The following is a 60948-nucleotide window of genomic DNA, read 5'->3' as shown; positions in this document are numbered from 1 at the left end:
TAACTTTACCATAATTAGACTCCAATCCTAACTGTATCCCTTAGTTTACTCTTGACTAAAACCCTAACCCTAACTCTATCCTTAACCCAACTCAAAACTCTAACCCTAACCTTAACCCTTACTTTAATCTTCACAAAAATCCTAACCCTAACTCTAACCTCAACCCCGATTCAAAACTCTAACCCAAACCTTAACCCTTACTTAAATCTTCACTAAAAACCTAACCCTTATTTTAACTCTAATTCTAACTCTACCTCAACCCTAACTCTAATTCTAACCCTAAACCTAACAATAATACTAACCTAAACCCTAATTCTTACCATTGTCCTTTCCCTAACCCTAACACTAACACACTCTAATTCTAAACCTAACCCTAACTCTAACCCTAAGAATAGTTGTAATCCTAAAATAGCCCTTGCCCTAGCCCTAACCCTAACCGTAACTCTAATTGTAACTCTAATCCTAATCTAACTCTACCTCTAATTATAACCCTAACCCTAACCCTAAGTCTATTTAAAATCCTAACCCTAACCCTAACCCTAACTCTACTCTTCAATATAACAATTTACCTAACAATATCCTTAAAATTAAACTCAATTAAACTAATAAGGATTTTTAAAAAAATGTTCAATAATTTTATACTACTACTATTTTATAGTAAGTTTATACAACTATATTTAAAAAGAAATAAAAAAATCACTACTAACCTTATAAAAAATAGAAAAAGTTAAAATTACTTTTTTGGTTGCGCCGCGACTGCCACTAGCTATATATACCTCTATATATATTACGCCGAGAGTAATCGTTCTCGAGGCACCTATTTTTATTTTCATTAATCCCAACTTCGATTAGAATAACTTTGGGATTAAATAAAAATAGGCGCCTTGAGAACGATTACTCTCGGCGTAATATATATAGAGGTATATATAGCTAGTTTAATAATATTTGAAATATAAAACATTAGATTTTAATATTTTTGTGTTTACAATATATTTGTTTTGTAGTCTTAATAAGCACATGTAAGAACTCAAATAAGAACCAAACCTCTTCGTTGTCTTGGTAGGGGAGAGGAGTCAATATGTGAGCCCATGAACTAAAGAAACTTGTAGTAGTGCAATAAAAATATTAGATCAATACATATTTTGAAAAAAGAATCTTTAAAAAAAAATCACCTCTCCTGTGATGCCAACTCAACACGCCATTAAACATGATAAAATACATTTCCATATGCTAGACTAATTAAATAAAAAATAAAAATAATAATTTGAAAACCCACATGACAATTTTAGTGGTCCCCTAAAGTCAGGGTGCCCACCTTGGTTCCCCTTCCCTAGAATTTTGCTTTATTCCGTCAGATGTTTCGCGGAAACTGAACTGCCTTGACTTTCTTGAGGAGGCTCCAACTTTTTCTGTACTGGCCGACAGACGTAGCAATCTGCCTTCTTTCGGAGATGGAGCAATTCATCTTTTTCAAAGTATTTTTCTTCCTCTTTACCTCCGAAGTTTCGTCCCCTGTTTTTCCTGTACAGTTCGGGGACTGAATGAGATAGCCATATTTCTGCCCTTTTTCCGCATTGTACAGACCAGGGCCTTTACAAGTTGCTTGAGGCATTTTCCCACGAGGATTGAATTAGTTCCAGGCATTTTCCTCCCCTGCTTTTTGGACTATACAGACTAGGGTTTGAACAAGTTCTTGGTATTTTCCTACCCTTTTTCCCCTCTCACACCGGGGACTCAAGAAGTTCTTGGAAAATACCTTCCCCGTTTTTCCCGTTTGCATGTTTCGAGGAAAGCACTCAACCTCCGTTCTTCGTTGCACAGGTCATAGTAATTTCAACGAAAAGATTAAGCTTACCTGCAGTATGATCTATTTGATTCACTCTACGCCTCTTCATCCCAAAAAGCTCATATTACATTTCGCGTACCGCGATCTACGCCTCTTCATCCCAAAAAGCTCATATTACATTTCGCGTACCGCGATCAAATCCGTATGCCCTTCTCTCTCTCTCTCTCTCTCCCTATCTCTATTTTATCAAGTGCTGTTAGTGTTCGAACTGCAAGGAATGGCGTCTTCATCATCATCTCACAAGCAAAATCGGGAATCAAATGCTTTCAGTGAAATGGAACCTGCTGGCATAAGAGCGAAGGTTTTTGAATCCTCGAGATTGTTTGATGTATTCATCAATCACAGAGGCCCCGATGTCAAAGAGACTTTGGCAACGGAGCTTTACAAATCTCTTAGGCAATTGGGAATAGAGGCGTTTCTTGATTCTCAAGAGAAGGAACTTGGAAAATCATTTACATCTACTATTGAGACTGCCATCCGCTCTGCTAAGGTACACATTGCCATCTTTTCCCCAAGATATGCAGAGTCCTCCTGGTGCCTGAATGAGCTGCTTCTCATGATAGAAAGTAAGGCCAAAATTATTCCCGTGTTTTATAAAGTAAAGCCATGGGAACTCCGCCACATTGAAAAGGGAAGATATGCTGGTGCGTTCATTGAGTATGAAAAAAAGGGCAGGTACCTCCAGAAACTCAACGAGTGGAAGGAAGCTCTTCAAACTCTTTCATTTATAGCTGGAGTAGAATTTCACAGGTAACCTTTCTGTGATTTTGGTACTTGTACTACTCTATATGATTCTGTTTTCCTTTCAATTTCTGCTTACTATTTTTACATTGAATTCCGCTTTCATTTTATAAAGTTTCAGCGACTACAAAACCATAATAGCGGCAGTAGAAAAAGGAGTACTACAAAGCAGACGATGTTTGCATGTTGCAAAGTATCCAGTAGGGCTTAACAATCTTGTGGAAGATTTTGAAAGACGGTGTCTTGATGAACTTGTACAAGATTTTGAGAACCAGTGCGGCCTGGCAGAAAAGAAAAATAGACCTAATGTTGTTGGCATTTTTGGTATGGGTGGAGTTGGGAAGACAACTCTGGCTAAAGAGTTGTTTAATAGAAAACTTTCAGAATACTCTAGAGCAAGCTTTCTGTTTGATGTGCGAGAAGCGTCTGCGAGAGGTGAACTACATCGTCTGCAAAGTAAGCTTGTTAAAGATCTTTTCCACAGAGAAGAAAGTTTTACAAGCATAGAGGAAGGGACAAGCTATCTCAATAGTCTTCTACCAACAATCCCTTTGAACTTCCTAATAGTTGTAGATGACATCGATCATGTGGAGCAGTTAGAGGCTCTATCGATCATGGATACCTTAAATAAATCAGGTAATAGTCTTATTATTGTAACAACTCGTGACGTTGGAGTGATGATCTCTACAGGGATTACTATTGGTTATCCTTTAAAAGGAATGGACAGAAACAATGGGAGGCAACTCTTTTGCTGGCATGCGTTTGACCACTCTATTCCAAGTGCAGGGTACGAGGCGTTGGTTGAGCAATTTGTAGACGTGTGTGGCGGGTTACCTCTTTCTCTTTTGGTTCTGGGCCGGCTTGTTCGTGGTAGAGATCTCAAGTTTTGGGAGTCGAATGTTTTAAAAGCTAGAAGGACGCTGCCTCGAGATGTAAAACAAAGACTGAGAATAAGTTTTGACGCATTGGAGGATGAAGAAAAACAAGTTTTCATGGATATGGCTTGTTTCTTTTTAGAGAAACACAAGCGTATAGCCAAACGAATGTTGGAGATATCAGGATGGGGCGCTCAAACTGCATTGGAAACACTAAAAGATAAATGCCTTATAGAAGAGATGGCTTCTTGGTACAGAATGCATGACCACCTGAGAGACTTGGGAAGAGAAATGGCACTTGAGCTCAGTCCTCCTCATCGTCTGTGGCGTCCTCAAGATCTGCCTCAAGATCTGCAATCCATGGTTATACTCGTTACCCTTTCGGATTTGCAGTTGTAGTTAGTACTATAATATTCCAAATTTAAGTTGTTAATACATAATCTGAGAACTGCACTGCTTTCTTCTGTGTATGTAGGAATTAATATGGTTGCAAAATATCGTCGCCAAAACCAATAACAGGTGTTTCCATTCCATTGCCGACAATTCCATGGGCTATCGAGTTAGATTCTTTTTGGGTGTTGAGTCGTCAGCTTCCTTACTATGGCTTGAATTTGAGGAGTACGGGTATAGGACAGGACGGCCAAGCTTGCCCTCATTCCCCGCATGGATTCCTATTCAACATTTGCAGCGATTGAAAATTTCTGGTGTATCATTCAAAACATTGTGGGAGAATCACACACAGGTATTTTAATCTTCTCAGTATTTAGTAAGGTTATATTGTGGAATGCATTATCTTATGGTTTTATCCGGATTTTCTCTTTCAGGATTGAGAGTTTTATTAAAAAATGTTTTCAATTTTAGGCACCCTTTCACTTGAAACATGTGATATTCCAAACTTATTTGAAAGAGTTTCCAGAGTTAATAGGGTAGGCTGGTTAAATGTTCATAGATGCCCATATATTTTCAATTCAAGTTTTTTTGAGATATATAGAGAATGTGTTTATAAATGCTCAAAGATTCTAAGTTTTTTTATTTTTGGAAAATATGTTTTTAGATGCTCAAAGATTGCCAATCTAACACAAGGTTTATCTTACTAGTTCCTTCTACACAACCATTTAGTCCCAAATTTTCCATTTCATTTGACTAGTCAAGTGACCAATCACAATACCTTATTAAATTTATTGTAAAGAAACTATATAGTATATTTTTAATATTTATTTTTAATAATTGAAAAATATGATTTATCTCATTTCTCCTTCGTTTGAGCAACTTCAAACTAAATACAAATCTTATTACATCATAACTATATATAACTATAAAAATCAAGCAAAATAAAACAAAAAAAATTTATAGGGAAGATTCTCCAGATTTTCTAGAAGCTTCTAATCTAGAACTTTCTTTGTGAATTTTCCAAATTTTCATGAAACTTTTTATCTCGAAGTTTCTTTATGATTTCTATCCAATTCCCCATTCCACTGTCTTGTCAAAGTATGATGTAGACTGCTTACAATATGAGGCCTGAAGCTACCACTATTTTTACTATGACTGGAGCTGCTATAGCTATTACAACTTTCCTTCTCAATTAAATTAAGAGAAATTTGTTTCCACTCCAAATTTGGATGGGAATCACTTTCTATATCAAATGGTAAGAGCTGGTTTCTTAATTATCAATCAATGTTGTTTTAAGATCTCGGAGAAAGTTGCATTATTAGGGATTTATTGTAGAAAAACCTCAAATGGCTATCCCTGTAAAATAAGAGAATATATTCTCTTCCAAGTTGAGTATAAATGTACTCTAGGTGATAGTGTTAGATTTGAGGATTTAAAGGTTGAGTGTGCCTTTGTAAGATTTTGGGTATGCCAAATGGTTGCTTCATCAATCTGTATTTGGAAGCTTGTAAAAGAAATAAGAAAACATGTACCTTTCTTTTGTTGTGTAACCCTTGAATTATAGGTTTGGAAATAAGAAAATATTAAATTTAGTTTTCAATTTGTAGAAGTAGTTGACCAAAAAATCTGGGTGTCAACTTGTAAATGTAGCTGATCATTTAGTTTAGGGTCGTCATTTCCCAACAAATCCATATTTGGCTAGAATGTTTGAGTTCAATTCTCTCACTCCTCAAAACAAATATAATAGGGAAATTTTTTACATTTCTCATCTTGTTAGTGGTTGCAAGGACTACTACTTTTTTTTTAGCTTCATTACCACTATGAAATAATTTATTTGTTCTTACAGTTTATATAATGTGACAAACCATTAGCAAACCTATGAGTTGCACAGATTTTGAATCCCCTATTGCTAGCATGTGACTCCAACAAAAAATTAATTAATTAATATGATTGTCAAATGCTATTCCTTTTTATATCAATTTCACAAACAACTATTTTTCGTACCCATATAATAGAGGTGTAGGTTTCAATGGATGCTAGAAAACTAAAATAGCAAGATTGTATGGACATGAGAGAGTATCCTCTAAATTTCAAAATCTGGAGTTTTTCTTTCTAGATTCGAGTATTGATAGAACTTGATTTGAAGACTAGCAGGGATTTTTTGGCCCATGTTATGTTTTAGGGGCTAGAAATTAGTTTCGATAGAAACTATATGCATTGTCATGCAAAAATTTTGGTTGGCATATAGAAGTCATTAATGTTTAAAGACCAGCTGGGAACATTGCAGTAGTGACCCAATGGTTCCATATTTTGGAATTTGATTATGGCCACAACCTATAGTTTAATATACATCTTGATTTGGAGATTAGAATGTGTATTACGTTTTAGATTTGGAGATTAGACTATTTTTAAAGTTTATTTTTTCATATTATCACAAGTTTAAGGTGAAGCACAAATTTGGGCAAAGTGACTTCGATTGCTGGAAAATCTAATTAGGGAGCAAGCTTAGAGGAAAATCTTAATGGAATTTTAGAGACTATTAGAATTTGTAACATAGAATGTCCCTAACCCCACAAATTCATGGTTTCAATTGCTATCAATGTAAGAGCGGCTTTGGGAATTTTTTTACTAAATAGGATATGAGATGGTCACTGGAATCATGAGACATTCTCTTTGTGTGCTACAATTGAGTTATGCTTATCTAGTACTAGGTATATTCTAGAATGGAACAAATTATATTATAGATAGAAGTTTGGATCCTTCAACATGACTTTGTTTATGCTTACACCAATTCTGAGTCCGTCTTTCACCTAGCATCCAAAAGAACACACACCAAATCATTTAGCATTATACACACACACACACACACACACACACACACACACCTAGAACCCAGAGTTGAAGAATCGAGAAATGAAACTTCAAGAAACAATATACCTAATAATCCTGGAGTGATGAAGAGCTATTTCTACAACACAGATAGTTACTATATACAGATCTCCGATCCCTTTAATTTGAAGGGCATCAATGTAGCCCTACATCATCTATGTAATTGATATTGTTTTCTAGCACCTCTCCTCTATTGCATCTTCCTCCAATTCAACATCCAATCAATGTGCTATTATGGTAGAATTGTGAATGTGGTTGGCTTCCATGACTATTTTGAAAATGCTCTTTCAGTGCAACACAACAAAACAAAACACTAGTTAATTTCCCTATATTTGTTCCGATAGGATAGGTTATATGAATTTAATATAATTTTATTTAAATTGCATCATACTACCATTGACACAAATGGCATGCACAATATACAAAGAATTATGTTGGCATCCTAGTTATGAATCACATAGTTCTTAATCAAGTCATATGTGTCAAATTCAAATAACTATTGTCCATTGAGAAAATTGTAACACGTGTCAAATTCCCCTACTATTTGTTCATCAGATGAATACTTATGCAAGGTGCAAACGAAAGGGAGGAAGCATCGCTATAGGAGATCAATTTCATGAAATGTTTGTGCCCCTATCAAACTTTTCACATTCACATTCATATGATTCAATTATCTATAACAACATACCGATCAGTGGGTAAAATTATTATTTTTGTATTATGATTGATAAATAATCTTGTACATTTCTAATATTTTCACTACACAATATTATACACTTTCATATGTAGATATTAGGAAGGCAGGAAAGTATTGGAATTGATCAATTCAAATTTTCAATTTTATTGATCAATCTTTTCATAAAATTTAAAAGATTAAAAGAAACTTCAAATGTTTATATCTTTTTCTAATTTTTCATTGTCTTATAAATCACATTTTTCATTCATTCTATTGGATCATACTATTTTTGGTAGGGAGAAAATTGAATTTTTTCCAACAAAAATACAAATATTTTCTAACAAGCTTATAATGCATTAATGAATTCATTAATTACAACTTTACCTTTTCCACATTTGCGACAAGAGACCCAATACATCATAGTTCTTGCCTAATGCATAATGGTTGTAGAGGTGTAGATGAGTGAGAATAAGATTATATAGTTCTAAATTAACATTGTGAATATATTAATTTTTGTCTAGAAATGCACTTGTGATTTCATAGGATGACTCATATTTTGTTGTTACATTCTAATCTGAGAAATGCAATTGTGATCTAAAAGGATGGCTCATATTTTTTTGTTAAGTTCTCATGTTATATTATTATATGTTTGGGCATTTAAGCCTAATAATAAGAGGCCAAAGTCCCCAACTATGTATTATTCTCATCTTGATTATCAAATGGAAGTCACACTATTTTTAATTATTAGATAGAGATAAATAATAGTATAGAACAACAACAACATAAATATGCAGAGGAAAAAATGATAGATAATATATAGAAGGAAGAGGAAGAGAGATAAAATAGTAAGAGTAGAGAGATACCAACATAAGTTGTGTGTGTGTGTGAGAGAGAATTAAATATAATTATTTTTCTTAGTAAAATAAATAGTCAAAATAAAATCATGGTTATAATGAAAAATTAAAATATATTATATTTTAATTAATGAAACTAAGAATTTAATTTTTATATTAAAACTCACATTTGTATAAAAAAAATGAAATGTATTGAAATATAAAAATATTTTATAAAAAAACTAATTATTTAATTTTACACAGTTAGAGAAGGTTTACTATTTAATATTTTGTATTTCCAAAATTTTCATAAAATTAAGTAATTTCTAATTATGAAATAATATCTATATAATTTAATATGTACATTTGTAAATAATAAATAAATGTAATACATATAAATTTGATGCTAATGAATAAATATGATGTAATAAATAAGAAATAGAATATAACTATTTAATGTTAATACACAGTTTTTTAAAATTATATAATGGATAGATCAAACAGATAGGTACAATATCAAAAGAGGGGAGACAAACCTCAACCTCCTAGTTCAACTGGTAATCCATGATCAGTCAACTAGCACAATATGTAACACTTTTAGCGAGATTACAAAAAAGGAAATTAGATAAGCTAATCCAGAATATCATCAGGATCATCAATCCATGCAGTCCATCCCAGCTCTCCTTCCATCCAAACAACTTTCTTCCGCTCAAGTATATGAGAAAAGAACTCAAGTCTATCAGAAAAAGGGCCTCTAGTATCCCACATCTCCTTAATCAGCTGCTTGAGGGCTTCTTCAAAAGCAACCTAGTCATCAATAATGTTGGCCCATTCCAGCCCATGCTTCATTTCATAGATGAACATTGTAGCATGCCCATCATGGAGAAATCTTTTCATCTTGTCTTTTTCAAGTTTCATAATGTAGCACACCTGCGAGACAATCTTAAAGAATATAAGTTTCAATTGAAACAAAGTAAGGGATCTACCAACATCTTGGAATTTGTCCTCATTTCTACTTTTCCAAATAAACCAAAGAGTATGAGAAGAGAGAATATTCCAAAAAAAGTTAGCATCCTTCTTGAGACCATATATGTTTCCAAGAATAGTATCCAACATAGAGACATGATTAGTTATAGATATTCCAAAAAATTTCTATATAATCCTAACAAAATGACAAGTAAAGAAGATATGTCTTAAATTTTCAGGAACCCTGCAAATAGAACAAGAGTCAGTATCACCAGTTTAATTTTTAACGGGAAGTATACCAAGAAGAAGCTGCCATTTAAAATGTAAGATTTTGGGAGGAATATGAGACTTCCAGAATCTGTCAAGGATTTTGTGCCATTCCAGAGAGTCCAAATAGAGTGATCTTTATTAAGCACCTTATATATATCTTTGGCTTTGATATTATGTAAGAGGGATCTGTCATCCCAACGATAATATAAGAATCTATGGGAATCCACATCACATCTATGAGGAAGATTGAGAGGGTGACATGCATTAGCTATCATATTATAGGTACATTTATGAGAGTTGGGAAGATTGAACTTAAACCTAATATCCTGCCAACTGGCAAGGTTGTCATTCTCCAAAATATCAATAAAGCTCTTGATACCATGGCTTTTCCAATGTTTTGCAGAACACCCTTGAGTCATGGCAAGAGGCTTGCCATTATGTTGCAGATTCCACTAGATAGAGCATTCACCGTGGATAGAATTATTACTATCGAAGTTAGAATTATAAATAAAGCCCCTCACCAACTCCCAAGCCTTTCAGATAGACTTAAAAACCATGGAGCCTTGAACAGAGATAGGGAATGTCCCAGCAACAAGATCAGCAAAGGGAAGGTTCTTCCAATATTTGGCTTGCTTAGGAAATCTAGATTGAATATTATTTCTAAGAAGAATTTTCCAAGGGTCATGACCATCAAGAGCCTAAAAAATCCACTTAGCAGCAAGAGAAATCCCTTGAATCCTAAGGTCTTTAAGGCCTAAACCACCCGACTTCTTATCAATGTGACACCAACTCCATCTAACAACATGTTTCTCCCTGTTACCTTTACCATCAAACCATAGGAATCTCCTGATGGCCTTCTAAATTTCAAACAATTGGTAATTACTAAACATCTAGACAGAAGAATAGTATATACTATAGGATGACAAGATTTTTTGGCACACCTGCACTCTACCAACAAGTGAAAGCACCCTATTATCCCACTTGAAGAGTTTCTTAATAACTCTATCCTTAACCCGATTCCACATGTCTTTGAGTGAAGGGGAGATGGAAAAAGGAACCCCCAAATATCTAACAATCTTATGAGGTCCGCCCCATGAGTAACCAAATTGGAGAAACCAATCTAGAGGTTCCTCTTTCCATTCAAGCATGATCGATTTGGACTTAGATATACGAGCACTTAAGATGGTTTCAAACAACTCGAGTTTTAGATTAAGATGTTGAATATTAAGACAAGATAATTCAAGGAAGAGCAATGTATCGTTAGCAAATTGGATATTAAGAAGCTGAAAGTTGTCGGGGAGGGAAATCCCATTAACTTTGGGAGAGATAGTATCATCTCTAAGGATATAGTACAAGGCATCAGAAGTAATAACAAAAAGAGCAGGAGAAGGAGGACATCCCTGTCGAATGGATCAGGACAGGGGTATAGGATTAGATAAAAAAAAATTGATTTCAATTCTAGCAGAGGAATCCTTAAGCAGTACTTGAATATATCTAACAAATTCATTAGGAAATCTAAAGGCCTAAAGGATAGAAAGGATGAAATCCCATTCGACCTAGTCATAAGCTTTCTCAAAATCTAAAAGAAACATAGTAGAATTTTGATTCGAGGACTTAGCCCACTCTATTGACTCCCAGCTCATGACAAGGTTTTCTAAAATATATCGTCCTTTGATGAAAGTAGTCTGGGTGGAACAAATGAAGTCGGGAAAAATATTAACAAGCCAAGAGGCCAAGGCTTTGGCTAGAATTTTATATGAAACATTGAGCAAAGTAATCGGCTGCCAATTCTTGATCAGAGATTTGTCTCCATCTTTAGAGATGAGCTTAATAATCCCCATATTGATAGAATTACCAAGAGTGGCACGATCATAAGCTTCTGAATATAAATCAAATAGATCCTTGGTAATCTAATCAATATTGGATTTGTAAAATTCAGCAAGGAGGCCATCCGGCCCAGGTGCTTTATCCTTTTTAAGAGTAGATATAGCATTAGAGATCTTCTGAACTGATATCCTAGCCCTAAGAATGGAGACATCACCCTCAACAATTTTTTTAGGAATGAGCTCCTTGCATTTATTCCTAAGATCTTTGGCATTACTACTATCTTCAAAATTGAAAAGAGCTTTGTAAAAATTCTCAAAGATAGCAGCAATGTCATTGATATCAGTAAGCTCCTGATTATCCATAAATTTTTTATCAATTTTCTCTTTACTCTATTTTTTCTTAAGGTAATTAAAGAAGAATGTGGAGCCTTTATCCCCATATTTCAACCATTGTTGATGGCTTCTGACAGAGGCTCCAATGGTATTAATATGTTGATGCATCCTTAGAGAATCTCTGGCAACAAAGACACATTCAATATGAGATATAAAAGAGGGATTAGCTTGGGCATCTAATTCAGCAGATTGAAGGCGATCATTCAATTCATTTTCCACTCTTTTATAATTTTTAGCCTTTCTTTGACCTAAGGTTTGAAATATTTCCCTCCAGGAGGAGACATTTCTATTCCATCTATCAACTTGAGAAGGGAAATAGTTTATAAAAACTTAATAATAATTTACACATCTTTTAGAATTGAATTATTTCTTTTTTGTGGTTATTTCCTTTAGTATATTTTTTTAATTGTAAAATATAATTCTTAATTTAATATTAAAAAATATATTTAAGCTTTAAATATATTTAAACTAAATGATAAATTGTTTAAATATAAAATATTAATAATAATAAATGATATAATTTACAAATTGTAACACTTATCAATAATACATATTACAAACACTATTATAAAATATAATTAAAAAATAATATTGTTTAATTTATTTTTACAAAAGTAAAATAATAGTAATAATTTAACTACATTTATTAAAAAATCAATGTTTAAATTTTTTTATAAATTCAAATACAAATATATAACATATTGAAATTATATTGCTATTGAGAATTAATATTGATTAGACATGTTTGTGAGGTGGAAGATAAAATGATTGAAAAAAAATATCTTATCAACTTGTCACAAAGATAAAGGTGTAATTAATGATACAAGATAAAGTTGTTAGAAAATATGTGTATTTTTGTTGAAGAAAATTAATTTTCTCCCTCACCAAAAATAGTAGGGACCAATAGAATGAATGAAAAACGTGATTTATAAAATAATGAAAAATTAGAAAAAGATATAAACATTTGAAGTTTCATATAATCTTTTATATTCTTTGATTTGATTGGTTAGTGTTAATGTGATATTAGAATGACATGAATGCATAAGCATTTTGCCATAGCAAGAACTAACAAGTGGATTAACTTTTCAAGTTTTACATTGATGTTTATTTTTGTCATTTGTAAGAAAATACAAATATATTCTAAGAAGTCTATCATGCATTAATGAATGCATTAATTACAACTTTACATTTGTGACTTTACATTTGTCACAAAGGATTAACTTTTTAAAAAAATAACCATTTTTATCTTCCACCTCACAAATGAATGTCTAATCAATATTAATTATCACTATCTATTTTTTAAAATATAGGGTTAAATGTTTTATATATTTTTAAAATATATTGATTATCTTTAAGTTGATGTTTTTTTTTTTTCATTTGTAAAATGTTACTTCTTTAAATTTACACTATATTTTACTAGTTACTATTTTACAATCTTACTCTAATTTCTTTAATACCATTTTACAAATTGTAGAACTAATACTACCCCTCAAACTAATTAGATATTTTGGTAGCTTGAATTAAGTAATCAATAATTTATTTATTTTAAATCAAATATTTCAACTTATAACTGAATTGGTAGAAATGATTAGTTCATTCATATAATATAATTTCTATTGTTATTTATATATTTCTTGAAATAATAAATTCTCTTCAACTCTCTCTATCATTCTACCTTTAATTGTCCATATAATAACATATCATTCTTTTTTAAGCTCTCTCTTCATATCCTTTCTTTTTACCTATAAATCTCCATTTTTTTTCTTTTCCAATTATTGGCAAGAACTTTGATGCATTGCATCTCTTGTTTAATGTCCCTATGACTTTGGTGTAAGTCTATATGGCTTTATAGAATGTACATTATATTTTTATTGACATTTAACATTCTATGATTAAGGACAATTTCATTAATCACTTTTCTTCATATCAAACTTTATTATAAATGATTGATTGAAATTTTAAATAATTACAAAAAGTTGATATGAAGATCATTGCATTATTTTAGGTGAATATTTTAGTTTTCACAAGATTTATCTTAGAAATTATAGATGTCAACAATAGTTTTTTATTAAAATTAGTAATATTTTTTCCATTTTTATTAACAAACTTCTTTCCATTTTCTAACTTACTTCTATTTTAACTATGCATACAAAATCACAATAAAAAAAAAACATCTAGTTCCAATTTTTATTAACCTCAACATTCAACATGACTATTATGATATTCCAACTAATCTCCTATTATCTCTTATCCTCTATTTAAAATATATTTTCAAGGGATATAATATATCTATTACATCTCCACACTTGTCCTTAATTAAATCTTAAACTTAATGTTCTACTTTGACATTTCATGAAGGTCAAATTGCAGGCTAATATGTGGTACTAACTAACATGAGAATCTCATTACCTTCACTGGATACATTAAATCGACCATCTTTGAAGCAGCTAAGCTCATAAATTATGTCTAATTAAAAGTGACATCTGGTATTCCATTTAAGTTCATAATTAATTGTACAATTTGACTCAATTCTTACTGTTGGAAATATTCAAGACTATGCTAAGTTACTGAGAGGAGAGGGGTGAATTAGTAATTTCTAAAACTTTAACAATTTAATCCAATAATTCAATTATCATATCAAATTTAGTTGCATACATGAGAAACTGAAAACATAGAAGCATCCATAACACTTTGAACCAAAGATTTGGTGACTCATAAACCTTTCAAATAGAAAGAAAAATTGGGGTGGGGATGATACTGTTGCCCTACTTTTCACCATATACAAATTTTGCAAAGTGGAAAGTGAACTAATGTCATGTTTTGTCAAAGTCTAGTCAATAGGTCTTTCCTCTTTAGATGTTGAGTTTCTCCATCGGGTTTTCATCTTTTCCCTTCTCCTGTGTCACATATAGCCCGGGTGGGTATTTCTTGATTATCATGAGTCTTAGGGGTAATTTAGAGCCATACTCAATGGAGATTCTTGAATTGTGCTACATCATTTGAATTTATTGTAGCTCATTTAGTCTGGAGATAGAGAGAATTGAATTGGTGGAAAATCAGGTTCTGACTTCTCCTTAGTAGGTTTTCGCACCCTGAAGGTGAATTTTCGCAAAGGTTGGCAAATGCTATTTGTAAGCTCTATTGAAGTAAAGTGAATCATGTTATGAAAAGATCATTCAGCTAATGTCATGATTTCACAGCGAGAATCATTTTAAAGTCTGAAAAATAACCAAAATAGTGATCAACAAAAAATCAGGAAAGAGCTTCTCCGTGGCGGATTCCGAAGTCAGAAATCAATTTTCTGAAGAGGTGTATGTAAAGGAATTAAGAGAGCCAATGGGTCCCATCTCTCACTTGTGAAGTCAGTTTTGTGTTTTCCAGAGGCTTAAAATAAAGTAAATAGGGTAGAAGAAGTAAAACAATGGGCATTGGCGGAAAACAAAGTTTCTTCTTCTCCATAGCGGGTTTTCGCACCTCGAAGATGAAACTCCGCAGCAATCCATAAATGCTATCTGTAGGCTAAAACAAGGAAAGGTAAGCCATATTATGGTCAAATCATTCAAACTTATCATGTTTTCATAGCGGAAATTACTTAGAACTCATTAAGATGATCAAGATAAGCATCTTCGAAAAACTCAGAAGTAGCTGCTCCTCTAGCGAACTTCGAACCAAGAGGTAAATTTTTTGGAAAGGCCTAAATAGAAAGGTAAAGTTACTAGTTGGCCCCATTTTTCACTTGCGAAGCCTCTTTTATATTTCTCAAAGGTTTCTAGTAAAGTGCTTAGGGTAGAAAGGTAAAAGTGGAAGCTTAAGAGGAAAATAAAAAATCTGCTTCTCCGTTGCGGGTTTTCTACCCTCGAAGGTCATTTTCCTCATTTCAAGAAAAATCATTCCTACAAGTATGGTAAGTATGTGAGTTGATTGCAGATTATTTTGGGCAAGTAAATATAAGAAAATTAGTGGATTGATTAGGTTTTTGCAAACAGAATTGAGTTAAGCAAATTTTGCCCAAGGAAGTACTCCGTTCTTATTTTTCCAAAAGATGGGTGAAAATAGAAAGTAAACCAGTAATTAATGAAAGTTACTATTGAGCCAACGGAAACAGTGAAAAGATAAAGATAAATCTGTTAGAACCTTTACTTTCATCAATCCAATGGATTAACCCTTAATTTCACTCGTGTGGCGTAATTTATGAAATTCAATGGGAAAATCTAGGGTTATTCTATAAAGAGGGAAGTAACAGATTTTCAAACTACCATTTACTATTATACTGTTGTATCGAATAACGCTTTTAAGTAATTTAAAAAGTTACAGAGTTTTCTTCTTGTGTCAATTGCAACTATTTGAGTTTTTACTATCATACATCAAATAAAATGGCAACAAGATTCGCAGGTTTCAATGGATTGGGTGGAATTAAGTTGGCGTGGTTGATTGTCACAGATACTTCACTCCATTTCTATGATATGAAAGATTTTTAAAGGAGATTAAGAGCAGAGCCAGTTCATCCCATAATGGAGAAACTTCGGGGAAGTGGATTAGTGGAATCAGTTGGGTTCCCTGTAGCAGTACAAGCCGTGGAGTTGATTTTGGAATGCATCAGTCATTACAACCTAGATACAAGGAAGATTCTATTGCCTGACCAAACAATGTTGATTTCAATTGATCGACAAGCAGTGGTGATTGCTTGTAGATTCTAGAATGGGAGGAGTTCTCTAATTTAACAATGAGTGGAGCTATGTTGGAGTTCTCCTTGAAGAAGATGGTTTGGAGGAAGGAGATCATGCAGTCTTGGTTTCAAAAGCCAAGGGGAGCCAAGAGTAAAGTCCCTAAAACTCCTTTTGGCACAGACCTCAAACTAGAAATTGTTGACATTTTAGTTCTATTGCATCGACTCAAAGGTGAGGTAGAAGCTTTTAATTTTGTAGAGGAGTACTTCTTTTTGATGTAAGTTATTTGCTCAGACACATAGTATATTGATTGGGCATATGAGGTCAATGAGCATCTTTCTAGGGTTCTCAGTGCGGCTAAGTTTTATAATTCATTTTATATGTCCTCTTTCTTGATATACATGTTGGCTTCTCTTCAATTGTGGCCAGGACTCCCTAGAATTGAGAATTTTCCTAATAATGTAAAAATTTATGAGTTTTATCCATGCTTGCAAATACAGAATAGTTATGCAGAATACATTCGAGTAAATGATGCATTCAACATGAGGATTTGTAGGGAGCTCCAAGGGTTTCCAGAGTGGAGATTTAGTCCAGAAGCGATGGTGACTATCAGCCAATTTGGCAGTTATTTCATTTAGTTCTCATCATTTTCTTACTTGCATCTTGCAGCATTCGATGGATTCCCACTGAAGCTGCCCAGGTACCTAGATGATATGATCGTGCTCATGGAGATCGTGAGGCAAGCAATACAAGTGAACGTGTTGAGTGCTAGCCTGAGGAAGAAAGGGTATGAATTCTGTATAAAAGTCAAAGCATACAATTGTGAGACTAGATTAGATGCAAATAATATACTCAAAGAATTTGACAGTAAATACAAATTGGAAGAATATGAGGTAGTAAGGACCATGTTTGATCCGAATGGATATGCTAGAGATGTGCTTCAAATTGGAAGCATAATCAAACATGTGACAACGATGGAGGATTATTGGGCAGACTATAAAAATGAACTGGAGAGTCGAGATCATGCCTTTGCCAGATTTACACTTGATCAAGTAAAGGCATATGGTATAAATTTAAATGTGGAAGGGTTGGAAGACAATGGTCAAAATATGTACAATAATACATATTTGACAAAATTGAGGAATACTCCCATTAGCTCTGAACCATATGTTGACATAGAAGAAGATTTTGATGTCATGATGGCAAGAATTATCAAAAGGATTAGGAAGTGGGTTGAGTGGACAGCTAAGAAAAGTCGGAGCAAGAGCAAAACTACTCAAGCTTCTCTAGTTGCAACTACTCCTGCTTCATCTCAAAGTACAACACCCAGTGCTACTACCACACCTGCTCAAGGTCCAGCTCAATCTGCAGGAGGAGGTGATCAACCCCTAGAGAAGAATGTTCCAATAGCCCCAACCTGTCAAGGTGGATCACTACCAATCATTAGAGCTCAAGCCGAAGCTGAAAAAGAAACAGAAGAATAGAAAGATGGATCTCTTGCCCCAGTCTCACCTCCACATGCCACTCTACCCCCATCTCCTCAAGCTTCTCCAGTCTCATCTCCTCATGTCACCCCTATCTTATCCCCTCATCATAGCCCTACACCATCTGTAAGTGCTCCTTTTCTAAAGCCCACTGGTTCTCCTATTCAAATAGTAGAGATTGGAGATGATAAAAATAGTAGTAGTAAATCCATTGAGTCTGATGTAGTTGCAAAGAAAACTCAAGAAGAAGAGAAAGCTCTAGGTTCATCTAGGCTTCTTTATTGAGATTCAAAGACCCCCTTTTCTGCAACTACAATGACAACGACTCCAGTGAAGAAGAAAATGTTCAGCATTGAATCACTTGTAACAGCCTCCAAAGTGATTAATACAAAGTCTTGGCTTGAGGATACTTTGGAGAAGAAGTGAAAAAGAAAAGATGAAAGTGTTCCTTCAAAAGATATTGTATCTCAAGTGGTTTGCTCAGGATCTGCCATAGTAAAAGCTAAAAAGCAGAAGACCTTGTCAATATTGGGACAAGATCTAGAAACAGGGCACTTAATTATGGAGGTAGCAAAACCAAACAAGGTAGGGAGAATTGAAGATATGACGCCAAAGGACTTCACTCTGCATTCAATTGATCTGGCAGAGGCAAGACATGATACAAAGGTGGGCCTATGGAAATTGAGTAATGAGGTGATAGAAGAGCAACTGGAGAACCTCAAGTCATCGAAGATCAGAATGAAAGCTGAAATAGAAGAGTTCAGAAGGTTCATCAGGCAATTAGTTGTTCCATTGGAAACTATTACTAGTGTGCCTGCCACTGAAAATCCTTTAGCAGAAGAGGTACAAGCCTTCATATCACAGCTCCAAAAAGATAGGCATTTTGGTCAGATTGGAAAGGAATGGATCGAGAAACTCAATGTAGATGGAGTTTCCCTAATCAATCAAATTGGGAATATTATCCTTTGACTAGAAATTAAAAAGGATGATATTTCATCTAACAGTAATACCTTGGCTAGAGAAAGAACGACGTGTATAGAATGTATTTCTCTCCTAATGATGGTTATTCAGATGAAAGAAAAGGATGCAATTGAAGCAAAGATTCTTAAGAAGGAAAATTAATCTCTGAATGAATGGCTCCAAAGTATGCAGATCAAGCTGGAAATGATTCAAGAGGCTGAGAAAGGACTCAAAGAAATAGGGGACAAAGTGAAGAAGACCTAGGACAAAGTATTTGAGCTTATGCGAGGATTGCACACTGAGTCACAAACCACTAGACAAGGGAAATCCTTTATCAATATAGAAGTGATGAAGAATAATTTCTCTACATATTTAAGTAACCTATCTGGGATAGCTTAAAGTGGTCAAAATAGGGTAACAGAACTACAAACACTTGGTGGATGCGTGCATGTGGCTGCTGAAGAAGTGGAAAGTCAACTAAATGAAGTAAAAGAACTAGCTCTGGAGCATTCAAGGTGGCTTTTGAGATTCACCAACATGTAAGTACCCAATCATGAAGAGTTGATTCCCATCATGGTGGCTGCTAAAACATATAGGATGAAAACTGAAAAGGGGAAGAAGTCCAAGTGATTCAGATTACCCCCTTTTCATTTTCTGTTGTAATTTTTGAAATCTTTGTTAATATTTTGATACGATAAATTGGCATCTTCCCATTTGTCATTAGGAGAAGATGAATCGATTAACATTCCCATTGTAACAGTCATCTCTCAAATCCTATATGTATGAAATTCAATTATTAATCAAAGGTTGGCAAAATTTTGGTGTGAAGTACTATTTTGTTGTAGAGACAATCAATTCATTTTTCTATTGGCAACTATTATTGGTGTGCCTACCACTAAAAATCATTCAACAAAAGAGGTACAAGCCTTCATATCATAGGTCCAAAAAGATAGGCATTTTGGTTAGATTGGAAAGGAATGGATTGAGAAACTCACTGTAGATGGAGTTTCCCTAATCGATCAAATTGGGAATATTATCCTCTGACTAGAAGTTGAAAAGGATGATATTACGTCTAACAGTAATACCTTGGCTAGAGAAAGAGCGAGGTGTCTAGAATGTATTTCTCTCTTGATGATGGTTATTCAGATGAAAGCAAAGGATGCAATTGAAGCAAAGATTCTTAAGAAGGGAAATGAACCTCTGAATGAATGGCTCTAGAGTATGTAGTTCAAGCTAGAAATGATTCAAGAGGCTGAGAAAGGACTCAAAGAAATATGGGACAAAGTGAAGAAGACCCAGGATAGAGTATTTGAGCTTATGCGAGGATTGCACACTGAGTCACAAAGAAATGGACACAGAAAATCCTTTATCAATATAGAAGTGACGAAGAATAATTTCTCTACATATTTAAGTAACCTGTTTGGGATAGCTTAAAGTGGTCAAAACAGGGTAACAAAACTGCAAACACTTGGTGGATGCGTGCATGCGGCTGCTAAAGAAGTGGCAAGTCAGCTGAATGAAGTAAAAGAACTAGCTCTAGAGCATTCAAGGTGGCTTTTGAGATTCACCAACATGCAAGTACCCAATCATGAAGAGTTGATTCCCATCATGGTGGCTGCTAAAACATATAGGATGAAAACTGAAAAGGGGAAGAAGTCCAAGTGATTCAGATTGCCCCCTTTTCATTTTCTATTGTAATTTTTGAAATCTCTATTAATATTTTGATATGATAAATTGGCATCTTCCCATTTGTCATCAGGAGAACATGAACCGATTAACATTCCCATTGTAACAGTCATCTCTCAAATCCTATATGTATGAAATTCAATGATTAATCAAAAGTCAGCAAAATTTTGGTGTGAAGTGCTATTTTGTTGCACAGACAATTGAATGGTATTTTGTTTCAATAATTTTCCATTCCAGTAGATTTTGGGATTAGTGAATATTTCCTTTCTATAGTCCAAAGAACTAAGGAAGAACAGAGTTTCATATCCCCTATTTTACAGAATACAAATGAATGTAATAAGTATTGTTATAATTCATTTGACAAAAGGATTCCTTTAGTTTTCCCGATCTATCAATCATAGTTTAGATTTGAATTTCAAATTATTCTAGTCACATGTGAATAGATTTATGGATTCATAAGAAGTGTGGATACGTGAATCTGTTTCAGTATTTAGAAGTCTTTCATGCCTGAATTAAGTTCTAGTTAGGCTTAATTTGGTTTGCCTCTTCTGCTCTCGAGTTAAGAGCATACCCCATATTAGCTTTAGGAATAAAATACAATTCCTTGAACATCATTCACACAAGGAGTTGTACCTACCAATTCAGAGAGAAGCCAGTAATCAAAGAATGGCTTTTCAACTATTGTAAATAGATATTGTTCATTAGTTGGGCATTATGAGTCATATCTTCATAAGAAACAAGAGAGGACAAATCTATTTACCAATAGATACCCACAAACTTTAGCATTGTAGCATAAAGTTGGTCTGTTAAGGGGTACATTGATCACTTCTGATGATCTACCTTGGTAGGAGCAAATATGACTGCTAGGTCCACTTTGTGAGAGGTTTTCACATACAATGAAGTATGCATTCGGTAAAGAGATTTTTGAAAAGACTGTTAGGTATACCTTGTGGATGAAATAGTAGATCTCTAATCTGCAATTAAATTTGTTGAACGAGTTCTTGCTGAGTACTGATCACCTTTCTGTGATAGATAAGACTCTACTACACCTTATGTTGATATGGCCTTTACAATTCTCTCTTCTTCTGCTATATTACTTGTACATTCACTCCTTCATATATTTTATTTCTCGGATGTGATACAATACAATACATATATATATACCAACCCAAATTACATAATTACAAAGTCAGACATTATACAAGTTAACACACATATTACAAAGTCGACTGACATAAAGACACTCAAGTTCTAAAGACTGACTCGGTGAAGTTCTAATACACAACATCTATTGTCATTTATTGGCATCATCATGCACTCGGTAAACATAGAAGCTCGGTCCATACTAATCACTTTCAAGGTAGTCTTGAAATCAGTTTGTACTAGTGACTCAGTAGATACTGTGCAACTCGGCATCACTTGTCTATCATGACTTAACTTGGTAAACACTATCACCATATACTCAATTAACACTAGCTTCCTCACATGAACTGTGAACTCAGTAAATACTAATAAACTTAGCATACACTAAAATGCATAGTTTATACTGCTAGACTGCATACTAACTATATTTGCATAGTAACCACTGATATGCTTGGCAAACAATGTAAACTGTACAATGAACTCGGTAGCCATACAAAATATGAATAAGTGTGTGTCACTAATAACAAACTTGAATGATATGTCAACAATCTCCCCCTTTGGCATTAGTGACAAAAACACTTATCTACCAAAATTGAATACCTTATATTCATCACCATATGATATTGGCTTGGTAGAGTATACTGTTTTTGAGATTTTTCAAAACTGATTTTGTAAGGTATACTACAATATACTATGCATCTTCTACAATATACAACATATCTGAAAATTTCTTCAGTTATATACATTCTCCCCCATAGCATGTTTCTCCACCATACTCTATGTCTCTCTCAAAACAATATACAGACAATATAAAGTATACTTTATGTCTCTCCCCCTTTTTGATAGTAATTTCAAAGATTTATTTTGAATTATTTACATAGAGACACCAAAATGAGATAAGAATTCAAAATGTATCTTGAGAATGACTGCTAAGGTTTTATCCGAGTTCTCTTATAGGATCTTGCTGTGTTGAGTGCAATTTGTACCTCTATAGATAGCTCTATCATGTGTTCCACAATAAAGAAGTTATTGTCATGGATTAAAGTCTTGGAATATACAATATGTTTTTGCATTGTATCCATGTTTAGATGGATCATATTATGTATATCAATCAATGTTGATCGGATCCTTGCTTCTTCTCATAACAATTCAGCTTGTATATTTGACAAAAATCTGATTTTCTTGAATGTAACAGAGTTTGAGCTAGGGTCAAGTTGCAATTGTTGAGCACTAGCCTTTAGATCTATATCAATTTTGGACAATTTGTCCTTTATTTCCTTTGTGAACTTAGAGACATCACATAGCTTCCCAAAAAGTGATGACACATTTGAACAAGATGTCTCAAGATTGACCAAAATTGTAGAAAACTCTTCTTGATGAATTGCAATTTGGTGAACAATGTGCTCCAACACTTTATTATCAAATTTCTTTTTAGCCTTCTCAATTAGCTTGTCTTGTCCATCTGTGTCCTCATTGAATTTTTGGTTGCTTTTGCTAATTGAAACAAAATAGGTTGAGAAGAATCAACCTCAATTCCTATTGCCTCTGCCAAAATGTTCTTGGCATCCTCGATAATCTTATACTCTTTGTCTCTCTCCTCTCTAAGTCTTTGCTATTTAGCCTTTTTCTGGAGGAGTTCACCAAATATCTACATTTGGTCTGGGGCAACCTTGTAGATATCCCAATTGGGGAATACTATCTCCTTATCTAGATCAATGTCTTCTTCTATCTCCTTTCCTTTCCCCAAAAAAATTGTACTTGGTTGAGCCTTAGGCTCAACTATCCTTGTACTTATTGCCTTTGTATTCGGAATGGAAACAATAGTTTACATACTTGGACTTGCAATAAAAATTGATAATGTATTGACCGATGGAATACTTATAGAAATACTTGAGGAATCCAAAATTGATGAAGTCAAAATTGTAGAATCCAAAATTGAAGTAGACAAAACTAGGGTGCTTACCATTGAAGTATTCAAAACTATAGTAGCCACTGTATCCATAACTGATGATACTATCCCAATTGATGAAGAAGGAGTCTACAACTTGGTAGATGAAGTAGAATTTGCTTCTATCATTGATGTGCTGAGTTGAGTAGGGGCAAAGAGTGATTGGACATTTGATGTATCGCTAGTAGTCACAATCAAACTTGTTGAAGCTATCCCCATGCTTGACGTAGTCAATGGTTTGCTCGGGGAGTGAGGAAGTGAGGCAATGACTGCCGCAACTATCTTGACTCGGTCAGTTTCCTCATCATCTTGCTTATCTTCCTTGGTAGCTTCTTGCTCCTTGTACTCCTTATAATCAACTATGATAGACTGAGTTGATTCTTCACCATCCTCTTCATCCTTGTCTTTAGCATCATCATCATCATCATCTTTTACTTCAACTGGATATTCACTTGGTTTATGAAGATGATAAACATTTTTCCAAGTATTGTTTTCATTCTTCACAACATATTCAATATCATTCATCAAAATTAAACAAGTATTAAACTTAAGAGTCATCTTATCTTCATTTTCCTTTAATGACTTATTCACCTCTACATCTGTCATGCTCGGTAGTAGCTGCCTCAAGGTTTTATCGTATATATCTTTGACAGTTTTCTTGGCATGTTCCCATCTTGGCTTGATTTTCTCCATTCATACACTGGGAATCTAAGAGGCTAGCTAGTCAGGTGAATATTTCCATTGACCCATTTTATCCATGACCAAATCTTCAATCAATTTTTGCTCAACCTCAGTCTTGGTCTCATATTTCAAAGCTTCAAAGTTGGTTATACCAGCTCCTGCTTTCAATTCCTTTAGTCTGTCTTGGAAGGTGGGTGGAGGTTGGCTGAATGTCACCTCCTTCTTTATCAGCCTTCTTCCTTGAGCTCCTTGTGAATACTGTAGTAGATGGTTTGGCTGGCTTGGTGACGATCACCTTGCCTTTCTTCTTCTAAGGTTCTTCTTCTTTCTTGAATTCTTCCTCATCCTCTGCTTCCTCCACATCCTCACCTTTTCCCTCGATTAACAAGAGAGGTGTATTTGATTTCAATTTTTCTATTCTCATCTTTCATTTGTTCACTACTTGTGGGAGCTTTATCTCAAGTTCAATCCTAGCCTTGGCTTCATCATATGTACGGAAGTAAGCTGCTTTAGGATCAATTGGCTCATTGACAAGGGCTTCAATGATATCTTTGGTCTCATTAATGTTCACCTCATATCCAAGAGGTTTCACCCGCACAATTCTAGGCCTTACTACCTGAATGTATACCTTGTCACTATCAACCATGAGACATACATCATCCTTGTAGTTCTCAACTAACTTCTTAGGAATTTTGAACCTATTGTTCATTTTTTCTTCAAATGCATCAAAGTAGTTATCCATGATGCTATTATAATTGTCACCCATCTTAGTAATATATTCATTTATTTGGTAGAGCACAGACACATCTTTTCTCCATACAACAATGCCTTTAGATGAGAAAAACTTTTGAACATAAAAGAATTGGCAGGTTAATAGTGAACCGAACTTGCATAGGCAACTCTTGGATGTTCTAATGCTTTCTATATTTTTGTTGAACTATTTCTTCAACAACTTGGCAAGGTCAAATGATAAATTTTTCCTTACTACCTTATATGCAGAGTCCAGGGCTTCGCATGACACACTATTCAACCTACTTGAACTATCTATTTTTTGTGCATTTATATAAATGCTGAACTTCAACTCTACATCAGTAACACTATTAATTTTCATTTCCCTGCTATCCCATTTAGCTAGAGTTTTCTTCTCCAACTCTGCCCGACCTAGGGTTTTCATTGTTTTGGCTTTGGCTAGCATAGGGAGGCCAGTGATTTGATGAATCATCTTCTTGGTTATCAAAATTGGTTGTTCAAGCCACAACTACCCATTATGCACCCAACTAAGGATAAACCTAATCCATTTGATTTGAAACTCTTCGGACATATGAGGGATATGTGTTAATCCTTTGGTTTCCAAATGTTTATGCTCAGGCTTCAATACTCCATTAACACATAGTTGACCTAGGGCATCATCCATCTCTAGTGTACCAATTTCTTGAATAGCACATTTGAAATGAGTGTGAATGTCGTTAATAAGAAATAGGTGGAATCTAGGATTGCGCACCACTGGGTCTAGAGTTTCAGTAACCGCGAGAGTGAGCTTGAAATATGGCACTTTCCATTTAGCATATATGAGGAATCCCTTTGTGGACACTTGCACTCTTGCATCTTGTCTCAAAGAACCTCCCATTGCATGGTTTACTAGCAAGAACAATATCTCTAAGGCTCAGCTAAGAGCTTGAAATGCTTGAAACATACTCTCTTGCACTCTGTGGATAGGGAGCTCTAAGCCGACATCCAAGCATTCTAAACTCATGGAATCACTTGGATAGAAGGGTTTAGAGTGTGACACTTTCTTAGTGTACAGGTATGAGAAAAGCCTTTAGGACTACAATTTAGTCTCATCACATGCAATACAAATTTTGAGAATAGAGGTGCCAATCCCCTTAAAAAATGACAACAAGAATAGCACCACCTTGGCCTTTGCTGACAATAAGGCCTTTACTATCGGCACCAGCTAAATAGTGAAATATTTGCATCTTTATGCCAATGCCACGAACATGTCCATAAATCTATACGACCGTCCCTTTGGTTGCACTTGCTGAACATGAACACATTCTACTCCATAGTGAAAGAAATTTTATCAATGAAATTGGTTTTTCTACGAAAATAAATTGATTATCTCATTTTAAGGTTTGGGGGTTTTATTGGTAAAAAAAGAATGATGTGTTTATTGAATTTTATTTATTTATTTTATAAATTGATTATAAATTAATTTTAATATTTATGTAACCTAGAATATTAGGCTAGTATTTTTTCCAAAAAAATATTAATATCACTTGGATCATTGTATGGCATTTCAACTTTATCCAAGTAAGTTTTTTAATTGAAAAGTTTATTATATTATTATAAAATAAATAATATCATTAATGTTATTACTTTTTATAATTTTAGACTTATGTTATATTTTTAAAAAATAAATATTAAATTTAAGTCAACATCTAGTTAAGATGTAGATGCTATTATTAAATTATTATTATTTATATTATTAGATTGTATTTCTATAATTTAATTGACCAACATTTTTTTGAATAAATTTGTCTTATATTTTCAAAACAATTACAATTTCACAAACAAAAGTATGTATCTATATATATATATATATATATATATATATTCTTAATATTTTTATTAAAATTTAAAAAAAAAAACACTATAAAGTAATTTAATTTTGTATTTTTTTAACAATAATCATAATTCATGCTTAATGAAAAATTAAACAATTTCTCTAATATTTTTTTTCCTTTAGGAAAATTTTCCTTCCATTTAAATATAATTTATATTTTACATTATATAAACTATAAATAAAAAATATAAATTATGCATAAATTTAATACGATATAAAAAATTCTCTGTTGGATACATTATATATATTTTTAAATTAACAAACATATCCTAACAAAGATGTTTATTTCAATTAGATAGACTTGATTGAATAAAGTCTTAAATGCCATACAATTTAATCAAGTGATATTAATTTTTTTTTTTAAAGTACTCGATTAATATTCTAGGTTACATAAATAATAAAATTAATTTATAATAAATTTATAAACTAAGCAAATAAATAATTCACATTCCAAAATTTAACCGTTAAATACACACGTCATATTTTTTTAATGTTAAACTCCCAAACCTAAAAATAAAAAATGAAAATATAATCAAATTATTTGCATTGAAAAACAAAAAAGTTTGATAAGATCGTTCCACTATAGAGGAGTTCCTCTCGAATAGTTTATGTCATGTTCGACAAGTGCAGGTGAAAGGACAATTGTATAGATCTATGGACATGTTTATGGCACTACTATAGGGGTGCAAATATTCAACTATTTGACTAGTGCCTTTGCTACCCCTAGAGTCTACACTAGTTCCACCGCCATCCAAACAACCTAGATTTAAATTCAAATGTTTTGTTCCACTAGATCGAAGAGACATCCACCATTAATCAAATCTATGAAAATACTAATTGTTATATTTCTATTTGTGGATAATGGCTTACATATACATATATGATCTTGACATAGGGAAGTATACAACATCACTCATAATTTTTATCCATTTATTGCTAGCTTAATAATTTTGTTAAACAATAACATTATATTTGGAAATAAGTAAAGATAAAATCATAGAATTGATTTTTTTAATCTATAGATATTAATATAATTACATTTGAATGAAATGAAACATAAAAAAAGATAGAATTGAGACTTAGGTCTGCTAAACCATAGGTCAAATCATGCCAATTTTGTCGATGTGCTTTAGTAGGTGATTCAAGAGCTTAAAGCTAAGGTTTTAGCATTTGGGCATTGGATCTCTTTGTAGAAGTTGTGGGGTGCGAAGTGGAGGAAAAGTGCCATTTAAAACACTCATGTAATATATGTTATGTTCAATCCCCAATAGATGGTCACGAAAAAATATAGTACCTATGGCACAAGTGAATATCTTTTAAGCAATTATAATGAAATAATTTGTCATCACTACGTATGGCTCAACGATCACATTTTTTAATACCATACCTTGTGCATGAATATATTAAGAAATCACTAATATATTGCATTACATGAAGCATCGATCTGACTTATATAGAGGTATTGGTCAATATATCACTGCGATAAGATCAACTCGAATGAAAATAAAATTGAACTGCTAAATTTGATACTTGCATTGTACATGACTCGAAACCTCCTAGGATACACCCAAGCTTAAAAAGGTCAAGCATTAACGGATGGGGAGGAGAAGTATCCTTCCAGGAACACATAGATGTTGGAATGGAAACTAACTAAATGATAAAGTTGTATATATTGAGTCAGCTCATGGTTGTCCAAATTATATTTCTTGTTGTCAAGTTGAGTGGTGGGTGATTGAGCACAATAGTAGCCCACTGAAAATCCTTGGCCAAGGTAGGTTAGTGGCATGCTTGTCACAACAATCATTGGAGGTTAGAGTGCTAGTTGATAGAGGGGAGTTTGATGGAGGATATCCATAACCTTATTTTCTACTCAACCAACCCTCTAACACTAGAGTACTCGAGTGGCTAAACCATGGTGCCCCATGCCTATCCTGAGATAGGGAGAGTCTTTCTTGATTGAGATTGTGTGGGGATAAGTTAAGGTTTGTGGTTGGGAGGTTAAGCCCATGTTAATGCTTCTCCTTTCCACCAATGTCGAGGCTTGCTCAGCATAGTGATCATCTTTTGCACTATGTACAATACTTGAATTCTACTATCCTATTTTATAATTAACATTGTGATTTAATGATCATGGTAATTAGTTTTTATATTTCCTTAAGTTGTTCAATAAAGATTGTAATTAAAATGGGAATAGTAATTATGGAAGTTGTAACTAAATTATTTCATAAGTAGATCGTTAATTCAGTATTATACTCTTGAATGTGAAATGGAATAACCGAATTAGTTTTCTTTTCTCTTTCATATGAACTAGTTGTTAATTGTTGAATTGTCATTTTGTTATGATTAATGACATGTAACTTAGATTAAATTTGGGTATGGAAAAATGGAATGCTATCTATATATATATTAGACATAATTTTTTTTTGGGAAAATATTATATTAATAATAGAAACTACATAGAATTTTTTCAGGAAAATATTATATTAATAATAGAAACTAGTTCCAAAAAGGCTCCTAGAGAAAAGAAATAGTGAAGAAAAACTCTAGTCATTGCTTGATACAAAAAAGGAATGCAGAAGAAAAAATATTGTACTGAGAGAGTATTAAACACTGTGAGCCCTAAATCTAGATCCCAAAAACCCTTACATCAATTCTCCAAGAGGAGAGAACTAATAAAAAGGATCCGAAAACCATGCCTAAAACTTGACTCATAGGACAATGACAACATTAAAAAGAGTACAAGTTAATTACATTATGATTGTTAAAAAGCCCATAGCTCATATGAAGACAAAAGTCAAACGAGATATTAACTAGTGCAAGAGTAAATGCCACAAAGTAGAGCCCAAAAATTACTATTAGTGTTCTTCATCTACAATACAACAATGAGATTATGGTGATAGAAAGAAGGTCATCCAATGCAGATACAAGCCCACCACATCGCTGAACTGTATATGAAATCTCAAAGGAACAGGTGAGATCCATAAAATAATAAACATATGTAACCAAAGAGAAATCCAAATAATTTTGCTGTGAAATCCTTTGATGCTAACAGTCACCAAAATAAGCATAACGAGGAGCCAAAATGAAGACCCAAGCTAGAAAGGTTCTAAAGATGTTCTTTTGTGATAATATTAACTAGATTAGGGAAGACAAGAGGATTAAGTAGAGAAAGTAAGGAATTAATAATAACCCAACCAGTGCCTAGATTGGCTAGTAGACAATCAACTAAAAGATTGCATTCTCTATAAGTATGCATAATGTAACATTCAAAGATTGAAAAAAGAATTCAACAGACTTGAAGCATTATATATTGAATGTTATAGTTATACGCATTACATTTAATATGTGCATTAACAATAATGGCTGAGTCCCCTTCCACATACAACCTAGATATAGACATTGATTTTGCAAGTTCCAAACCAAAGAGAAAGGCTAAGGCTTTAGCTATGTTATCGATACCCGAAGGGAGAGGAGGAGATTTAGCTATAATCACTTGACCTTTAAAATCTCTATTGACTATACCATAGCTAGATTTACTTGAATTCCTTACTAAGGGTGATCCACTTAGTTTGTGCTTGGACCAAAGGTACCTTGGATGGGCATAATGGCGATGGTAGATGAATACCATAGTTGTCCTAGGAAGAAAAAGCATTAACAAGCTCGATAATTGATCTTTCTAATCCTTTCAAAAGATGGGAGATTGAAGATGAAAATTGTCTAAAAATTCTCTTATTTCTCTCCCACCAAATGGCCTAGACTATAGAGGTAGGGATATACTTTCAAAGATGTGAAAACATTTATTTAGTGTGCAGAATCTGTCATGCCTGAAAGAGATCCCATAGGGAATTAGATAGTGGCATAGAAAAATTAAGCCTACTGAGAACAAAATGGCAACAATCTTGGGCAAAATGGCAATTTAAGAGGAGGTGATTTGTTGTTTCTCCTACACAATTAAAGGGGTTAGAGATGTTCAGTCCACGAAGATGATCACTTGTTACAATCTGATGCTTTAATCCAAGCCATGCAAAACATCCTTCTTTTGGCATAACTAAACTATTGCAACATAATTTAAAAGCACAATATGTGGTTTAGTTATGCTGATTTTGTTGAAGGGCTAAGTATCCTTTCTTAATAGAGTATTTACCATCTTTAGTTGGATTCCAAAAGAGGCAATCTATTTGATTAGACATATATACTTGCATTTTAACTAATATTTATTTCAAAGAAGCAACCTAATTATGAGATATAGGGAGAGTTGATGGATCTTTCCAAATAACCAATCCTATAAATCTATGTATAGCTAAGACATAGTTAGAGAAAGATGTTCCCCAAGCTTGCATCGCTATTTTTGAAAAGTCCTTTCAAGAGTCAACAGATGAAAGAAGGTGGGGGGGGGGGGGGGGGTGGTTTAGTGGGAATCCATTCCAAGAATTGAACCAAAAGTTGAGACATTCCCCATTATGCACTTCCCAAGATATGAATGAAGTAATAACTTCCCTAAAGGCCATCATGAAATCCCAAGATCATACTCATTATGAAGGTAATATTTTTTTAAGTGAATTATAATGTTATAATTTAACTGGTTAGCTCATGGTTATCCAAGGTATACTCTTGCTTTCCTAGTTGTTTACTTTTAGCCATGGTGGTTTAGGACTCATACCTATTTCATGCCCAATGATAGGTGGTGCCCCATGCCCAAATCCTTCTCCGACAATGCTTCCCCCCTTCACCACGTTACCACAAGAACTTCTCCATGACAGTATCATATTCCTCCATCTAATCACAATTACTATAACGAGTTACTATCATAACGACTAACCACCATTTCACTTCCTATAATTTATGATGAATAACCAACTTCCCATGATTTCAAGATAATCTTATAATAACATCATAACTATTACCTAACATGTTCATCTTCATATGAAATATAATGATTAATCATCTTACCATTTCACATGGTCATGACTCAACTAATTTTAACAGTCAACTGACTTCATATGAATATTTTTAAATTGAGCAAAAAAAATAGAATATAACATATTGTTCAAAGATCAATGTCAATTAGTGTGCCCAAAGTCTTCTCCAAACACCATTCAGACCAATACTTCAATGGTAAATTTAGGAACCTCACTCAGATAGGAGTCTCATAAGGATGAAACTTCATGGGATCAAAGTTGTGATTCTAGGGCATCATGTGTAGAGGTTTTTTTTTTAAAGAACCAAATTTCTGTGCAGGTGATTCGTTTCTTAATCTCATCATTGGCGAAGACCACCATAAAGAATTGGTTTGACAAGAATTTCATAATGACTTCAATCTTTGAATTTTGAGTGATCCACCACTCATTTACCACAATTCTGGAAGACCTAATATCCGTGAAGCAACAAATGAAATTGAGATTGCTAAGGATTTCAATCTCCTCTTCAACCTCCTTAGTGACATGAATATCGATATGTTCTACATTTGACCATAAAGGGATCTTGGGATGGGATTAGGTGAACGATGACTCTGCCCCTTAGGTTTCCTTCCCAAAAAATGATGATTAGGGATTAGCTCTGGCCCATGAGAGTCTGACAAACCAAGGGGATGCCTGGAAGATGCTCTACCCAAGGGAGAGGGCAAGCATTTATCCATCGATTTTTCACCTTCGAACACCCATTGAGCTACATGATCCCATCAAGGATGAGTAGGATCTGAAATAGTCGTAGTTGCGTGAATTGCACTTTTCTTCATTGCCTAAGTGTGGATGGTGTCCTGTGGGAATGCTTCCTCAACTTCACGAGCACAGGAGCTAGTGCCAGAGTCCTTGACTTCTCGTCTTCCTTCATCCCCTCCATTTGCTACCTCATACATTGTTGTCCTATGAACCTCTTTTCTATGCTCACTCTTATGTGTCTCTGCACTTCGCTTTGCCACTGGTGTATTTTAAAATTGCATATGTTGTGACACAAGAAGAGATTTGAATAGCTATGGCCAGAGGTACTCCTAACTATCCAACCACCTCGCTGAGTAACACAACATAAGAAAACAACACAGAGAACAACACCAAGGAGAGGGAGAAAGGAAACACTTTATTGATTCATCCAATCATTAGCATACATGCCCAACTATAAGGCCTTATGGATTACGACCAAATATAAAAAATATTACTTCAAATCCATGATCCAATTGATATTTAAAATAACTAATATATTAGCAAAAAAATAACATTTAAAATTAAATCAATTTTTATCCATTTATTATACAATTGTAATTTCTCAAAAGAAATTATAATATTTTTTAATAAAGTAAAATACTTATTCATTTGTCAATTTAAATATTGAAAAATAATATTGCCTCTTAAATTAATATTAAAAAATAACATTAAGAAACATTTTATAAAATCTTAAATTTACTTTAAAAAGCTTAATACTTGCTAGAATTTACTTTTAAAATTATTTTTAAGTTTTAAATGTAAAAAAAAATTATTAGTAGTTGGGTAAATTATTTTATGGACAATGCATTTAAAATTAAAATAGAAGTAAAAAGACTATAGTTACAGTCAAAAAAGAATAGTGTACTCTCTTCAGCGCGCCCACATCAAGGTAGGGTAGAAATAAATAAATATTTTAAAAAAACATAACGATCGATGGAAAATTTGAAATTTAGAATAAATAAATATTTAAAAAATAAAACATTTTAACATTATAGTTTTAGTTTTTTTATTCTTTAAATTAATAGGTTGCAGAGCAACTGAAAACATAAGTAACCAAGATTGCTAATCCAAGTTTTATCTTTGATATATCTCGATTCTCAAAATGAATCTTCCAAAATTAAGGAGTAATTTTGGATCCATAGTATCTTGTGGTTTAAGAGATCTAGGGATAGAAGAATAACAAGGATGGCATTTATTTCTAACATTTGCAACAATCCATCCATCTTGACCCTTGCTTGTTGTAAGGACTGGTTTATCATATTTTGTTTTAAAAGAAAAAACCTTTTCCTACAGCCTCAGTTTGTTAGGTGGATGCTTACTTGTAACCATTTGGGAAGGTGCATAGTTTTTATTTGAGCAGATCAATCATCTTCATCCCTTGATTGGAGAATGGAAAAGCGATTTGAAATTTTTAGGGTGCCTTGTTTTGCATACTTTGTCTTGAAGAAATAGGATTTTTGTAAATTTTGTATTGGCTTAGTTTTTTTGAAAGAAAGCATATTTTGTAGTAATTCCATTATTTGCTTTAAACACAGTGCTTACTGAGTTCGCCATTTTAATTTGTATTTACCACTCTTTCTGAATGAAGATCAGAGCCATATTACTATTGAAAGGTTCAAGTAAATATTTAACTTAAATAGAGGGCTCTGAATGGGAAAGTAAATTGGAATACTGGAGTAATATCTAGTAGTATTAAGGTGGTATTGAGTGGCCTCGAGAAGTTAGAAATTAATCATAAAAGTTTTCTCTCAAAGATTTTCACTATTGTAATTCGCTATTCCAGCCTTTAAAGCTATCGGAATGGACTCCAAAAAGATTCTTATCGAAGCTAATGAAAACGGTAAGAGAAATCTAGAAAAGTTTCGCTTTACATGCAGCTTTATTTGTGAAATAACAGAATCTAATCATTGTCAAAAGATATCATTCATGCATCTTAAATAATTGAACTGAAAGTAATCCTAGAAATGATGTTCTAAATCTTTCCATGCAGATCTCTCCTCATCAGCATCAATTATCTAAAAGTAGCAGAGATTTACAGAAAGTATCAGTTAGTGGCGATCCTATTCAACTTAGAGAGCTAATTATCAATAAATGTCCTGTGCTTGAGGAGCTGCCAAGTCTCTCCAGACTAAGCTGCATGGAGAAAATCAAGATTGAAGATTGTGAGAAGCTAAAGACCATAACTCTGCCAACAACACTCACCAGTCTGTCTATAACTCGTTGCAGAGATTTCCAAAGAGTGTCTGGAAATGGTGATCTTGTTAAACTTGGAGAGCTAATTATCAGTGATTGTCCTGAGCTTGAGGAGCTGCCAAATCTCTCCAGACTAAGCTGCATGCATAAAATTGAGATTGAACATTGTGATAAGCTAAAGACCATAACTCTGCCAACAGCACTCACCAGTCTGTCTATAAGATGTTGCAGAGATTTGCAAAGAGTGTCTGGAAATGGTGATCTTGTTACACTTGGAGAGCTAATCAGGGGGTGTCCTGAGCTTGAGGAGCTGCCAAGTCTCTCCAGACTAAGCTGCATAGAGAAAATCCAGATTAAAGATTGTGAGAAGCTAAAGACCATAACTCTGCCAACAACACTCACCAGTCTGTCTATAACACGTTGCAGAGATTTGCAAAGAGTGTCTGGAAATGGTGATCTTGTTAAACTTGGAGAGCTAATTATCAGTGATTGTCCTGAGCTTGAGGAGCTGCCAAATCTCTCCAGACTAAGCTGCATGGATAAAATTGAGATTGAACATTATGATAAGCTAAAGACCATAACTCTGCCAACAGCACTCACCAGTCTGTCTATAAGACGTTGCAGAGATTTGCAAAGAGTGTCTGGAAATGATGATTTTGTTAAACTTGGAGAGCTAATTATCAGTGATTGTCCTGAGCTTGAGGAGCTGCCAAATCTCTCCAGACTAAGCTGCATGGATAAAATTGAGATTGAACATTATGATAAGCTAAAGACCATAACTCTGCCAACAGCACTCAGCAGTCTGTCTATAAGACGTTGCAGAGATTTGCAAAGAGTGTCTGGAAATGGTGATCTTGTTACACTTGGAGAGCTAATCATCAGTGATTGTCCTGAGCTTGAGGAGCTGCCAAGTCTCTCCAGTCTAAGCTGCATGGAGAAAATCGAGATTAAAGATTGTGAAAAGCTAAAGACCATAATTCTGCCAACAGCACTCACCAGTCTTTCTATAACAATTTGCAGAGATTTGCAAAGAGTATCTGGAAATGGTGATCTTGTTAAACTTAGACAACTATTTATCAGTGAGTGTCCTGAGCTTGAGGAACTGCCAAGTCTCTCCGGACTTAAGAAAAAATATAAGAAAATATCAAGTATTGAAGAGCTGCCTGCATTACAATGGATGGGACTTGGTCATTGCAGCAATGCATTCATACGTAATTGCATTCATAATTTGAAGGTAATGATATCAATACTTTTAAGACAATCATATATGTATGATAAGCGTTCTTTTACTTCGTTTCTGATCTTCACCTCTATTTCTGAATCTGTAATTGGGAAGAAATACTCGGCACGAACTGAGAATGTTTTCTTCTCCATTTCAGAGTGTGCCGTCACACGGAATGATGATGATTGGAAGAGCAGTGGGCGGAGCGGAGTCATGTTTCAACAAAGATCTGTTTTGTGATTGTATTGGCGTCGATGAAGTCATTGAAAATAGTGGTTGTGGAACTTCTGCCATATTTTATTCTAATACTGAAGCAGTAGTTGTATGTTACTTGGTTACCGTTGACAGCTCTACTTTAGCGGAGGATATAAACATACGTCCACGGTTTAGCGACTTCTATAGCATTAAGATGCGTCAAGGAGAATGGATAATATCGATATTTTCATCTGGTTCTTCAGAATACTATTTTTTAGAGGGAGTTTATCAATTGGACTATTTTCTTCGATTTGAGTTAAGGAAGTATGGGCTAATCAAGAAGAGTCTTCACATAAAGCTGAAGAACGGTGAAGAACGGAAAGTTATGGGTGTGTATCATACAATTGCTGATAAATTACATCAAGGGGATTGAGATATAGGCATCAAAGACGGAGGGTAGAAAAGCGTGTAAGTTATATTATTTATTAAATGACTCTTCTTTTATGTTCTTTTATTTAAGAAGGATAAAAGATGTCATCTTTCTTTATAGAGTTTGAGTTGTCTTTTAATTTTTTGAGAGTAAATATAAAAGTTTAAGTTTTTGTTTTATCATATTCATTTTTATTTTGTAGTCTAAGCTTCGAAATTCTTTTATCTAATGAGAAGTTTTTTTAACTTTTTAATTAATTTAATAGTTCTTTTTAATTAATAGACAAATAGACAAATGACAATTTCAAATGTTGGTTTTAATAATTATCATTTGGTAGTTCTTGCTATCTTAATAACAATAAATATTTTTTAAAAATTTCAATATGACTCATTTTTCTCTAATAAAAAATATTAACATTATTCATTTCTTTTCAAACAAGCCTAAGTTTTACAACCAATCATTTTCTTTTATATTTCACTCATTTTCTTTTATTATCTATAATGTATGTCTCTAAACAAAATTGAATCGTGCTCTCCTTTTCATCCTTTCAAATTATTTTCCTTTACTTTTTCTTGATATTCCCAAAGAAACAAAAAAATTACACCTAGTGAGATAATGATTAAATAGAGATCTATAATATTTTATCTTTTCTTTATAAATTCTCAAGTTCCAATTGAGTGAAAGAGTAATTGTACCTTTGATGTATTTAGAGTTGCTTCTTTCAATCTTCATGATATGATATTTCAATATAGAAGATAATTTATGGATGAATTCAAATGAATTTGCATGCTTAGGTGAGCTAAAAAATCATTGTTGGATAAAATTTCATGACTGTGTAAAGTGGTAGACATGGACTTTGATTTATAGTTCTTTTAGAAGAAAATTAAATATTTGAGATTAGATTCAGAGATTAAGGGATATAAATAGATGACAAAATATGGTTTGAGGTAAAAATTCAAGTGTCATCTATAGATTTATAAATCCATTGGGAGAAACCAAGTCTTCTTACATGTGTAAGAATGACACATTAGGAGGAGAAAAATGAAGTGCAACTTCTAATTTATTTGAGAGATATCAATGCATGTTTTGAGTAATTGGAAGGCTTTATGAAGATTTCACAAGGTAGAAAAATAGAATTACCTATAATACCTTTTCAAATATAAAAATTGGGCCAGACATGGACTTTAATTTATAGTTCTTTTAGAAGAAAATTAAATAGTTGAGATTAGATTCAAGATTGAGGTATATAAATAGATTAAAAAAATATGATTTGAGCTAAAAAAAAAAAAAAGTCATCTATAGATTTATAAATCCATTGGAAGAAACCAAGTCTTCTTACATGTGTAAGAATGACAAATCAAGAGGAGAGAAATGAAATGTGTGTTCTTGTATATTTGAGAGGCATCAATGAATGTTTTTGTGTAGTTGGAGGGCTTTATGAAGGTTTCAAAAGGTATAAAAATAGAATTACCTATAATACCTTGTCAAGGTATTAGAGGTAAAAGAGACTAAATAGACTAGGTCATCAAGATAAAGGACTCCAATACCTCATTGGGGTATTGGAATTAATAGGAACTTTGATACTTTGGGGTATCAACCTTGAAAGGGATTCATAAGGTTTAGATGTTGATAGAGTAATTGTTCATTGGAATGATCAAACAAGGTAGGAAATATCATATACCAATTTCTATTTTTCTTCCATCTCTTTAGGAAGGGTAAAGTACCCACTAGACTGTTAGAATTCTTTAGAATAACTGAGAAAGGGGTGAATCAGTTATTCAAGGTCCAATAATGTCCAATCCAAATTTTCTAATAAAATGAGAGTGAATCAGAAGTACTATCCTTTTTACTTTCTTATCATGCATGTAATTAAACATTAAACAATCATGAAAAGTAAACATGCATCACCACATAACACAAAGGATTTTGGTGACCCAGAAACCCTCCAGGAATAAGAAGGTAAAACTGGGGTGGGGATGACACCCACAAAATAACTGCGCAATTGATTTCAACCACTTCTGATGGTTTGCCTTGTTAAAGGCCTGCCCTATTAAAGGCTACAACACACTGTTAAATGTGACCCTGTTAAAGGATTTCTACACCCTGTTAGGAGTGTTCCCTATTAGAGGACTTAAGAACATTCAACTTAGAATGCCACCCTGTTAAAGGATTTACATAGAGCTGTTAGGCCCACCCAAGTCCATGGGATTTATAGTCACCTTCTCAAAAGAATCTTTTATCCCTCTCTAAGGATCTCATATCCTTCTCCTAAGGATCTCTTATCCTTCTCCTGAGGATCTCTTATCCTTCTCCTAGGGATCTTCTATCCTTTTCTTGAGGCTTATCCACCTAGCTGTTAAGCTAACCTAGCAATGTAGGATTTCGATATCTAAAACAATGGTAAGAGAGCATTAGAAAGGTTTTGACCTGATAAAGATAGCAACTCTAACCTTGTAGATTTTAGATCACTCTTTAGTTCTTTTCTTTGCTTGGCTTTTCTTCCTTGCAGTGCTGATAACTTGTTCACCCTTCAAGATCTGTCTCCTTGAGTTCTTCCACTCATTATGCCAATGCACTCTATGGTCACTTGATCAACTCAGAGTCTTGATGCTCTATTCTTACTCCTCACTATGTCCTCTCCTTGACACTTCACACTAGCCTTCTCCTGGCTTCTTCATACGACCACTCTTATGACTAACTCTCTCTCACACACACTTGATCTCTGACCTGTAACTCCTTATAAAGAAGTTTTCTTCTTCATTTCCCGCTCAAATCTTGATTTGATTTGAGAAAATTATATTGTTTTCCCTCCAAATTGTTTCTTCCATAAACTTCATGATAAATCCATTAGCATTCGCCTTGAATTGGTTTGCATGGTTTACATAAAATTCTGTGACATCTACTCATCATCCTTATCATCCAACTAATTCACAAAATTCAATGTAACAACCTTATCATTACTAATTTGGCGAATCTTTTGTCTTAACAAATAATGCAACAACTTGAAATTATTGGTTTACTGATGCTCAGCTCCTTCTGTGTTACTCAGCTTCTACTACATTTACTGATGCTCGACACCTGAAGAAATTTGGTTGACATCCATTACCTTTTTCTGATGCTCGGCACCTAAAGTCTTTTCTTGAGTTACTCGGCACTTGAATAACCCTGTGTTACTCGACACCTGGAGGATTGCTTGACACACACTGAAATTGAACTTGCTCGACTTCAACCAACAATTTGCTCAACTCTAACTAGCTTGCTCGGCTCTCTCAAATGAACTTAGTTACGCTTTACAAATGACTTAGTTAAACCTTACATATTTGATGTGTCTCAATGTGTCCATCCTCTTAGAGTGTGTCATCAATACACTATTTTATCAATGGCTTAGTTGATCCTTATACTTCATTATAACATCATAACTTCAACCTTTCTCTAGGTTCTCTAGTTACATCTTATTGATTGCCTCCTCCTTGTCAATCAACCAATTGATAGTATTTGGATCACTTAAGCAATTGTCATTCCTGCAAGTAGCAAGTTTGACATCAATGACAAAACAATGATTCAAAATATTCTTTACCAGTTCCATTATTCTTCATTCATGATCTTTTCAATCATTTCCAACAATCTCCCTCTTTGGCATTGATGGAAAACCAAACTGATCAATTGATTAAGCTGATCAACTTAGTTACCACCAAAATTATATACCAAATAGAAAACTTGTTGTCATTATATATCTTCCTTTTTGTATCATGTCTCCCTCTTTTGTTGATACAAACTGAATCCTTTGTTCTACTTCTCCCTCTTGACTACTGCATCCTTACTACTGATCTCATACATTCTCATACATCTCCCTCTTACTCTTTTATTGATCAATTTTTCATAAATCTCCCTCTTTGACATAAATGCCAAAGATGTAGCATCTTCAATCATGTGGAATATAAGCTTTGCATATTTTGTTTTCTCCCTCTATCACCATGCTTGTGACTAATTTGGAATTTCTGTTCCTATTGTCATCCTCTGCATCATTTTTCTAATATTGCAAGGATCTACTCCTGTTGATGCAGGGCAGCTTCTTTGTTGCTTTAGACTGCTTGAGTTAGGGGCATTACCCCCAACTTTCCTCTAAGATATTCATATATATCCTTGGGCAATGGTTTGGTGAAGATATCTGTAGTTTGTTCCTTTTTGTGAATGTACTCCATCTTCTCTTGTTTGTCTTCCACCAATTCTCTGACATAGTGATACTTGATTGCAATATGCTTGGTTTTTCCATGCATTACTAGATTCTTGGATATGTTTATAGCACTTTTATTATCACAATACAGTATCACAGGTTTGGTTACCTCCTCTTTCATTCCTTTCAATAGATGTTTGAGCCACACAACGTTCATGCAATTGACTGCTACTACCACATATTTTGCTTTTGCAGTGGATTGAGATGTGCATGTTTGTTTCTTGCTAGTCCGAGTAACTAGCCTTTTACCTAAGAATAATGCTCCTCCACTTGTGCTTTTCCTGTCATCAATGTTGCCTCCCCAATCTGTGTCTGTGTATGCATTGAGCTCAAACTTCTCATTCTTTTTGTAGTATAAGCCAAAATCATAAGTTCCTTTGAGATACGGCATTATCCTTTTTACTGCCATGAGATGATTTTCTCTAGGATTAGCAGAGAATCTAATCACTATTCCAACTGCTAATGCTATGTCTGGTCTATTATGTACACAATATTGTAGTTTTTCAATCATGGATCTGTACATTGTTTGATTGACTTCAACAAATTCATCATTTTTGGATAGCTTATGTCCTATTGCCATTGGTGTGCTGACTGGTTTGGAGTCTTCCAATCCAAACATCTTAAGTATCTCTTTGATGTAATTTGATTGTGTCATGAATATACCATGTTTTAGTTGATGTACTTGCAATCCAACAAAGAATTTGATTTCTCCAAACATAGACATCTCAAACTCATGTTTCATTTTGTTAGCAAAACTTTTGCAAAGTGCTTTCTTTCCTCCAAAACCTATGTCATCCACAAAGATTTTAGATACAAGGATATCCTTACCTTCTTTTGATTTGATGTACATGTTGTTGATATCATTAGTTCTTTCAAATCCTATTTGCACTAGATACTTGTGAAGTCTCTCATACCAAGCTCTAGGGGCTTTCTTTAATCCATATAGATCCTTATGCAATTTACATACCTTGTTTTTGTTATTTTCATCAACAAATCCTTCTGGTTTCTCTATGTAGACTTCCTCTTCAAGTATACCATTCAGAAATGCAGACTTAACATCCATTTGATAGACTTTAAATCCTTTGAAAGTTGCATATGCCAGTAAGGTCCTTACTCCTTCCATTCTGGCAACTAGAGCAAAAGTTTGTCCATAGTCTAGTCCTTCTTCTTTTGCATACCTTTTACAGGCTAGTCTTGCCTTATTCCTTGTGATTTCACCATTTTTATCTAACTTGTTTCTAAACACCCACTTGGTTCCAATTACATTCTTGTCAACTGGTCTTGAGACTAAGATCCATGTCTTATTCTTTTCAATTTGTTCTATTTCTTCTTTCATAGCATTGTACCAGTCATCATCTTTTATGGCTTCACTTACTATTTTTGGTTCCATTTTGCTAAGCATACATGTCTGACTTCTGAGTCTATTCCTTGTCATTGGTCCTACCTCTTTGTTTCCAATAGTTTGATCTACAGGATGATGTCTTCTTACATACTTTGCCAATACTGGTTCTTTCCTTGTTTGCATGTTGTCTCTTTCAGAATATGAATCTTCATGCATATTTTCATCAGGTATTTGTTCATTTCCTTCATGTTGACTGCTCTCTGAATCTGAATGAACATTTTTTGTATTCTGTAGCTCGTCTTCTAAATGTGTCTGCTGCTCGACATTCACTATCTGTGACTCATCAGATACTGGATTTTGTTGCTGATTGTCATTCTGATTTGTAACTTCACCATTATTAGGTATAACTTCATAAAAGTATACAAAGGGCTTGTATTCTTCTACTTTCTTGGTGTTCTCAACACTTTGAACTTCTGCAAGCTCGTCAAATTTCACATTTTTGCTTTCTACTACTTTGTTAGTGTTAACATTCAAGCACTTATAAGCTTTTCTTCTAGTAGAATAACTAAGAAATATGCCTTCCTCACTCTTTGCATCAGACTTTCCATTCCTAGACTCTTTATATATATAGCATTTACATCCAAATATTTTGAAATGTTTTACATTAGGAGAATGCCCATACCATAATTCAAAAGGTGTTGCATTTGTACCTTTCTTGACTTGAACTCTTTTGAGTGTGTAGACTGTAGTACTTACAGCTTCTCTCCAGTACTTGAGTGCAACATTTTTCTCCATCATTAAGTTCCTAACACAATCAATAAATGATCTATTCCTTCTTTCTGCTATACCATTTTGAGATGGAGTCCTAGGTGCTGATGTCTGCCTTTTGATTCCTCTTTCATTGCAGAATTCTTCAAATTCTTTTGATGTGAATTCACCTCCTCTATTAGATTTGAGGCATTTTAGGCTCTTTCTAGTCTCTTTCTCAATTCTGGCCAAGTACCATTTGAACATTTGGAATGCATCTAATTTTTGTGTCAGGAACATGACTGTCATCATCCTTGAATAGTCATTTGAAAATAGCATTATGTATCTATCACCTTTGTAGCTTTTCACTTCAATAGGACCACACAAGTCAGTATGAACTAGATCTAATACTTCATTAGAAGTATACGCCTTGCTTTTGATAGTTGACTTGGTCATCTTCCCTAGTTGACATTGTTTGCACATGGTGTTATTAGGCTTCTTCAACTTTGGTAGACCTCTGACTTTCTTCATTTTTCTGATGCTTATCAGATTGTCAAAATTTACATGACATAGCCTCTTGTGCCATAACCATACATCATTAGTTTGAACAATGAGACAAGAAGCATCTTCCATATCTATGTAGAACAAATTACTCCTAGTCTGGTCACCTTTTCCTATTAGACTTCCTTGAGAATCATAGATCTTGGTAACTCTATTTTCAAATTCAACCTTACAACCTATATTGCCTAATTGTGAGACACATAACAAGTTATAATTTAGGCCTTCAACATAGTATGCATTATAACATGATATCTTTTCAGTAAGCTTGATACTACCTTTCACTTTGATCTGACATGGTGCATTGTTACCAAATCTAACACTATTTCCTTCATATCGAGTAAAGGAAATCAACTTACTTTTATCTCCAATCATGTGATGAGAGCATCCGCTATCTATGATCCATTTGTTATCCTTGTTCATACAGGTTACCAAGGTAGTTGCTTCATCTTCATCTGATTCATCTTTAATAGCCACATAGACTACTTCATCATCATTTTCATCAGATTCTTCTTCAACAATATAGCATCTTTTTCTTTACCTCTGTAGTCCTTGTTGTCCTCTTTCTTGTTCTTGAAGTTGCCTCCATCCTTGTAATTTTTATTTTGTGTGCATCTAGCTGCAATGTGACCAACTTCATTATAATTGAAACAAATGATTGGCACCTTACCTCTGAATTTGCCTCTTCCTCTATGGAATCTTCTTGCTAGTAATGCCTCCAATTGGTCTACATCATCGTCATTAGTGTTACTGTCACTAGATACACACTTTTCTTGTCCACTCTTTTTCTTTGTTTGCACTTCCTCATTGTCTTTTATTGTCATCTTGGCTTTGAATGCAGATTCAAAGTTTTTTGGCTTGTAGTTGTCAAAGTTGGATAGCTCAAAGGTAGCGAGTCTTCCAATTATTCCTTCAAATGACAATGTGTTTCCTAGTACACACCTTAGCTCTTGGATGGCTGATACTCTTATAGCATAGATAGGAAGCAAAGTTCTCAAGTATTTGCTACATACTTTTTCTTCTGCTAACTATCATCCTAGGCTTCTTATGGAACTTACCACTTCTTTCATCCTTGCACCATATTGAGCAGCATTCTCTCCTTCTTCCATTTTCATATAATCAAACTTTCCTCTTAGGCTCTCTCTTTGAGCTCTCTTGACATTCTCATCTCCTCCATAGATTCTTGATAATGTTTCCCACATCTGATGTGTAGTACCACATTCTTTGATGTCATCATACTCGACATAGCTTAGTGTTGAAGCAATATCTAACTTACCTTGATTGTGCTCCTTCTTCTTGCTCATGTCATCTACAGTGAGGGGTCCTGCAGGGTCTACATGATCAACTGTGATTGAGGTCTGTGCATAGTCACTTATTGATCGAAGGTGTAGCTTCATCAAACTTTTCCATGCAACAAAGTTGTCTTTGTTTATCTTGGGAACTTCTCTCTTGGACATCTTGATCTTCCTACCGCTAGTACCTTGAAACAAATCAGCAGTGGGCTCTGATACCAATTGTTAGAATTCTTTAGAATAACTGAGAGGGTGGTAAATTAGTTATGCAAGGTCCAATATTTTCCAATCCAATTTTTTTAATAAAATGAGAGTGAATCAGAAGTACTATCCTTTATACTTTCTTATCGTGCATCCAATTAAACATTAAACAATCATGAAAAGTAAACATGCATCACCACATAACACAAAGGATTTTGGTGACCCAGAAACACTCTAGGAATAAGAAGGTAAAACTGGGCTAGGGATGACACCCACATAATTACTGCACAATTGATTTCAACCACTTCCGATGGTTTTCCTTATTAAAGGCCTGCCTTGTTAAAGGCTACAACACACTATTAAATGTGACCCTATTAAAGGATTTCTACACCTTGTTAGGAGTGTGCCCTATTAGAGGAATTAAGAACATTCAACTTAGAATGCCACCCTATTAAATGATTTACATAGAGCTGTTAGGCCCACCCAAGTCCATGGGATTTATAGTCACCTTCTCAAAAGAATCTTTTATCCCTCTCTAAGGATCTCCTATCCTTCTCCTAAGGATCTCTTATCCTTCTCTTGAGGATCTCTTATCCTTCTCCTAGGGATCTTCTATCCTTTTCCTGAGGCTTATCCACCTAGTTGTTAAGCTAACCTAGCAATGTAGGATTTCAATATCTAATACAATGGTACAAGAGTATTAGAAAGGTTTTGACCTGATAAAGATAGCAACTCTAACCTTACAGATTTCAGATCACTCTTCAGTTCTTTTCTTTGCTTGGCTTTTCTTCCTTGCAATGCTGACAGCTTGTTCACCCTTCAAGATTTGTCTCCTTGATTTCTTCCACTCATTATGCCAATGCACTCTATGGTCACTTGATCAACTCAGAGTGTTGATGCTCTATTCTTACTCCGCACTATGTCCTCTTCTTGACACTTCATGCTAGCCTTCTCTTGGCTTCTTCACATGACCACTCTTATGACCAACTCTCTCTCTCACACACTTGATCTTTGATCTGTAACTCCTTATAAAGAAGTTATGTTCTTCATTTCCCGCTCAAATCTTGATTTGATCTGAGAAAATGATATTTTTTTCTCTCCAAATTATTTCTTCCAAAAACTTCATGATAAATCCATCAGCATTCTCCTTGAATTTGTTTGCATGGTTTACATAAAATTCTGTGACATCTACTCATCATCCTTATCATCCAACTAATTCACAAAATTCAATGTAACAAACTTATCATTACTGATTTGGCGAATCTTTTGTATTAACAAATAATGCAACAACTCAGCATCATTGGTTTACCGATGCTTGGCTCCTTCTATGTAACTCAGCTTCTACTGCATTTATTGATGCTCGACCTAAAAAAATTTGTTCAACATCCATTACCTTTTTTTGATGCTTGGCACTTGAAGTCTTTTCTTGAGTTACTCACAACTTGAATAACCTTGTGTTACTCGACATCTGAAGGATTTCTCGGCACACACTGAAGTTGAACTTGCTCGGGTTCAAGCAAGAATTTTCTTAGCTCTAACTAGCTTGCTCGGCTCTCTCAAATGAACTTAGTTAGGCTTTACAAATGACTTAGTTAAACCTTACATCTTTGATGTGTCTCAGTGTGTCCATCCTCTTAGAGTATGTCATTAATACACTATTTCATCAATGGCTTAGCTAATCCTTATACTTCATTATAACATCATAACTTCAACCTTTCTCTAGGTGCTCTAGTTACATCTTATTGATTGCCTCCTCCTTGTCAATCAACCAATTGATAGTATTTGGATCACTTAAGAAAAAATCATTCCTGCAAGTAGCAAGTTTGAAATCAATGATAAAACAATGATTGAAAACATTCTTTACCAGTTCCATTATTCTTCATGCATGATCTTTTCAATCATTTCCAACATAGACAAACTAAACTCAGGGGTTGAATAAGTGTAAGGTTTTAACCATTTTCTAAATATTAGATAGATAGATAGAAATCAAAATGAAGGAAATGATAACAAGTAGGATTAAATAGGATGCAATGGGCATAATCTATACATATAGACAACAAATAGGTTGACACAATTTTTTTAATATAGATTTGAGAACTAGAAAAGGCTGTAACCTATAGAAAATATTTCAACCAATTATGCATGTCAAAGGTGATGTAGTTAATAGTGAGTGAATGAAGTGACTTATGCTTGTGGGAGTCACCCTTCCTCTATCAAAAGTTGACACAAAAGCTTGGATCTAAAATATACTATCATGCCTTAGTGAATTTGTGAATGAAGTTTTGCTACTTGTAACCTTCACACGTTAAAAAAGGAAAATGTTGGGAGAAAGGGGTTTATCTTGGTCAAAATCCTATATAAAAATCAACCTTGAAATCAAATTGAAAAAGTATAAATGAAGAAGCATGATATAATGATCAAAAGCTTGATAAATTTATATCATTACAATAGATGAATCACCCATGAAGATGCATGAAATTTATCTTTATATTTTCTTGATATTTGATATAGGATCTAGGAAGACCATGGATGACTTTACATATGTGAAGATCTAGACCTTACTCTATCTTCCATTTTGATGTTCAATTTTACTTGATTACTCCTTAGATGGTTGATTTCTTGAATCCTTATGCTTGATTACCTTGATTGATATGAGATTGATTCCTTTTCCTTGGCTCAATTTATTTGTGACTAGAATAAGTGAGGCTTCTATTTATTTGTACCTTTCCAAGTCTATTCAATTATCAAGAGGTGAAGTAGCATAACTTAGGATTCGAAATCCCCCTCAAAATAATAATACAAAACTAAAAATCAAATTTGTTCTCAAGTTAGCATGTTAAGGGAGCCTCTCAACAGACACGTCAGAATATTTACAACTTTCAACATATATTTCAAGTTTCCCTTAATGAGGTAAAAATGACTCAAGTTTTAATTCAAAGTAAATTTTGATATAATGCTTTTAAAATTTGTTCCAAATTGGGGCATGATTAAGAAAAAAGGGCATATAAGTCTTGGACACCAAAATAAAAAAAATAAAGGACCAAGATTGTAAGTTCTTATGATTTAGGATGCTACAAGATCCAATATCATAATCTGTATCAAATATAGGAAAGGTTTGGAACTAATTTGAAACTGATATGAGGTATCAATGATGGTTAGGGTCTACTAGTATAAAAATTATCAAAATTTGTTGAAGCCCTATACCTTTTGTGAAATTAGTCACAGAGGGGGTTTGAAACCTTCAATGGTATTAGAATCACTAGAGATTGAAAATTTATTTGTTCCTTATTTAGATGAGGTTTGATGCCTCAATATAAGTTAAACATTATTCAATCTATTGGAATTTGATGAATTTTGATATCTCAATAATACATTACATATAGAAAAGGATTAACAGATTATTCTTCATCATAAACATTTACAAGTTCTGATACCTACCAAGACATAAGCCTTGGATAAGTTTAAATATGTTCTATGATATCAAACTTGGATGAAGTTGAATTAAGGATAAAGAAGAATATATAATGTCAACGAAATGTATACAAGTTTTGATTTCTAGTTTTTTCCCTCTTTAATATGGCATCATGAACAAAATAAGTGGAATAATATATTAAATATTATTCTTGTTTCAATGAGAGAATACTAGTAGCATAATTATCAAGACATTGGAGAGATATGATTTATGAAAGATGATATTGAAAGGAGATAAAAACATGTCCCCTCAATAGGATCAATGAATTCAAAGAACATGGTTGTAATCTAAATGTAGATAAAGGGTTAGATGGATATATGAGAAACAAATACTTGATAATAAGGTGGTGGGAGAGATGGGGGGATTATGAGAGTGATCTTGCAATGGTATGCCAAACCATAAATTGGTATTATACTTGATGTTATGCGCAAATTTATTAGGAACTAGAGGGTTATAATATGCCAAGTTGGTGTAAAAAGGTCAAATAAAAATGCATTCCTTCTAAATTATAATATGATATACCATGATGACCTTATGGTTATATGGTGGAACAATCTTTATAAATCGAAGTAATGAAAATACAAAAAAGAAAGCATATAGAATAATGTACAAATAAACCCAGATTTAACCCATAATCAACCTAAAAATTAATTGATTGATGATGATGAAGAAATCAGTTTTAATAATAAGAAAATTTTACATATTTTAAATTTTTTTTTTTCAACAATAATGAGTATATATTATGAATGAGAATGACATATCTATATTTTAATAATTGGATTAATCATGATCAATGTCCGAGGGTCAACCCACAATAGTGGGTTACAATTTTTTGGAGGAAGAAATTCCTCCAACAAAGTGTGGAGGCAAAAAATAATCTGAGACGTTTTGATCAAAACTAATTTTAAAAGTTTCGATCGAAAATCTCTACTTTCGATGGAAAGTTACTTTCGATTGAAACTAACTAAATACCAAAGTTTCGATCAAAACTTTGGTCAAGTTTTGATCAAAACTTGGAACACGGGTTTTTGCACGGGTTTCAAAGTTTCAATCGAAACTTGACCTAAGTTTCGATCGAAACCCTAATCCACTAGCATAAATAGGGGAGCAGCCAATTATCTCCTCATTATTTCGATCGAAAGTTAGAGAGAGATCGGCATCCGCCTTATCAACTGTCCGAAAAAGGTATGAAACGTTTGTTTTTTCCCTCCTTCTTTTGTTTTAGTTAAAATTTATATCTTTTTAGTATTTAAATATATGTTTTTTTGTATATTTTATTATTTTTTATATATGTTTCTTTGTATATTTTATTTTACTATTCATGCTTAAGCCTCTAATGTCATTGTGAATCTCTAAATACACAAATAAGATATTTTTTAAAGATAATTTTCATCCATATTAGATCTAAATATATAATATTATCTTTTAATTTAAAGTTTATTTAAGTACACTCTAACTATTTTACCTAATCTAAACTCTAAAACTAGCCATAGTTCCATGACCTTTAAAAAAATCTCTGACATTAATTCTAACTTCAACTATAAGCTTTACCCCAATTTTAATCATAATTGAAATGCTAACCCTAATTTTTTAAAACCCCAATATAATTATTTCTCTAACCTAAGATGATGCTAAAATTAACTATATATCATTAATCCAAACCCTTACTATGTGATGTAAAACCTCAACTATAAAGCCTAATGTTGACTTTAGCCATAACCCAAACATAAAACCTAGGTATGTCATTTTAACCCAAACCCTATTCGTGACAAACCATGATGTAAACTCTAACCTTAACCTAAAATAATATTTTCAAACCATATCTAAACCTCAACCCAACCAAATTCTAATTCTCTCCCTAACTAAGAGATAATATAAACACTAATCATAACCCTATCCCTAATCAAAGTCATAACTCTAACCCTACATGGTGCATTATATGAATCCTAACACTGGCCTTTATTATAGCCTTAACCATAAACCATGACCTTAACTACAATCTTAATCATAACCAAAGTTACACTAACAATAATCCTAAAAAAAGTATTTCTCTAATCTAAGAATAATTCTAAACCTAATTATATCACTAATACAAGTTAACCTAACCCAAACCTTAATCATGATGCTAAACTTGACCTTGACCCTAAAGCTTAATATTAGAAGTAACACTTACGCTAGCCATCCCCAAACCTAACTATATTTTTATTCCAACTTTTAACTCTAATTTGCTAACCATGATTTAAACAACCACACCATTTATCCTCAATACAAAACCCTATACCTAAAATTTATCCTAGAGAGAGAGAGAGAGAGAGAGAGAGAGAGAGAGAGAGAGAGAGAGTGTGTAAATAGATCTATATATGCATATGTGTCATGATATGTATATTTGCACATATCATGTGCACATATGTGTATATATGCACACATATGCACATATATACACACACATGATAGGTATATGTGCAAATATACATATCATGTACATATATGCATATATCTATATATACATATATATGCACATATTTACTTTGTGGACCTAAATTACACTTGACAAGTTTATGTGCACAAATATGTCTAAAACCTTTGAACATTGAATGTAACTTAGGTAGAAATATAACTTGCACACATGTAGTTCTTAAAAGGTCCTTGAGTTACAAACACTATATATAACATGTGTATTTTAAAATTTAGTTTTCTTTTAAGGTATATGTTCATTTATGTTTTAGGACTTTTATATATATGTAGACATGTACGTGCATGTTTAATTTTATTAAAACAATTTAGATACAAGTTTTTAAATTTTGTCAAATTGTACATACATATGTTAATATAAATTTCAAGTTTATTAAATGTCATAAATTTAAATTTAAATTTTTAGTTTTACACATTATACACGCACCTACATACATTGACATGGTCGATCAACAGCCTTTTATCCCCCCCGAGCAGCTTGTCCCCCTCAAGCAGCCTATACCCGGGCCCGAGTAGCCTATCCCAGGCCCTGAGCAACAGCCTATACCCAGGCCCGAGTAGCCTATCCCAGGCCCTGAGTAACAGTCTATCCCCCCTAAGTAGCATCATGTCCCCCATGATCAACTGCCTATCCCACCTCAGGAGCTCTATGATCGCACTAACCAGGAGATTCATAGACTTCAGGAATCCCTGACTAGTGGAACATGCTCTAGTGTTTATAGCAGTACATGCCAGAGTATCTTACGTAGCCTGACATTTATTTGAGATGAGATTCATGGCGCTGCCCCATATTCTGCACATACTATATAGACTGTCCTTGATAGTAAGAGACAAGAGGTCTCCTCTGGTCTTTCACTCCAAGAGGTGCAGGGCTTGGTGCCCAAAGATGTCCTAAAGAGGGAATGTTTCCCTCATTATCTTTCACAAAAATATGTGAGGGGGTACTCTCCCCTTAAGTGTACAAATCCATAGATGGCTGCATTGATATACCCACGCTTCCTTGATCTAATTAGGATCTAGGACTATTACAGAGGAATGCTAATTTATTACATAGAATTAATTTAAAACTTCCATGTACGGGCTCCGTTTTTGATGAAAAAAACACCGTCGAAAAGCTCTCAACGAGCTCTTTATTTTGAAATACATTGCTGACCACTTTGGAGATGATTATTTTTTCACCTTTTTTATGACCTTCATTCTTAGTTTGACCAACCTTTGACTGACCATAACTTTTGCATATGGACTCCGTTTTTGTCCATTCAAATTGCATTGGGTCTAGAATTTCAAGTAGTTTAATCTAATGCTAATTGTTGAAGTTTTGGAGATACTCCAATTTTGAAGAAAGTATCCCCTGGATCAAGCCTCCCCACTGAGGCGCTTTTAGACCACCGAATGTTTGGCTTACTCAGAAAGAAGGTGAGGGTATAGTTCCCTCACTTTACCAATCTCCATCCATCTTGCCTTGCTTGGATGCATCCGCTTCAATCCCACTTGGAGGTATTCAACTGGTCCTCTTCGTGAAGTTCTGACATTCCTGTCTAGGATAACATCTTCTGGCAATTCTGACATATACTTTGGTGAAAGATCATCAACTGATGGAACCTGAACACTAATGTCTTCATCCAAGATTATTGGAGGCTCATACAATTTCAGATTCTCAACATTGACAACTGAGTAAATTTGCATGTATGGAGGAAGATTAAGGCAAAAAGCATTAGTACCGATCTTTTCCAAGATCTCAAAAGGACCATACCTGATAGCTTTGAGCTTCCTTCCTTCACCTTGCATTCTTTCCTTGCTGATATGTAACCAAACTCTGTCACCAACTTGGAATTGGTGATCAATGCGATGCTTATCATGGCGAGCCTTGTATTTTGCTTGGCTCTGCTCTAATTGTGCTTCTACTACCTGATGGATTGCTTGGACCTTCTGGATGAACTTTAAAGCCTTTTCTGCATCATGGCATCCATCTACAACATCGTCCTTCCCAAAAGCAAAATCCATTGGTGTCTTAGGCAAGTAACCCAAGCAGGTCTCAAAAGGAGACCTCTTTGTAGAAGAGTGTGCTGCATGGTTGTAAGCATGTTGCACATAATGAAGACTTTCATCCCACAACTTAGGATGTTTTCTATAGTAGCCTCTAAGTAGATGCGCAATTGTCCTGTTCACTACCTATGTCTGTCCGTTGGTCTGCGGATGGAAGGCTATACTCTTCTTCAGCTTGGTGTCCATGAGTCCCCATAAAGATGACCAAAATTCCCCTAAGAATCGAGAATCTCGATCCGATACAATAGAAGTAGGTAACCCAAAATGAACCCATATATTTTGGAAGTACAAATGAGCAGTCAGTTCAGCAGTAACTTGCTTTTTACAAGGCATTAAAATACACATTTTGCTGAACTGATCAACTACTACATACAAATAATCATGACCCTTCCTAGAAATAGGTAAACCTCTCACAAAGTCTATAGATAAACTTTCCCATGGATGGGATGGTACAGGTCATGGTGTGTACAAACCTAATTTCCTATTACTTGGTTTATTGGTTGCACACATTACACATCCTTTTATATACTTGGTGACAATTTCCTGCATACAAGGCCAATAACAATATTTTTGCAATTGAGCTAATGTCTTACTTACCCCAAAATGTCTTGCAATCAACGAGGTGTGTGCTTCACGGATTACATGTGCTTGTTCATTTCTAGGAATACATAATTTTCCCAAGTGGTACAACAAATTATCTTGCACATAGTAATCTTTCTCTTCTACATGTTTACCCTGGATTAAAGCTGCATAGATATCCTTAAAGTTCTCGTCATTAGCATATTGTTCCTAAAAACTTTCATGAACCATAGAACTATTTTGAAGGATTATCAAAGCATTCTGAACAGGAGGCCTAGAGAGCATATCTGCTACTTTGTTATGGGAACCCTTCTTATACTTAATTACCAAATGAAACTGTTGCAGAAAACCCATCCACCTAAAGTGCCTACTTTGTTGCAACTTAGATTGTGAGTGCAAGTATTGTAGTGGTTGATGATCAGTGTGGATTACAGTTTCCTTTCCCATTAAGTAGTGCTTCCATTTTTTTACACTCTGAACTAAAGCATAAAGTTCTTTATCATATGTAGGATAGTTACTTACTGCTCCTGAAAAAGTTTCAGAGTGGTAGCAGACTGGTTTACCTCCTTGCATGAGTACAACTCCCATGGCAAACCTGCTTGCATCTGTCTCAATCTCAAATGGTTGATGTAAATTAGGTAGAGCTAGAACTGGTGCGATGCTCAACTTTTCCTTCAAAGTGTTGAAATCCTTTTGTTGCGGACCTCCCCACTGAAAAGTTTCCTTGGTACTGGTTAATGCATGCAACGGTGATGCAATGAAAGAAAAATTTGCAATGAACTTCCGCCAGTACTGAACTGCACCTAAGAAACTCTTGATTTCTGTAACTGTACTTGGCTTAGGCCATTTTACAATACATTTGACCTTCGCAGGGTCTACTTTTAGTTGACCATTCCCTACGACATAGCCTAAGTACACTAAGGATGTCTTTGCAAATTCGCATTTTGACATCTTTACATATAGTTTTTCTTTTCTAAGTATTTCAAATACTTTCTTTACATAAATTACATGATCATCCCAAGACTTACTAAATACAAGAATATCATCTAAATAGACTATGACACAATCATCAATAAAGGGACGAAAGACATCATTCATGACTCTCATGAATGTAGCTGGTGCATTACAAAGCCCAAATGGCATGACCAACCACTCAAAAAGTCCCTATTTTGTCTTAAAAGCTGTTTTCCAAATATCACTTTCTACAATTCTTATTTGATGATATCCACTATGTAAGTCTAGCTTAGTGAAATAAATTGCATGTTTCAACTGATCAAGTAAATCATCAATTCTAGGAAGAGGGTACCTTTTCTTTACCGTTATCTTGTTCAGAGCCCTGTAGTCAATACACATTCTCCAAGTCCCATCTTTCTTTGGAACCAATACAATAGGAGAACCACAAGGAGAAGTACTAGGACGAATAACTCCTTTCTTGACCAACTCTTGAACTTGCTTCTTGATTTCTTCATTCTGCAACACTGATAAGTAGTACATGCCAATATTAGGAAGTGGTGCATCTTGCTGCAATTGGATCTCATGTTGTATCTCTCTCTTAGGAGGCAATCCTTTCGGTTCCTGAAACAAGTCATCGTAAGCGGAAACAACTTTGACTATTTCAGCCTTATGTTTTGGATCACGTCCCTTAAATGCCTCAGATGTTTCATCTTCTTTGGCTTTTACAAGAATCAACACAAAATTCTTACTAGAGTTGACTAACCTTTTCATTTGACCAGCATTGACTAATGCCAGATTAGTCTTAACCTTATGTGCCTGTACAATGTATTCAATCTTGTCTTTAAACAAATGATATTTATTTTCCCTCCTATAAAAGATAGCTTGATGATCAAACAAATAGGGACTCCCAAGTACAAGACCACATATATCTAAAGGGACTACATCAGCTTCTACCTCATCTACAAATTTTGCAGTGATAGCAAATCTTAACTTGCATTGTTTAGTTACCTATAACTGTGCATCATCGCAAACCCATCCAAGAGGGTATGGTTTTGGATGAGGTGTTGTAGTCAAGTTAAGCTTTTTAACAACTTCCTCATATATCAAATTAACTTGGGAACCCATATCGAATAATGTATCAACCTTTTTATGCTTGATAACAACTTGAATGTGAAATAATTCATTCCTTTGCTTATCATTCTTAGGAGAAGATTCTTTACTTGTACTTGCACTTATGCTAGAAGAACTTGGAGCTAATGAAAGAGATATACCTTTTCCTTTACCTTGAATCCCGGTAGCAACAATCTTTGTCTCATCTCCGGAGTCAGATCTAAGATCTTGTTGAATTACAGCAACAGATTTCTGTTTACCTTTGTTTCCACCATATCGCTTTGGCCTCTTTTCAGGATGTAACTTCTAGCACTTAGAATCATCATGCCCTTCTTTCTTGCAATGTGAGCATGTGGGTTTCTCACCCTCTTTCTTTACTATTGCTGTCTTTTTACCCTTTCCTTTTCCTTTGGACTTTTCCTCAAACTTAGATGGCTTTTTATCAGACTTATCAATGAAAGTACCCTTACCCCTTGTTTCTAAATGTGTTGCCTGGACACATACTTCCTCCAAAGTACAAGGATTCAGGACAAGAATAGAATGCCTTAGGTAAGAATGAAGACCACCTATATACTTGAGTAAGGTGTCCTGGGTATACAATGGGACATTTAATGAAATAGCCTTTTTGCGAAATTCATGGGTGTAATCCTAGACAGACTGACCTTTCCCTTGCCTAAAATGTTGCCAGTTCATCATTAACTGGTGCATATGGCCTAGGGGGTAGAATTGCTTTTTTAAAGCAGTAACAAATTCTAACCAAGACAAACTAAACTTACCATGTTGTGAAGTTTCATCTCGAGACCTACTCTCCCACCAAGTTAGGGCTACACCACCTAAACGAAGAGTGGCTAACTGAATTCTGTCAACATCATCTACAAGGTTTTGAACTCTACAGAAGACTTCTACTTGCTAAATCCAACCCTCTAGTTTCTCAGCATTTGACTCCCCACAATATTTTGGTAAGTCAAACTTTACATCCAACTTAATTCGAGGCTTATGTCCTCTTTTGAAAATATTAGAAGACTCGGAATGGGTAGAAGAAGGAGAAGAGGGGGAATAAGGAGAAGAGGCAGAAGAAGGAGAAGAAGGAGGTGTCTTTGGTGGATCACGATCAACACCTTTCTTTTTCCCTTTTTCCTTTTGAGCTGCACATCTTTGCATCTTCTCTTCTCTTTCTCATACCAAAACTTCTACCATTGTCTGCAAATTCTGAAGAGTCTTCTGAATACTCTTATCTTGAAAAGCTTGTCCACCTTCATCTGCCATTTGTGATGATGGTTTAGTCCTTCATTTTCCAATGTCTGGATTGTATTCCTCAAGCTTTCCTTCACCTTTCTCAATCCTGGATCTTGTTAGCATTGAAATCTGCAATACTAGTCCAACAAAGTCTCTGATACCAAATTTGTTCTGATTAAGATCTAGGACTATTACAAAGGAATGCTAATTTATTACATAGAATTAATTTAAAACTTTTAACGAATCAAATTAACATAAATGAAATAAGAGAACAACAAGATTAAGCTGATAAAAGAGACAATGAGAGAAAGAAGACGCAAACAATTTGATCTCAGAGTTCATCCGTATGGACTACGTCTCCGGGTCCAGCTCCAATAGGGGGACCGATCCGATTATCTCCAAAAATTATGTACAAATGTTTACAAAGTCATTCGTTTGAAGTACAACAACATCACGTTGTTTTGAAGTACAGGAATGAGCACTTCAAAAATCTCCCTTATACTCAGCACTTGGACGTTCTCTCCTTTTTCTGAATGCCCCAAGAGTCTCCTAAACCCCCTTTTTATACATGAAATTAGCCAAAATAAGGCTATAACCAAATTTACAAAAATAACCCCTTCAATTAATTCCCCTCTCGGAATAACTTGTTAGCCATTTTTAACAGATTCGGCTCATGTCAATTTTGGTGTTAAAAAAGAGATTATAGCCTTAATTTACTAAGGTTGGAGATATGTTTGGCTAAGGATAAAATAAAAATTGCGCAACACATTCTCTAAGCGCTAAAATGGTGCAACGGTTAACCATAATTTTATAGTAACCACCGGTCGGGGGTTCTAACCCCACCGGCGATCTACCTTATTTGAAATTGGCGCTAGCCAATGTTTAAATTGTAGTTGCCGCCCATAAGTTTTAAAAGCTATGCTTGGTGTAACGGTTGAGGCATAAATTTTAAAGGAAAAGGGTCATGAGTTCAAATCCAACCATTAACTCTCTTTTTTTCCTATTTCCCCATTTGCTGACATCATGATGACATCAACTATATTCATCTCTTACTTTGAACTTCAAAATGGCATAACTTCCATGTACGGGCTCTATTTTTGATGAAACAAACACTGTCAGAAAGCTCTTGACGAGCTCTTTATTTTGAAATCTATTGTTGACCACTTTGGAGATGATTATTTTTTCACCTTTTTTATGACCTTCATTCTCAGTTTGACCAACCTTTGACTGACCATAACTTTTGCATATGGATTCTGTTTTTGTCTGTTCAAATTGCATTGGGTCCAGAATTTCAAGGAGTTTAATCTGATGCTGATTGTTGGAGTTTTGGAGATACTTCAATTTTGACGAAAGTATTGTTGGGCCCACTTGCCGTTGCACCAAAAGCCATGACTGTTAGTGAACATGGAACACCACATAATTAACCACCTGTGGGCAGGGGAGCGCGTCGCATCACCCAACAATCTCCCCCTCGACGCACATACCAGGTGCTTATGCAAGTCGGGAAGGCACCGGGGAGATCTGAACCCATGACCAAGCCAAAACCAGGCTCTGATACCAATTGTTGGGCCCATTTGCCATTGCACCAAAAGCCATGACTGTTAGTGAACATGGAACACCACATAATTAACCACCTGTGGGTAGGGGAGCGCGTCGCATCACCCAACAATCTCCCCCTCGACGCGCATACCAGGTGCTTACGCAGGTCAGGAAGGCAACATACTCTGCCTCTGTAGTGGAGAGAGCATTAATCTTCTGTAGCCGAGAAACCCAGCTCACGGCTGCCCCACCAACAGTAAAGACATAACCTGTAGTACTCCGCCTGGTATCAATATCCCCAGCCAAATCTGAGTCAACATAGCCCTGTAAATCAGTAGTAGAGCCCCCAAAGTGTAAACACTTATTGGATGTTCCTCTCAAATATCTAAGAATCCACTTGACAACATTCCAATGCTCAAAACCTGGATGACTCATATACCTGCTAATGACTCCCACTGCATGTGCAATATCTGGCCTAGTGCATACCATAGAATACATCAAACTTCCTACAGCTGAAGCATAGGGTACCTTGGACATCTTATCCTCCTCTTCCTGTGTCTTGGGACACATCTCCTTAGTCAATTTCAAATGACCAGGTAAAGGTGTGCTGACAGCTTTAGCATTCTCCATAGAGAAACGTTGCAAGACCTTCTCAACATAATCAGCTTGAGATAGCGTCAATGTTCTGTTCTTCCTATCTCTGCAAATCTTCATACCAAGGATTTGTTTTGTTGCCCCCAAATCCTTCATAGCAAATGCATGTGCTAATTGGCGTTTCAGCCCCTTAATATGATCCATGTTAGACCCAGCTATAAGCATATCATCAACATATAAACATAAAATAATGTAGCTATCATCATCCAACCTCTTAAAATAAACACAGTAATCTGAATGACACCTATTATATCCATGCTCATGCATAAAACTGTCAAATTTCAGATACCATTGCCGAGGTGCTTGCTTCAGGCCATATAAACTTTTCTTCAATTTGCACACTAAGTTCTCCTTACCTTTGACCTCAAAACCCTGTGGCTGAGCCATATATATTTCTTCATCCAAATCACCATGAAGAAAGGCTGTTTTAACATCCATCTGCTCTAAATGCAAATCTTCAGTAGCCACAAGACTTAAAACAGTACGAATAGAAGTCATTTTAACAACAGGAGAAAATATTTCATCAAAATCAATTCCTTTTTTCTGTGCAAATCCTTTTACAACTAACCTGGCCTTAAATCTTTTCTTACCTCCTTCCTCTTCTTTCAACCTGTAAACCCATTTATTCTGTAAAACCTTTTTACCTGTAGGCAACTTGCACAAATCCCATGTCTTATTTTTCAGCAAAGAGTCCATTTCATCTTTCATTGCAGACTCCCACTGAATCTTAGTATCCACCTGCACAGCTTCATCATAACTTTCAGGTTCACCAGCATCAGTAAGTAAAATAGAATACAAAGAGGGAGAAAACCTTTGTGGAGGTCTAATTGGCCTTGTTGACCGTCTAACATTCACTGGTGTGTGTGGTATTTGTTGTTGTAGTTGTTGCACATCATGAGGAATGGCTGGAACATCAGCTTTTGAAGTATCATCCAGCACTACATAATCATCTTCTTTCTTCTCATGTTGCTGCAACAGATCTTTGTACAACACTTTTTCATTGAATATGACATCCCGGCTTCTTATAATTTTATGATTTTCAAAATCCCAAAGCCTATAGCCAAATTCATTAATGCCATATCCAACAAAGACACATTTATTTGATTTCGCTTCTAGCTTGGTTCTATTTTCAGAGTCTATATGAGCAAAAGCTTCACAACCGAAGGTCTTGAGAAAAGAATAACTCACCTTCTTACCAGTCCATGCTTCCTCTGGAATACCACAACCCAAAGGAGTAGAGGGACCTCTATTAATCAAATATACTGCAGTATTGACAGCCTCCGCCCACATGTGTAAGGGCAACCCAGCATGCAACCTCATGCTCCTTGCGCGCTCCATTATAATCCTGTTCATGCGTTCAGCCACTCCATTTTCCTGTGGAGTCCTTGGAATAGTTTTTTGTCTACGAATACCATTAGTGGAGCAATAATCTTCAAATTCATGACTGCAATACTCACCACCATTATCAGATCTGAGACATTTTAATTTCTTACCAGTCTCATTTTCAACCAAGCATTTCCATTTCTTAAAAGTTTGAAATACATCAGATTTCTGTTTAAGGAAATAAACCCATATTTTTCTAGTTGCGTCATCAATAAATGTAACATAATAATGAGAGCCACCAAGGGAAGATACCTGAGCCGGTCCCCATACATCTGTATGCACAAGTTCTAATTTCTCCTTTTTGTTTTCCTTCCCTGTCTTTACAAAACTCACTCTCTTTTGTTTTCCATACACACAACTTTCACAGAAATCCATATTCACACATTTTAGACCTGGTAAAACTTTCCTTGAATGAAGTACTTTCATACCTTTCTCACTCATGTGCCCAAGTCTATTGTGCCACAGCGCTGTATCAGAATCTACACCAGCTATTTGT

At 34.5% G+C, this 60948-nt stretch overlaps 1 protein-coding gene across 1 annotated transcript; it reads left to right on the top strand.

Moving 5' to 3' along the window:
• Positions 1-1587: 1587 nt before the first annotated feature.
• LOC149545612 (disease resistance protein Roq1-like) lies at positions 1588-36750 on the top strand. The gene is made up of 6 exons (XM_089790738.1): positions 1588-2596; positions 2703-3825; positions 3938-4204; positions 34377-34433; positions 34584-36020; positions 36166-36750. The coding sequence occupies exons 1-6, from the start codon at positions 1779-1781 to the stop codon at positions 36634-36636; spliced, it is 4173 nt and encodes a 1390-aa protein (XP_089646864.1). The 5' UTR covers positions 1588-1778; the 3' UTR covers positions 36637-36750.
• The last annotated feature ends 24198 nt before the right edge of the window (positions 36751-60948 follow it).

Source organism: Cupressus sempervirens, chromosome 7 (genome assembly GCF_028749045.1).
Source record: "Cupressus sempervirens isolate cs-2001-9-10 chromosome 7, ASM2874904v1, whole genome shotgun sequence".
NCBI lineage: Eukaryota > Viridiplantae > Streptophyta > Pinopsida > Cupressales > Cupressaceae > Cupressus > Cupressus sempervirens.
The sequence above is the reverse complement of the archived record's forward strand: the minus strand, read 5'-3'. Positions and strand labels throughout refer to the sequence as shown.

Bases quoted from the DNA above. Each gene is read 5' to 3' on its own strand.
- LOC149545612 (XM_089790738.1), top strand. From the start codon at position 1,779: ATGTTTCGAGGAAAGCACTCAACCTCCGTTCTTCGTTGCACAGGTCAT. The intron at 4,205-34,376 runs GTATTTTAATCT...TCGCTATTCCAG, and splicing joins TGTGGGAGAATCACACACAG to CCTTTAAAGCTATCGGAATG. The intron at 34,434-34,583 runs GTAAGAGAAATC...CTTTCCATGCAG, and splicing joins TATCGAAGCTAATGAAAACG to ATCTCTCCTCATCAGCATCA.